This window comes from Fulmarus glacialis, unplaced genomic scaffold (assembly GCF_000690835.1).
Source record: "Fulmarus glacialis isolate BGI_N327 unplaced genomic scaffold, ASM69083v1 scaffold44203, whole genome shotgun sequence".
NCBI classification, from domain to species: domain Eukaryota; kingdom Metazoa; phylum Chordata; class Aves; order Procellariiformes; family Procellariidae; genus Fulmarus; species Fulmarus glacialis.
The window spans coordinates 1-51,359 of NW_009204458.1; the positions used below are offsets into that span (position 1 = coordinate 1).

General features: G+C 38.2%; 1 protein-coding gene across 1 annotated transcript; it reads left to right on the forward strand.

Moving 5' to 3' along the window:
- The first annotated feature begins 3,602 nt into the window (after window positions 1-3,602).
- Window positions 3,603-47,907, forward strand: PLCH2 (phospholipase C, eta 2). The gene is given in 22 exon segments (XM_009574997.1): window positions 3,603-3,744; window positions 4,113-4,356; window positions 4,905-5,034; window positions 10,569-10,739; window positions 13,805-13,898; window positions 17,597-17,800; window positions 18,899-19,019; window positions 20,989-21,160; window positions 21,419-21,526; window positions 23,945-24,103; window positions 26,067-26,159; window positions 26,626-26,726; window positions 27,678-27,775; window positions 28,599-28,781; window positions 29,237-29,344; window positions 29,530-29,654; window positions 32,622-32,706; window positions 33,218-33,364; window positions 34,277-34,356; window positions 41,367-42,426; window positions 46,010-47,437; window positions 47,440-47,907. Coding segments are annotated over 22 exon segments (5,343 nt in total). The 5' UTR covers window positions 3,603-3,608; the 3' UTR covers window positions 47,736-47,907.
- Window positions 47,908-51,359: the final 3,452 nt, after the last annotated feature.

Below are 51,359 nucleotides of genomic sequence, written 5' to 3' on the forward strand. Positions count from 1 at the left end.
GTATTATATTTATATATTGATTTTTTAAAAGATTTGATGCCTCCTGTCTAAACTGAAACTGATATTCCTGGCAGGAACAGTTGGAGCCAGGCAATTCTTTGGTTTACCTATTGATGAACCATTTATAGCTGCAAAACCATTTCCAGTGAGACTTCTAAAAAATGTAGCAATTATTATCTCTTCAATGGATTTGCAGTACTAAATGTATGACAAGTGTGGGAGTCCTCTGTTTGCATGTGGGAAAGCTGTTTTGGTTTGGTAATATTTTAAGGGAACAGCTTGCCCTTAAAGTGCACATGTACTGGAGGGGTTTTTCTAGGCTCACAAATATGTTGCATCTTCTGGAGGCCCTGAAGAGAAATAAGCCTCTGAAATCTATTTTCCTCTTCTTATAGTATTAGAAAAGTGGTTGTTTTAAGCATACAATCGGGATGCATCTTGCCAGAATCTGTTAACGGGGCAGAACTCAGCAGAGTTGTGTGATGCTGGCCTTCTGACAGAAGAGACTGGCTAGGGCCAAAGCTGTATGACATATCCTGGAGCCGTATTGAACTTTGGACATGAATCTTTTGACAAAGCTGGTCCATGTATAAAAATACTCAATGACTCAATCCTTCTAACGTCTTTTCATCCCCACATGCTAAAATACTCCCACTCCTTCACACATTTACATCAAACCCAGAAACTCCTAAAAGACAATAATGCTGCTGAAAATAATTGATTAACAGATGTTAGAACATATTTCTAACAATAAGCATGAAATTGGGCTCTTTTTTTTCTTATATCAGGACAAATTGTAGCAATTTATGATTTTTGTAGTTTTTTTATTTATTGTTACTTTAAAACTTTTTGTAGTAACTATAAATGTTACTATGAACGATGAAAAATTCCTCTGAGTTTTTTTGCTGCATCACTCTAGTGTCACTTTGTAAGAACACAAGAATGGAACCAAGTGTTCTACATTTCTGTTTCTCGCTCTGCTATGACTTTGCTTTTTGCCGCAGTACAGACCAGGCAGAAAAGCCACAGGAAAATTAAGTCACAGGCTATGCTCTGTCATTATGGGAAATAAATGGGAGACCTGGCAGAAAACACGAGAGTCTGCATTCATTGCTGGGACATAGCCAGTCGCTAACAGTTTGCATTAATGTTGTCAAGCTCAGTTCCTTGCAACAGCTGCATTTCAAAAGAACGTCTCCTATTTGGGCAGGCGTAGGCATGGCCCCAACCCTGCTCCCAGGGGCTTCAGATGCAAGAGCCTCAGTTACCAGCAGTTCCCAAGGAAAGGGGAGGATCCCTGCTGCGACAGAGCAGAGCTCTTTGAGGGAGCTTCTTCCAAGATTTGTTTCTTTGAAGGCCACTGGCTGCACTGTCTGTAATGCTGCCAAATCCCCAGGAGGGGAACATGTTTTAAGGGCCCAGAGACAAAGTACAATATAGGTGAAAGGCCTCCTCCTATGGTTTTAAGTGATTTGGAAAAAGAAGAATCTGTTAGATTCTTGCTTACAACATCTAGAAGCAAATTTGTAGGTTCAGTGACTTAATCCACAGAAGCAATGGGAGGAAAACAGTAATTTCTCAATTACTTTTTCCAGAATTTACTATTTTCTTTGGCCTGGGTGGCAAGTAAAAGTGTGATGTAAACAGCAGACATGCAATGCCTTTGTGATGGCTCTATATGTAAAGAAAATGGGCATTCTTGCTTCTGGAGGGAAGTAAATGTTTGCGCTATAAAGCTTTTTCATGGTTTGCAGAAATCCCAATGTTGTTCTGTCACTCTGAAAATGTTGTATTTTTACTAAAGTAGCTTCAAAATAATGTTGCTGATAAATTCAGCTTAGCTTTGCCTCGGACTCTTTCTTTTGTGAAAGATCAAAAATTTTCTTTACAAGTCCGGTTTCCTTTTTGCAAACACCTTGGTGTTAACAGGCAAGTTAGGAATATTGTCTGAATTTCCTTGTGTTCTAGAAATTGACACTTGATAGTAGTTTGATTTAGATTGTGATCAGAAGGTGAATATTATTAGTTCAGCTAAATCCCCCAAAATAAGTGTGCTGCTAGTAGTTCTACTATACTCTGCTTATTAGTATGTTTTTAATGTGCTTTGTTGTTTCATCAGTCATGGGTATTGGCAAACAGTGGCTATATGTTTATGAATTAGGACTCAATGCTAAAATATAATTATATAGATCCACTAGGCATTTTAGGTCCTAATCTTGTAACTGCTTTAATAGGGAGAGGTGTTTTTCTGAGTTTGCTTGTTAGGATTGCTCGCATGCTGGGAACAGCTTATCTGGGTAAGTGTTTGTAGAATTCAGCTTCTGAACTTAAGATGCTTATGAGAAAATTACAGGTCTTCCATAGCACCAGGTTATGGGCTACAAATCCAACTTTGTTAGCATTCAATGTTATTTCTAACTCAGTCACAAAGAACTGTATTTAACTGATATTTCGGAACCACTTTAATGCAAATGTGGGGATTTACTCATAGTATATGTTATAGGACAGGAAAAAAAGTACTGATAGTTTTTTATTCATACTTATCCTTGTAGTATCTGAGTGCCTTACACAAAACATTGATCAGTGCAAGTAATATCTGCTCAGTATTGTTCTTTCAGCTTCTTCCCAAGAAGAAAACTTTGGAATCTTTTTAAGCACAGCAAAATACTGTTTATATTAGAGAAGGCAAATCAAAACAATGCCCCCCTCTACTTGTTAGGTTTTTGTTCAGCTATACATTTCCCTGACTGGTGTAGGATAAAATTACTCTGGTTTTGACCCTAACTGTAGACCTCTTTATAAGAATGTAGCCTTTGAAGCTGGCTTCATCTTTGCAGTCACACACTGGATTCTAATCACCTTCTTGCTGTTAATTTTTAAGGCAATGAAAATGGTTTAACTCTTAAGTCCTTTGTACATAAAAGCCTTTGAATTATTTTTAGGGTTCCTAGAATACTTTTGATGACCGAGTTGCGTAATTAATTTTTTTTTTTCAATTGGATTCTGGGTAGACAGAATGTGAACTAAACTGCTTCATAAGAAGCCATGGTACTTCTAAATGGTGATCCTGCTGACAGGAACTCCAGAATTTACAAAGAGGAATACGAAAAAAACTTGCTGAAATTATGCCACAGAGTTACTGGATGTTTAAGAGGCAAAAATGTGAGGCGTAATGAAAATAACTCTTCTGACATGGATGGAACAGTGCTAATTTTTGCTGGCCAAGGATCCGAGCTTTCAGGTGAAATTTCATACTGTGTCCAGCCCAAGTTTTACATATTATAGGAGCTCAAATTAAGCATTTGGGATGGTCTTAAGAAGGGTATGTACCTTACACCAATTCCAGTATATGTATGTTTCATACCTATTAATACCGGAATGAAAAGTTTCACGTTTACAGATAAGTCCACAGTTGCCAGGAGTCTTTCTGACTTTTTGATCTTATAGCCTGACCTCTTATATTAGACAGTACAGGAGATCTTACCCTGTGACCTGAACTGGTAATTGGGCAGCTGCTTGATACGTTTTCTTCCTGTGAAGGTGATCTTAAAGGGAGCAAAGTCTGACTTACTGATATCACTTTATTTCTCTCTTCAGTGGAAAGATGTATGAGTTCCATGCAAGCTGGTACCCAAATGATCAAACTCCGTGGCAGTTCCAAAGGGTTGATCCGCTTCTATTACTTGGATGAGCATAAGTCATGTATTCGCTGGAGACCCTCTCGAAAGAATGAGAAAGCCAAAAGTGAGTATCAACCACAGAACCTTTCATCTGATTCCTCCTAGGGTCTTGCCTTCTTACAAATAAACGAGCGTGAAGGATTTGTTTAATTCACAGGTGATCAAGAAGAATGTTGTAGTTGAATTTAAAGGGCAGTAAATGATTTTATGATTAGTAGTTTATGAAGATTAAGTTGCTGTTGTTAGCTATGCAGGTTGCAGTAGTGTAGTATGTTGTAAATGAGTTGCAGACGAAACCTGTGTGAATTGGGGACCTTGCAGTGTGAGGTTTGGGCCCCTTCTCTACAGGATTTCTCTACAGGATAAGTGCATCCTGCCTGGCCTAGGGCATGCACATGGTCATTAATGAACTACATGCTTTTGTCATTCTAGTTTCTATCGACTCTATTCAGGAGGTTTGTGAGGGGAAGCAATCAGAGATCTTTCAGCGCTATGCCGATGGCAGTTTTGATCCCAACTGCTGCTTCAGCATCTACTATGGTGACCATATGGAATCTCTTGACCTGGTATCTTCCAGTGGAGAGGAAGCACGCACCTGGATCACAGGGCTAAAATATCTTATGGCAGGAATCAGTGATGAAGACAGCCTCTCAAAACGCCAAAGGACCAGAGACCAATATCCTTCTTGTACTATCTGAGAGTATTTCCCAGTGGTGGAGAGCTATCAATAGCATAGGGATTCCTTTAAATATTTGTTTTGCTAAAAGTAAGCACTAGGCTCAAAGCTTCAAAGTGGTTCCCATTGCATTCCCTGTTTCCAGAGACAAAGAGGAGTCCTTGAAGAGGATTGTTCTGGGCAAGATTTGGAGGTGAATGACTGGAGTGGACTGAAAAACATACAGGTATATTCTTTCATCTGTTACTCCTTGTGTAAAGCTGTCCATTTAATTTATCTGGACAAAGTGTGATGCAACACTGCAATTCACTCAGAAGTTAGTTCTTCTGCGCTGTAGTATGGGTAAATAGTATGTGTTACATATTGAGCATAGTAAGTCTAGAAACTGTTACTGAAATAACATGAGTAGAGTTATATTATATATTACCTTGAACTTTCTTTCATCCTCAGCTCATATACAGTCTTTCCTGACATGAAAAAAATCATATATATATAATGTTCAGTAATATCCCTTGATATTCCATGCTGTTCCTTAACTCCTGTTCAATGTGGTTGAAGCAGACATTTGATGAGGCAGATAAAAATGGTGATGGCAGTCTGAGTATTAGTGAAGTGCTCCAGCTAATGCACAAACTGAATGTGAATCTACCCCGACAAAAAGTCAAGCAAATGTTTAAGGTAAGAAATGAAAATGTATTTTTTTCTAAAAGAACAAGGATTGAGCTGCTGGGGAATTAATATGAAACCTAATAGGAGAGATTGTAAACACTTTGGCAGCTGGTTTGTTTCCACTCTGCGGAGACATACTATACAGTCCATTTGGTAAATTGGAGAGAGCTCCAGAAACACATCATAGATAAATTGTTATTCATAGAAAAAGGCATTACACCAAGTACCTTCTGGTGTCAGATAACATAAAGACACAATACAAAGATCGCTTTTTTGCTGTACTTGTTGATCTGAAACTCAGTCACATTTCCTCCTCTGATTACGTTCTCTCTAATAAATATTACCTAGTAAAGTATCCAATATCCTCCAATAACTGGTAGTAATAAAATATCCAGTATGCAGACTTCCTGTCTGTCACGTTTTTTGCACTGCTAAGAGCTATTTGTTTGACATTGTGTTCTACTGACCTTGACCCAATTTATTGGGCAACTGAACTATGGAGGTGTGTATGCTTTCATAATCAAAAAGTCTGTTGTGTGAAGAACCTAAGCAGAAGTTGAACCAATAGTTTCCAGCATAGTGAACTACCGTGACTTCTGCACTACACTGAGTCAGGGATATCTCAGCATAATTTTCCAGCAGCTCTGGTATTTTAAAGAATGTTCTCTTGGAGAGGCTATGAGAGATTGTTTTAGCGAAAACTAAATACTGGAATTTCAGTAGCACTGAAAGGGATCAAATACCTATCTACCAATGGCTTTCTAGACAGTCTAAATCTGTCCAAGGCATTGTGTGTAGCTGAATACGTAAGTTTTGCCTAATTTAAGGTAGAGAAATGTTATAAGCCCAATTTCACAAAACTGAAGCGGGAATAAGGTCACAGAAAGGTCTGTGGCAAGGCAAAGGTAATTCTGTTCTCTGTTGGTGCTTGAAGACTGAGCCATCTTTTATTCTAAGTATTTACTGAGCTTGTACAACTCCTGGGCAGTTTGCAATCAATTTAAGACTGATTAAAGATTTCTTAAAGTTCATGTCTTCATTTTACAAAGCTTTTCTTCTTGTTTTGAGCGATTTTTCCTGGTTTGATAAAGTACTTATGGAATGAAACTGCCTGGACACATATTTTTTCCTGTTGCTGTGTGGCTAGAAGGCTACTTTGAAACAACTAGTCCTTTTGGTATGGCCGAAGTGTAAAAATTCCTTTTTTATTTTTAATCTTACTTTTAATGCACTAGGACAAGAACATTAGAAACCTTCAGTCCTATGAAATAGAAACCTGAAATCATATCAGTCTCTCTGGAATCATTTTACTGATTCATGCTAGTGAACGATTGCTCTTATTTTGACATGATCTCTGCTAAGATGTAAAAATTAGACTCCGTTTATCATTTAGGATGGCTCTGTGCCGTTCTTCTAAATTTAGTGTTCCCTAGAGAATTACATACCTGTACGTGAAATTAATCCATATAGAGAAGGATGGTAAGAAGTGTAAACCCTAAGCTTCAAGGTTTAGATGGTGTTAAGAACCTTGAATAAAAAGCACTTTCGCTGGCAGCAGGCACTAATTATAAAATTGTTCCATTGGTAACGAATAGTAAAAAATAAAAAGAAACAGTCAACTGAGGCTTTATGATACAGTTTATAAATCTTATCCAAATAAATTTTAGTATGTCGGCTCTTGTTCCTTGATAAACTGCCATAATGTTGCATAGCTCGGTGAGTCCTATGTGCAGACCTCATGGAAACGTGGTTTTCTGCACAGTCTGAGTTGCTTTGTGTGGGATCAAGGAGAAGTTAAGAATAGTGCCAGTCAGCATGACTTTTGATAAGTCAAGTATTTTAACATGAAACTGAACAACACTTGGATGTGTACAATTGGATGGGTGATTTTGCATTCAGTTTGGACTTGAAGCTGTTATTCTTGTATTGTAACTTACTCCTGAGAAAAGAAAGGGAGGCAAAATTATCTCTTTCCTTGGTTAGAAACCAATGTGGCCACTGCATTTTGCCATGGACAGTCCTTACAGACCCACTTTATGACCTATGATTATGGCCTCTTAACTATAGCAGAAAAGAAGAGTATTAGAGAATAATTTCGGGAAGGAGTGTAAATAACTTGGAAATCTTCTGACTAGTCTGACTGGTGAAAAAATGGACCTTCCCTCTTCCATGGCTGTATGTATTTATTCTAATGCCTCTGGGTTGAAAATATTTTTAACTTACATCTCTTTCTGCTCTTTCTTTCATCCTGCTGACAGCTGATGCTGAAGCCTGCCTGGTTGCATCTTATGTGCAATGTAAATTCCTTTGTGGGCCTGCAATGGTAAAATATGCTCAAATGGAGCACAGAAAATGGGATAATTCTGCAAACCACAGCAACTCAAGGTTATAGGAAGGGAAGGAAAGGCTGTGGGAAAGTTTCCAGTAATCAGCTCATACAGGTTATCCTAGTGTATGCTAATATTTTACCCATCATTTGGGTGGGTTGTTCTTTAGGAGCAGAATATCCTACAAAAAAAAAGTTTGCAGCTAGGGAGGAAATTTAAACAGACATTTAGAAGTAGAGTTGAGCATTTTTTCTGCATGTTACTGAATAAAAGAGAAATAAAAGGTTTATAGCACACAGATGCCCCAGGCAGCTGGGTGCTCATTTCTCTTAGGCTGCTCTTACTATGCCAGCCCTCATTTTGATTACCATTTTCTGTTTCTGTTGCATAAAATTTATGTGGACCAGAATGAATTTTCCAAGTAGATTTGTCCATGCTGTTGCACACTATTGCATTATAACACCACAGACATTTCCAAACGGAAAAAGAAATTTTTAAATGGAATGAAATGCAAGTCATCAGGAACTTGCAAATACCCTCTTCTTTCCCTTTGCTTTTGTTTGGGGAAGAAAAAAAAATCAGTTTCTGTCTTTCACTCCTGCAGATGATAAATTATCCAATTGATGGATTAGACCTGTATGATTATGACCCTAAACAATTTTAGGTGAGGCTATTGCATTAAACAGCAGTTTGTGCAAAACCGATGTCTTCTGCCAACTGAAAGTTCTTTAAATTCCAAAAGTACTGGCTATTGGGATGAATGGTTGTAATCCTGTCTCTACGAGAGTATGTGCTACTGTGTTAGGTCTTGGTTGTTTCCATACACAAAATTGGTACCTCTAGGGTGCAGGCTGTACCTTATGAGAGTATTGGAGGAGAGGACTTTTCAGCTATTTTAATTTTTCTGATGCAATGTCTGGACAGAGTATGTATGTACCTTAAGAAACATAATGTACATTTAGGTGCCTGAAAATCTCACAGTTGGAATGGCAGCTGTTTGAGCACTGCTTCATGTTTACTACAAAGTCATGCTAGCCTAGTGATTGCTGGATTTTCAATAATTCAGTTCTGGGACACATTCCAGGCTCAGAAGCCTTTGAGAATCATGCATGTACAGCCAGAGAAAACCAAGGGGTTTTACCCATTACTTTTTTTTTCCATTAGTGTTTTTCTTTCGTACCAGCAAATACTAGGCTTATGGATGTAGCTCAGTGAAGAACTGAATTTAAAAACTCATTAAAATTAGTTAGGTTTCATGCCAGCCAAATAGAAAACACTGGGTAAAACTTCCCTGGGAAGAAATTTGCACTTATTGTATGCTGTGTTCTGGTTTTACTGTTTGTAATCAATAACAATTACTACACATATCACTTGCTTTAGAAATGCTATTAACAAAGAAGAGTAGGTTTGCTTTTTCCTCATGCAATGCATAATTGAAACTGAGCTGGTCTCAACTTGAAAAATATAATTGCTATTTGATAGGTTAGAATCAGAATATTAAGAAGCCTAGAAATTAAAAATCAAATCTCTCTGTTAATGAAATAGCTACACCAAGTATTTTAAGATATAATTGGGTAGATTATATGTAGGTCTTGAAGCAAGTTACCTTGAATATTAATTTTTCTAGTTAAAAAAGTAGTGAGTTGTTTAAAAAAATCTTGCCATAGTTACAATGGGAAAAGACATTTTTATTAGCTACTTCTTGCTCACAAATGCATTCATATTTTCACCTGGGGCTCATTTCTAAAGGAGCTTCATCTATGACTTCATGACTCCTCATTCTTCCAGTCACTTCCTCCATAGTACTGTCAGCTTCAGTGTTGTAGCTGATACGGGCTCTGAAACTGCTGAAGTGTGAGACTAGAAAAGAGACAAAATGGTGAGGCCTATCAAGATTAAAGAGTGAACAAGGAAAGAGGAGGCTGTTTGTGTAAGTTTTTAAAGATCTCTGTGGGTGCATTAGAATAATTTGTAGGGTTATGGCAGTACTTCATTTTTGGGCAAATAACTGTGAATTGATGTCAACTTGCCAGAACAGAAGTGCTTTGTGAAGGCTGCTCAGTGCTGCTGTCCATGGTTGTGAGAGCTTATTATCAGCATTTTCCTTAACTGATACAAGTGCACATGTATGGCAGTACATGAAGGAGATTCAGTGAAAAATATGAAGATTTGTTAAAAACTTGCCTGATTTATTTATTTTTTAATTTTGTGGCCTGAAGTGTGCTTAAACATGTCTAAAGTGAAGGTGGGCAAATATGCTGACAACTTCTTTATTGAGAACAAAGTAGGGAGTGCTGGAGAAGCTTTTTTCATAAATATGCAAGTGTTGTCTATCCTGTTTGGGAAACATTGCAGCTTTCCTTTTTCATACTTTACCCTGGCAGAATTTCTCATTCATTTTTTCATGCGTCTAGGAACAGGCTTTTAGGAAACACAGTAATTCCATAATCTCTCCTCCAAATAGTTCTATCATTGGGTGGATCCCATTGTGATCAGACTCTCACAAGATTTTTTTGAAGAAATTCTATTTCCACTGTGTGCAAACAGTAAGTAGTATTGCTGATACAACCATGGGTGGTTTGGATCACAGGCTGGGGCACCTGACCCCAAAAAGTAAAGAACCAAGAAACATACACATTGTGGGGATGGATGTACCAGAGAATATAGTGTCATTTACTGATGATTTTTTCTTTACTTGCAAAATTAGTATTCTTGCAGATCTTATTAGTTTATGGACATGGATTTAACAGATATCCTCCCAAATCCTGAATATAAAATTAATTTCAAGATGACTTGGATTCTCATGATCTTCTCAAGAAAATATGAATGGGTAATTCTGCCAGACATACGCATGTTCTGTTCTATGTTGCAGGGTATGCTGTCTTACTTCATTGCCATAGATAGAAGAAATCCTTCAAGCATGGTTCCCTGCGGAACAATAAAGACCTTAAAAGTTGTTTCTTGGCTCATGCACTAGTGCATACATTTAAGAGGTTCAAAGGGGAAAGCTATGCAAAGCATTCATATGACAAGCATCAGCCTGATAAATCAATCTGTTCTAGCAGGCCATACAGTGAGTAGCTATGTCAGGCAGTATCAACTTGCATTTAATTTCAGTGTTGCTTTTTTCTCATGCAGGAGTATGTTTATTTAAAGTTTGTTCAGGCTATTGCTGGGCAATTGGGTATCTCATTGCCTTATTGCTGTGTAATGCAGGAGGCTGATACGGACGATAACCAGGGCACGCTGGGCTTTGATGAGTTCTGTGCCTTCTATAAGATGATGTCAACACGACGTGACTTGTACCTGCTAATGCTCAGCTACAGCAACCACAAGGACTACCTAGATACAGATGACCTGAGACGCTTTCTGGAGATTGAACAGAAGGTAGGCCCAAGCCAGGAAAAGACTTCCCGTCTGCATGCCTTTCTGTTTGCCATTGGGGATGCATTGCCTTTTAAAAGGGGTGGGAACTTTGTTGTCGTGCATGTGAAAAAATCAGATGCCTCCTGATTTTCATCTTGTAGGCTGGCATGACTATTTCTTGAATCTTCTTGCTCTCACTACCTCTTTTGTCTGTAGGCTCTTTTGTTGTGCCCCTAAATATAGTCTCTACAATTTCTTTCTTTTTCATGTGTTCTCTTAGGACAATTCCATCAATATCTGTCTTTTCCCAGTATTCAGTACCCTGGTGCAAAGATGCTGTTTCTGGCTCTGCTTTTGGCTTGGTGCATAGTCCATGATGAGACACTGAATTGCTTTGTCACACTATCTCGGTTTGTAAAGTGGAAGATTATGTTTTTGAAGAACTGTTGAGAGGATTATTCATGTCTGGGAAAGTTTTTTGAGGGTTTATAGTAGTACATATTAAGTTGTCTCTTAGTGCTTTAACTCCATTGCTGGAGTGGATCTTAAAGACTATTTTCCCATTTCGCTGATCTGAAACAGGCAAGGTATTTTTGTCTAATAAACCAGGTAATGTGTATATGCCCTGTACAATAATATGGGGCAGGGGTGATGGTGGCAGCAGCCAGTAGATAATACTAAGCATGATATTTAATGTTGCTCATGAATCTGAGACATTTTACAGCTCTTCAGAGATGTTAATTTATAGCTTTATAAGCTTTGCTATTCAGGTATTGAAGTGCACCTATACATTATGCTTATAGTTTATGCACATTCAGCAAAATACCAGCAAACTATGTGCTCTACTGCAGTAAATGCTATCCACTTGTGTAACTGTATTTAACAAGAGGGCCAGCCTACCTCAGTCACATTAGAAAATTTGTCCATCGGTCACTTGTGTGCATTGAAGTTACAGAAGTCCATTTTCTCACAGTTCATATATGTTTTCATGAAAAAAGGAAACTAGTGTTGATATATTCTTATTTTCTAATGGTAAAAGATAAAAGTTTCTTATCTCTGTGTGTATGGTGCACCACTTACATGCCCACTGATCTGCTTCCTCTGTCATTGACTTGAACCTTTATGGCGTTAGGAACCTTTGTAACCAAGCTACCTGGAAGCCTAACACTTCTACTCCTATCCCAAATACCCCTTGGTCAGAACAAGTTTGGGTCTTTCTGGTACACGGTAATTTGGCAGACCCGAATACGGCAAAGCATCTAATGTCTGTACCATGAGGACATTCATCCAGGTTGCCTGGAGAGGTTGTGCAGCCTCCATCCTTGGAGGTTTTGAGGACCAGACTAGGTAATGCCCTAAGCTAATTGATGTGACCTTGTAGTTGACCCTGCTTTGAGCAGGATTTTGGACTGGATGACTTCCTGTGGTCCCTGAATGATCCTATGATCTTTCATCTAGAGACTTGCGGAAGATTCTGAAGTGAGGAAAAATAATTGGACAGCAAGATGCAGTCAATGCAGGAACAAATGCATTGACTCGTCTTTGCCTTTTTCCTCTCATGATCTCTTTTGAAGCTGCATGCCTGTAAGTCATAAACCTCCATCAGTTTCAAAAGTTGTCTAAGAAATGAATGAATAAAAAAGCCACCTCTCTGGCAGTTCTCTTTTTAGATAAGTGGGGTATGTTTCCATTTCATTGGTCAATTGATCCTCCAGATGGTGAGAGGAAGATGAACACTAGCCACAGGACATAAATCAGCTCAGCTAATCACTGATGTGGACAACTCATGCCTGTGGGGCTTCTCTCCCTTGCCTAGTGCTACCCTTTCTCATGCGATATGTACAGGGAAAACAAGTGTTCATTCTGTGCATTTGAAGCTGTACCAGAAAAATCTTCTGTTGTTTCAGAGCTTTTACTTTTGAACCCAGCAAACCTATAATGTATGGGCAAATAAAGGGTTAGGTTTTTTTTCCTTCCTCTTCTTTTACATTTATTTATTAGGTTTAAATTACCCTCAGAAAAGGCATTGATCTGGTAGCAGATATGCTGGTGGTTTCATTTCCCCTAAGCAAAGATTCCATGTTGCCAAAACAGTCATCAACTTGGTCACTTTATTGGCAGTCCCTCTGGTGACAAGGGCTGTATTTTCATGTGTCAGGTACAGCATCTGATGGAAAGGATTTGCTGGACCACTGAGGACAGGAATATTAAATAATAGCAGGGATAATAATTAGAGGATAAATCAACAGTAAATAGCAGGAATATTAAATAACAGTGTTAAAATTGAATTATGAAAACATTGCAAGGTAAAAAACCCTAGAGCTTATCATAAATGGCCCTTTTTTATAAATGCTAACATTTACAAACATACATTTCCCTTTGTACTCTTTTCTTTTTCAGTTGAGAATGCAAAGCAACCTTGAAGTTAGCAGATTTCCTCAAGGAGCTTTCTGAAAGCATTAAGTCCTGATTCTTTGTTACCCTGCTAGTAACTGATTTTTCTGTCTGCTGCATAAAGATGAGCCATTTTCTTGTTTTATTTTAAAGTAAAAGCCCTTTGATGATGCAAACTAATCCTTTAATCCTACAAGAGAAGAAATCCCATTGGTTTGTGACAAAGCTTGTTCTGTTTGCCTAATAACACTCTAACCAGATTTGACCTACAAAGCAGAACTCTGTCTTTATTGGCTGTGATCAGGCAGCTGCCAATAGGACAGAAACTTTTCACAAAGCAGTCTAGTTCTTATCTGACCTGACACTAATTGGCAGGAGTGAGAATCTCGCTGGGTAACTGGAAATCCTTAGAACCACTATGGATGACTGGGTGGTGAGGCACTGGAACAGGTTGCCCAGAGAAGCTGTGGATGCCCCATCCGTGGAAGTGTTCAAGGCCAGGTGGGGTGGGGCTTTGAGCAGCCTGGTCCTGACCACAGCAGGGGATTCGAACTAGATGATCTTTAAGGTCCCTTCTAACCCAAACAGTTCTATGATTCTATGATCTGGACAGTTGTTAAACAGTGCACAGAGAAAAGAGCTAGGAGAAGCTGTGATTAGTAGTTAACACTTCATTTTTGGTACTTCTACAGATGACGAATGTGACTAAAGAACACTGCCTGGAAATCATCAGCAAGTTTGAACCATGCCTGGAGAACAAGAAGGAGGGAGCTCTGGGGATTGATGGTAAGCTGGCTGGTGTAGCTTTTGTAGGAAAGAGGCAACTGTTTAAATGCTTATGAGAATATTGCATTTGTTTGAATAATATATAGTCATAGAATTTTGTCATGTTGTATAGAGTATGCTTTTCAGTAGGTTGTTTTTTTTAAATAATCTATTATTTGCTGAGGAACCTAAAGGGAAATTGGTAGTCTTTGGAAGATTTTTAAAGGTACATATCATGATGAAGCAGCAGTCATTGAAGGTCAGCTGGAGCTGCATGTGTCTTTATTTGTGCTTTTGGAAAATACAGTAGAATTTAGTTGCATCATTCCTGCAGGTATTTTTGGAAATCCTTTAAGTTTTAATAAGAGGAGTGATGTGATCCAGAGTAAACATGTGAAGTGGGATGATAAATGAAATTTGTCTAGAAGCATGCTTTCATGGCCTCTGGTGCTAAAGCCTTCACTCTGAATATAATGATGCTGTACCATCATGACGGTAGCTGTTATTTTGAGGACTGATTCTAATTCCTTTCCCCTAAATAGTAAATCTTCTGCCAGATCTTATTGAATCCAAGAACAGAATATATTCCTCAGGAATTAGATTCTGTGCAAAAGTTCTAGGACCTTTTGAAAATCAGTCTTGTCCATTTCTGTGGGTGTGTTGTCCTAGTGAAAAGTGGCAAAATATAAGCTCAGTTTTGTTTACTGCATGAAGAAGTGGGTATTTTCTGGTATATTGTGTAAGGTGTTATTTTTTTTCAAGAAATGATGGCTGCTTAGGATAGATTCAGGTCTCTTCTACTTTCAGACTAAATTTTCAATTTATTTTAAACTGTTTATGCTAATGCCAGGTGAGTGTAGCAGTTGACATATTTATGTTTTTATTTTCTGGTGCTTTACAATCAGTGGCAGTCACATAAATAATGAATAATCAGGTTCATTATCTTGACTTCCTCATAGCTAGAAAAGTCAGGCTAGGCTTTTCAAACAATTGTAGTTTTTCATACCAGAAAGAAAAACTTCTAAAAAACTAGCCTGATCTATAAAATTGCTTTGCCTAAGAATGGATGATAAAACAATTGATAGTTTATGGGTTAGGATTAGAGAGCAGTCCAACATGGGTGACGTTCCCCTGGGTGTCTACTAGAGATCTCCTGATCAGGAGGAAGTAGAAGATGAGGTCATTTTGAGACAGCTGGGAAAAGCTTCATGTTAGCAGCTCTGCTTCTTATGGGAGACTTTAACCACTCCAGTATCTCGGTGGAAGCGCAACAGAACGGAACAGATCTAATCTAGAGCTTAACTAATGCAGGAGATTTCTGGAGCGCATTGATGATAACATCTGAACAGAGGTGACTGAGGAGCTGACAAGGGGCACACTGCTGGATTGGGTACTGACAAAGAAGAAAGAACTGCTTAAAAAACATAGGTATATATCTGCATGCATATACATGCACATGCGTGCCTGTGCGCACACGCACACACAGAGAAGTTATTCTTTTCTTGTCTTTGTGTGTAGTTGAAACTTTAGATCCTTCTTGTCTTCCAGAAAACAAATCGGGTGTTGCCTAGGGAGACTGAAATAAAACAGCTATGGAGATTGGAACTCTATGTTTATTCCTCAAATTGGTACAGCCCAGACAAGAGCATCCTGCCCACACTTGGAGGCACTTCAGTAGTAGTAGTAAAATAATAGTACAGTGTTCTTTGCCCATTCATGTTGTTTCATGTGTCTGTATTGCCTTGCGTCCTCAGCTGTGATGGCTTGTATCATGAAGCAGCTTGGACTGGCCTATGACAATTAGCTCATTCAACATCATCTTGCAAAAAACCTCTTGCCTTCCTCTGTTGATGAAAATAAAAGACTCTGTCAGTACGCTTTTCCTGAGTGTGTAAATACTGGAGATCTGTGGTACAGAGGTACCACAGGTACAGAGGTACTGTCTGCCGACAGTATCTTGATTCATTCATATTTCTTCATCCTAGGCTGATAGATCCAGTTAGTGTGAACTCATTATAACAATTTTGATATTGTATTTTAACAAGTGCTTAAAGCAAACAATAGTGTTGTTTCAGAGGCTGCCCTAACAGTGATGTGTGGAATTAATCTTGTAGCAGCTGACTGGTTTGTAGTAAGAAGAAATGATTAATTTGCCAAGAGTCATTAGCTGTATGTTTGCTGACATACGCTGTGCCCTATCAATTTTTCACGCTATCTGCTCTGACTTGGTTAGTCTTTTGTTTTTACTCTAGCTGTATTACTGGTTTGCTAGTTGATCATGATATGTGCCTCAAAAGACTCAAATATTAAGCTAGACTGAGGTTCCCTAGCACTGTTTCGTAGTCTATTCTTCAAAAGGTTTTGGCTGCTATTTGTATTTATCAGCTCTTTTCCTTTAATAAAACTTTCATCAATACAAAATGTAAAGCCTATAAGAACCATATAAAGGTGACATTTTATCTTAAATTCTATTCAAGCTGAATTTCTCTGTGTTCTGTAGACAGGTATTCTGAGACTGATTTTGAGGACTGGAGTTATTTTGCCTTGTGTAGCTTTAGTGAAACAAAGCACCAGTCTGTGAAGTCAGAGAAAGTGCATTATGACCTTTAGAAGTTTGGCAGGATTTTTGTATGGGCACTGTTTTATTTATGGAATAATGAATGCAATGTCAGGAGAATTAGAAGTCTTGAAGCAGAGACCTTTTGAATAAAGGCATCATCACTGTCAGCAGCTGTTAAGCCAGGATGTGAATGGAAATCTTAGTCTTCCATTGGTGGTGAATGAAAAGAATTCTGGGGAGACTTGAAATGGAAGTTACAGGTTTTAATGTTGGTCTGTCTTGTGAAAGTGTCTGTGTATATGTGCACAAAAGTATACTGGTGATCTGAGAGCAGCAATTTCATACAAAGATAAAAAACATAACTTGCTAAAACTTTGCTTCTAAACATGAGTGATGATTGCAATACAGAAATTGTCCAGGTGATGTAGTCTGCATGATTTGCAAGCATCCCACTACTTTGGAAAATAAATTCTTCTGGTAGCATCACTGAAAATGCTACAGATAATCGATGTTTTGGTGTCAAGTCTGGGATACTACAGTGAACTTCAGTTTCATAAAGTGACAGTAATGCAATACTACAGATCTCTCCCGTCCACATGCATGTTTGTGCATGCAGTGTCATATCAAATTTAGAGACTGTTGCTCGTGCAAGCCAATGTGTGTTGACATTCTTCTGGTATTTTCAGGAGAAATAGAGGAGGGGAGAGTATCTCCCTTGCTTCAAACTGTGTTGGGCCACAGGAAACTATCTCTAGGCAGTACAATACCATATACCTTTCAACTCATTTCACTAAGTAGCAATGCCAGGATATGACTGCAGATCTCTGGAGGCTTTTATATGCTATGCGACTTAATGTCCCAGCAGAGTCTTTTGACAAAAATTATAAGCCTAAAATGTCAGGTTGGGTTAAATAGCCATATTTTTTCAGGAAAGGCAGAGCAGGGAAATGTATAAAGTAACTAGAAGTTTCTTGAAAGCAATAATTGCAATTGATCATTGTGACAATTGGGATGTAGTGGTGTTATTTATTTGTTTATCTTTCTTACATGTTCATGAATGTGTTGGTGAATGTAGGGATGAATTTTTAGGCTGGGTTTAGGAAGGCTACAACAACAAAAACGACAAAACTGTATTATTTATAGTATTGTTTGTTTGCAGGTTTCACCAATTACATGCGGAGTCCATCAGGGGACATATTCAACCCAGAACACTACCAAGTGAATCAGGACATGAGTTATCCTTTGAGTCACTATTTCATTACCTCTTCACATAATACCTACCTCATGGGAGATCAACTGATGTCCCAATCTAGGGTGGACATGTATGCATGGGTGCTACAATCTGGCTGTCGTTGCGTAGAAGGTAAAGATCAAAAAGGAATCATCAGCAGGCTCCGTAGTTTTGTTTCTCCTCTGTAAAGGAAGACTCATGACTTCTGCAGAAGACGTGGTAATTGGGTAGAGGAAAAAGCCTAGTAAAATGGTGTCTTCCCTTCATAAAGAACAACAAATAGTGTTGCCATACAATGGATAAATTTCTTGAGCATGGAAATAAGGCAGACATTTGAAGAGTAGTGTCATTGGTACTGTGGAAAAAAAATTTTAAAAGTATTTTTGTAGAGAGAATACTAACATTCAGTAGAATGTATTGGTGTATATACTTTCTAGCCAAGTGTATGGCAACCAAACTGGCAAATATGGCAGAGTTCCTGCTACATGTAAGAGGAAAGCTGATATTTCTGATAAGGGAAGTAGGGTTCTATTACATGAAATGTTGAGACAGTCTCTGCAGTGACCAGGAAGCCTTTATGTGAAATCCCTTCTGATATTTGTAGTGCCTTTCTGAGGCAGTACCTGTTTTGTAATAATCTTTAATATCCTGACCATGAAAGTGTTTTCACAATTTTTCGGAAGGCCAATATTATGGTTTGCTCAGGTCAGGTTGTGGACATGCCAGTGGGTGCTTCAGAGGAGTAAAGCATTTCATGGAAATATGATTGTAAACAAGTATAAGGTTAGACAAAATCCAAGGAGGGCTAGAGATGCCTAAGCCTTGGTTTTGCTTGTGGTGTGAGAAGCTTGGCTAAGGTTCTCTGCTTTCCTTTTCAGGTTTAGCAGTAGTATAATGAAAGTAATGCTATGCTACATCATCTCTCTTCCTGTCATAATACTCCTCAGTACTTGCTAAAGGAGATCTTTTTTGCTTGGGGCTTTCTCAAACAATGGGAACAGTCATCTGTACACAGTAGAATGTCAAGGCCAGGAAGCTTCTTCAGAGGAAAAACATTCAGCACAGTGAGGAGGGAGATACAGATGAAGGCGGGGAATGAACCTATGCTCTGCTTTGTTGGGTACATGACTGGCTGGGTTTCTGAAGGGAATTGCAGGGTCTCATAGTCTTCCACGGATGGTGGCCCCAGATGTTACTTGTCTGATGGGTGTCATTGTTTCTATTCTACAGTTGACTGCTGGGATGGCCCGGACGGTGAACCAATTGTCCACCATGGATACACTTTGACTTCCAAAATTCTCTTCAAAGATGTGATTGAAACTATCAACAAATATGCCTTTATCAAGAATGAGTATGTATACAGTCTGCCAACTTTTGAGTCTCAAGGCTATAAACTGGAGCATTCCCAAACATCCTCGTAAAGGCAGTCAGTGAAAATCTAACCTGTTCCTGCATATGCCAGACAGAATTCTGAGTTGTTTTCTGTCGGGAGAAAGCCTTCAGAAAGAAATAACAAGGCAAAACTGACTGAGTGGGCGTATTCTGTACATAGTTATGGGGCTGTCTTTATCCCATTCATAGAAGACATGAGGATCAACATGTTTTGACAGTGAATGTTTTTAGTGAATAGCTGACAGTTTAACCGCATATCTTGGTTGTGTATTCCAGTGATGCCAAGGTTACACTTGGTTGCTCCGGGGATAGGAAGCAAGTCAGGCAGCAAAGGAATACAAAGAGACAGTAGCCCAATTGTGGGGAAAGCAGACTGTTCAAAAGAAATAGGTTGTTTTTCCTACCTGTACATTGCTCAGGAAATCAGAGAATTATATAATGGGAAGTTTCATATACCTTGGTAGTACTGTCCTTCTCCTGAGCGTCAAAATGTGTGTGTCAACCTATCTTTTTTTTTAAGATAAATTCATTTATCTCTGTAAAATTTTTCCAGTAGCTTCTCCAAAGCAGTCCATCTGCCTTCATTAATAGAGCTAAACTTGCACTGAAATTTCAGCCCAGGTAAACTTATTGTGAGCCTGAAATTTTTTGAATTTGCCTGAAGACATGGTAAATAAATCAAAGGAAAGCTGGCCAGCAGGATATATGGCAATGCTTCTGAAATTGTTGCAGTTCTTAACAGCTTTACAGAAATGTTGACTGGGACCGTGTTACAATTTATTTGTGGTGGTTTTTTTTTCTTGGTAGGTATTGATGCTCAGTCAGAGTTTGGTACTGAATGAAACATATCTTAGACTTGCAGGTGTTTTCTTTCCCAGGATAGGCTGGAGGCATAGCTGTTGGCAGGCTGCAAATTCAGCTAAGGAACTAGCTTCAGGCAAAGCTGGGAATTTAACTATAGTCGTCTATTGGGAAAGTTTTGTCCTGCAGGCATTGACTGGCTGAAAGCCTCATTTTTCCTGATGAGGAGCTAATGAGGGCTGGATGTCAGGATGGAAATCTTTTTATTCATAATTAGTTTTTAATTAATGAATCCCTCATAATTCAGCCCTACAAAACTGCACTGTATACTGGCTTTTGTGCTTATCCTAAACATGTATCATCTCTAAACAGAAATCCATCTTCAGTGTGCTTTTATATGGCGCCAACCACACTGGAATCAATGTTTCACAAATCTTATCCAGATGCCTTTTAAACAACAAGGCATTGTTATTTCTTGGCCTCAGCCTGGAGAACCAACAATAAATGACAACAATAAAACTAAATCTAGAAATAATACTTACTGTCTTTGTAGAAGAGGCCTTATCTGTAGGCTTGTTTGTATGACACTGCTCTGTTGCTAGCTAGAAAAGATTTCATGGAAGAACTAACACAACAGGTTTATCACTTGGTTGTTGGAAGTGGGAAGATAAAGACAAAGCCCCTTTGGGGATCTTTTCAGTTCTTGGAACTTTTAGTTACTTTTAGCTGTAAGAATATAACAGGGCTGAAGCACCGATCGGAGAGGACAGTTGAAGGCACTGGCTATTTAGGTTTTCCTTATGAATGGCTTGCTAGAATCTCTTTGATAGGAAGTGAAGGTCAGGACTGGGTAGTATAGGAAGGTGAAAAGTGTGCTCTGGAGAAAAAAATGCATCAAATCAGATTGCAGAAGTTTAATTATCCTGTGGCTGTCAAAAATGGACCATTCAGTTTGGAGTGAGTAGCGGGGTATCAGTCCTATGCCCACACTGATTTATCTAACCCCTGTGGATTTCATTGGTGGTGATGCCTGTTAAAGGAATGGCTCAGACAGTAATAACCCTTATCCTCGTAATGCTATAAAAGCTAAATTTACAGTTAATGGTACTTGCTTATGTCTCTGCCAGGTACCCTGTTATCTTGTCAATTGAGAACCATTGCAGTGTCATTCAGCAGAAGAAGATGGCTCAGTATCTTACAGAAATTCTGGGAGACAAACTGGATCTGTCTTCTGTGCACAATGGTGATTCGACCAAGCTCCCTTCACCAGCAAGTCTTAAAGGAAAGATACTGGTTAAGGTAAAAACCTGCTTCATTTGTTCCATCCCTCTTTTTGTTTGTGATGATTATGATTTCTGCCTGGTTATCACTTATACCCTAACTTAAATCATTTTACAAAAAGCAGTCTTTAAGAACCCAGTACTTAAGGTTCTGAATAAATGTCTTCTCAATCAAAAAGAACCTGGTTGCATGCTTTGAATAATTTTTCCTTTTTTTTAAATGTGTGATAGCAAGAGCTGCATGCTAACCTGCCTGTGTAATCATTTTATCTTCTAGGGGAAGAAACTTCCAGCCAACATCAGTGATGATGCAGAGGAAGGTGAAGTTTCTGATGAGGACAGTGCTGATGAGATTGATGATGACTGTAAACTAATGAATGGAGATGTAAGTTAAGTGACCATTTGAACGTAAACGTATACTAGGTTTTCGCATCCCAGTGAGAAGAAACCTTGTATGAGTTCTCTGGAATGTGCATATGGTCTCATCTTTGGGATTCATCACAAGTCCTTTTTGTTCTAAACCTTCATGGGGACAGATTTGACAAAAGTGCATACTAGGCAGCACCAGTTCTGGTGGTTATGTTTCAAGTTTGGATTTTTTTTTCTTTTAATATTTTAAATAGTAACATCTCATGATTCTTCAGTGCATCATGGTGTTCTTCCCCTCAAATGCAAAAAAGAAAACAAAAAAATTCTACTTATGTCAAATTGTGGTCATTCTAACAGAGCATCCCTTTGGTTTGCTGAATGCTGGGTTTAGTTGATTTTTACTGCAAGGAGGTGTTAAAAGGGGAGAATATTTTAAACTCCGCTTGCTTCAATCTGAAAATCCCTTATTTCTTCATCCTTTTTAAAAGTTAATTTTTTTTGTCACTTTAATCTTCTGGCAAGTGACATTGCATCTTACAGAAACAATATAAAATACACAGCAAAACCATTTAATAGGATAAACTAGATTGCCCTGGAGAGAGATTGCATTTTCAGTCCTCTCTCCCTCAGGCTATTTCCTCATTTTGTATTACGGATTTGACCCTTTTCATCTAAACCTAAAAGAGAAACTTCTTTATCGATAAGTCTACCAAAGGGGAAGAATAATTTGTTTGTTTTTTTAAATTATTATGTTTTAGCATATCACTTTTCAATATTTGAAAGCTGAGATCTGTGATGTTTTATTGCTTCAGGTTTTTTGACTCTTTATTGTTACCTGATGCATCTTTTCAAAGTGGAAGGTATTGTACAGCCAGTGGGGCTACAGTTTAGTCCAGCAGGCTTTCACCTGTATAAGATCAGGCCTGGTACCAAGGCATGACCATTTTGAACAGGGAGAAAATGAGTTGAAAGCCAAACCAAAATCTTTTACAACCCACTTAGGGGCTACCTATGTAGTTAACTATACAGAGAAACTAGAACTACGCAAAATTAACAAAATGAGAATTGGACATTTCTTGACTTTGAAACTTCACTGTGATCAACAAAGTTCGCTCAGCTTGTTTTCCTACGTTTTCTAGTTCTTTTGTCTGTATCCCAGGCATGGCAGACTGTTTCCAGTATCCAAAGGAAACACGGCAGATGATTTGACAACCCTGCTGAAATCAGGGGCACTGTGGTACTTCAGATCCTGATTTTGCAAGTTTTCCAGATAATTTTTAGACTTAAAGATGGTTTGTTTCAAAAGGATCCTAATCCAGATACTTGAACAAGCAGAAATGTTAGCAGATCTCTCATTGCTAGAAATTACTTTTGCCATGATTCTTTTCAACTTAGCCCACACATATGCTATTTATAAAGAGATGTCAAATATTGTCTATTTTTCTTCCATTAAATGGATGGAGAAATGAATGCTAGTAAGAAAAGTGTCATCCTTCATAATAAAATTAGGTAGTAACATGTTATGGCTGCATGTATTATTCTCACTAAAGGCTCATTAGGCATTGCTTTGCTGACCTCATTGTCTTTGTTACTAACAGTTCACTTTGCTGTGAGGTTTACTGATGCTTTAAATCTGAGATTTGCTACATCTGGTTTGCTTTCCAAGCCAAATTTTGAAGAGCTCAGAAAATCATAGCTTGTTTCATGACAAATTTAACTAGGAATTCTTAAGGCCTACTGAGAAAACACAATCTGTCACCTCGTAAAAGACCTGAGATTGTGAGTTTACGCCTCATGGATGAAAAAGAAAACTCTGGATTTCTATTTTTGTTTCCGCCACTTCATCACATGGACTATGATGTACACAGGAGGGAACAGGAGTTCTCTTACATTTTGCCCTTGAACTGCTGAAATCAAGATTCTAAAGCTTCTCCCATTCCATCCAGTAGAATCTTGCATCTATTATAGCTGCAGAGTCAACCTTGACATAGCATATGAATGCTGTCCATCAATCCCAATGTGTGGGAGAAATACCATATACTCAGAGTTTCCACATGTATCTGTTAAATTTCCGTGAAGAATGGCTTATTGGACAGCACAATGGAATAGATCAGATTTTTTACTAAATACATACTGCAAAACATAGCATATGTTAATCCAGTTCAGTATGGGGAGTCATCTTAGTAACAACTATTTCTATGTTAACACATCCTTGGCTTCTAACATATGCTTCCACACCTTCCGTACCTTACATTAAGTTTGATACAGAGCTGCAGGTAACTGCTTCACATTATGCAAATGAAGAACCTCTTTTTTTTTTTCCCCTTTCTCTTTTTTTTCTTGCACATAACATTTTAGTTTGCATTAATCCTGGCTGGAATTACTAAGACTTTTTTCGTCACTACCTAGTTTAATGATTCTGTTCTGTTTGTAGGCATCTACTAATAGGAGAAGAGTGGAGCATATAGCAAAGAAAAAACTTGACTCACTGATAAAAGAATCCAAAATACGTGACTGTGAAGATCCAAACAATTTTACAGTTACCACTCTACCATCATCAGGAAAGGTTGGTCTAAAATCAGATAGTAAGAAGGTGAACATGTTTTATTGTACTTCACTTACCCCTAGACCTAATTGTTGTTTTGTTTGTCTCAGTAGCTATATAGTACTATTATTTCATAACAATAATGCTTATTCTTTCAAAGGTGGATGTCTAATGTTGGGCTTTTAAATCTGTTTTGAGACTCCCCAATAAAGATAGTTCAGTTTACCTGAGGTGTCTGCAGCTATCATAGTACTAATGAAACTAAAGAATGCTCAGCACTTCCCTTAAAACAAGATAGTGAGAGTCACATGATGAATTTTGTGGAGTCTATTTGCCATTAGGTCCCTGTCTCCTGTCTAGGTTAACTAGGATAATACAACTCAAGAATAACCAGATTGCCACAATGTTCACCTGGGATGTGGGAGAGCCAGGTTCGTGTCCCCATTCAGACTTAGGTGGAACTGGGATTTTGAAGCTATGTTTTCCATTCTTGGATGACTGCCCTGACCACCACATATTTGTCTATTTCAATATATAAAAAACCACGTTCCCTTCTGTAATATTTTCTGTAATATTTTGTCATGACATCTTATTAATACCTCACGTTGCTTATATAAAAGCTATATTATAAGGAAGAATACTTTTCACATTTATGTCCATTTAGTAAAAGCTTCTTTTTAATTTTTTGCTGATAATGAGATTTTAATTTTAGCTGGTTTTACGGTTCACACTTGATGCAGAGGGATAGTCTGTTATTGCAGATGAATAATGAAATATGGCAGTCCTTCAAAATATAAACTGAAATGCTAACCACCTCTTTCTCCAAAGTCCAATGACTTTCTCCAGTGACTTCAGAGAAAGAGACGTTTAGCATTTCCATTTGTTGTGTTTTATTAGCTTACTGAATAAATCATGTATTATTGACTTCAGATTCATAGATGAATTCATTCATTTAATGATGATGCCAGGTGAACATCACTGTCAGATACACAAAGCTTTTTTTCTTGCGCACACAGCAATTGGAGCATGAAATGTACACGTCAAATGACTTTTCAACAGAAAGGATTTTATTTTCCATTATAAAAAGTGCATATGAAAGTTGGGCTTTTTTTCCTTGGGTTCTCTATGTTCAATGCATTTACATTTGTATTTTAATTTTATAGTAATGCTTATTTATAAAAATGTACTCAGCCCACAGACTACACTTCATGAACTTGAGGCATTGTCATTTTAGAATTTGTAATAAACCACAAAAAGCTTAGGAAGATTGTTGCATGCAAATGAAAAACATTGGACATCTGCCAATAATAAGCAGGTGTACTAACTGGGAATTAAAACTAGATGAGAACTAAAAATCAGCTTCCCAAAACTTTCTTTGGCCTGAGTTTTGTATGTATTTTTAAGCCTAATGATTTATATAATGTATCAGACAGTTATTCTTTAAGATGCACTACAAGGCCAAGACTTCAAGAATCCTTTTGCAAAGGTGTTAACCAGAATAGTCTGTGTTTTATTAGTTTAGGAAACAATGAAACTGTAAGGTCATCTTAAAAACCAGTGACATCAATGAAGTATATACATTTTTAGGGATTATGAGAATTTTGTTTCTTTCTTACCATGGATTATCCTTGTAAAACTGTGTAATTTGCAGAGGTAAGTCCTGTTAAACTATGCTTTTCAAATATTAAGCTAAAAACCAGTCTGGTGTCAATGAATGTATATGGTATGGGAGCATTCAAACTTTGCTTGGATGAAAATAAAATCGGGGTTAGGTATTTGTGTGATTTCTCTCTGCTCTGAAAGTTACCATGGACAAAAATGATGGCAATTATTGCTGGGATACAAGGTCTTGTACTCAGCTTTGAAAAAAAAAGTCTGCATGGGTCTGGTCCAGTTCTGTTGACACTTTAGGGAGGATTGCTTCCCAAACTATTTCTAATGATGTTCAAATATGCTGCCTGTAGCATTCTGTTTGGTCTGCTACATTATTCTTTCTGTTTGGTTGCTTTAGAATAAACTTGAGGATGATGGGGAATCTGGGGAAGACTTCAGTACCAATAAAAGGCACAGCCGGTCATTGATGGGCAGTTTTTCTAAACGCAAGGTGAGCCACCCGATAGATTAAGTCTACACTAAATATTGTATTCTTGCACAGGTTTTTTCTTTGCACACAGTGATAGAGAGGCATATCATAATTGTATTGTCTGGCAGAGGCTTGCTATCAGACTGTTCACTGAATAAATAGGCTGGAAAACTGGTTATTATTGTGCATAACGGTTTTAATTTACATCAAAGTAAAAGCATCCAAGATCTAATCTGAAAAACGTAAAAATTCATTTGCACCTTTTATCTGAGGATTTGTGATTCCTTTATAAAAAGGCTTTGACCTTGGGCTGAGTGTTCCCCATGTGCATGCGTATCGTTCTGCAATACTGAGTATTACAAAAGCTGTCATTTCCCATTTTCTGTAAGTAACATACTCATTGGCGTAACAAAGCAGAATTGTATCCAGCTGCTCAAATGTTGATCAGATGGTTACGGTATTATGGTTTTATTTCCTTGTGGCACAGAAAAAAGGAAGCAAATTGAAAAAGGCAACAAGTCTGGAAGAGGGTGAAGATGATTCGGATTCTCAAGGAAATTTAGCCAGGAGCTCTGTACATTACAGCAGGTTTGTTAACAAGTGATTTGGCAATTTTGTTTCTAAAAAAGATACCTACATAAATGTACCCACTAAATACATATGCTTCAGATCTAGAAGCCAATTTGTTGAAGGTTGCAGGCGCGTGACAGGAATCTGGTATAAGGGTAGATCCGATGTCTGCCACAAGGTCATCAGAATGATCTCTTGGTGACATTCAGACTAATTAGCAAAGTACAGTGGACTTTGAGCTTTGAGCTCTTACCATCTCATCTGTCTGACCTATAGGCCATTTGACTGGTGGCCCAGTGAATCCATTAAGGTGGATTTGCATGTATCATGTCCCCAGCTGATTTTTGTTTATTGTTTTATAATTTGCTGAATGAAGTTGCATCAACATTCAGGTGATGATTTTGATTTTTCTTTTGAAATTGCCTTTTCAAAAATCCTGACATCAAAGATCCTTTGCAGAATGGTTGCTTAAGCTTCAGGCTTCAAAAGTAAGAAATCAGATTAAGCAGTTCTCTAGGATACTTTGGAGCTTTCTTTGGTAGTAGATATGCTGTTAGTAATAACCTGAAGCAAATGAGGAGGATCAGAGCATTACTTTCTTACTATTTCTTTGGGATTTAAAAAGTTTTTTGGTTAGCACTTGACTTGAGAAGTAAATACATATGTGCATAGATATTCCACCCTTTGGTCAAAGCAATTTAGAGTCCTCCCCACCAGATCTTAATAGGTGAATACTTATGTCTGCCTTTAACACGTAAGAACAGGACTTACTTGTTCTGTATACTTTCATGCCGTTGGTTCCACAACTTCTATGCTTTGACAGTGAAGCTCTGTGTGGTATAAAACTATTAAGTACCTCCTTGGTGGAAGAAAACCTTCTTGTATTTCTTTACCCTGATTTATTTTTAAATATGAAAGATAAAATTTGCCCCTTAATTAATGGGAAATTAATTTGGTTTATCTTTCTAGGATAAACCGACAGAAGAAAACAATGAAGCTGTCCAGGGCACTCTCTGACCTGGTGAAATACACCAAGTCTGTTGGCATCCATGATGTTGAAACTGAAAGTAGGTTGAACTAAAAGTCTGCTGAAAATAGTTGCTATAAAAAGAAACGGAAAGGTTTATGTTCTTACATATCTTCTTATTAAAAACTGTTTTTCTCTTTGTTTTTCCCCCACCCTGAAAAGATTTTAACAGAAGAGCTGCACACAATAAAGCTATACTATTTTGAAATAGCTGACCACTTGCCATTCAGAATCCACAAAGTGAGTCTAGAGTTGTGTGACAGCTTCCATAAAGGAGAAAAAGTTACTACAAGTAGTAAATAGTACATATGTAGTCTTTGCTAGCTTGTATAAAAGCTGCTACACAACACTTTTATCTTGGGAAATAACAGAGGACTTAGTTATGCTCTTGGGCAGAAGGTCTGAAGAGCATTTCAAGCTTAAAGTTTAGATTTTTAAGTCAAATCTGATGAAATACCAGCATTAAATTTCTAGACTATTCAGTCCTCTTTCTAAGTTTTCTGCATCTTATTCTGACAGGAATAAAGTTTTAGTTAAAAGTGTCAGAAAGAGAGAATTGCTTACCAGAAAACACACTTTCCTTGAGCAAATTAAAAAAATCTTAGGGAATTTTTTTTAAACTTCTTAATGAAGATTCAGGTAATTCATTATATTCAGCTTGATCTTCCCAACCATAACTCCTCCAATAAGCACAGTGATTTTGCTGTAATACAAGAAAAGCATAGTTCCCTCTGAGTGGGATGTATTCAAATGATGCTTGATAGTTATAAGGAACTAGTGCTATGTAGTTTTGAATGCTTTATCTAGATAATAAATAAATAAATAAGGAGATTACCTCTAATCTTCTCCTCTCTTCTTTGTAGTTTCCTCCAGCTGGCAGGTTTCATCTTTCAGTGAAACAAAAGCCCACCAGATACTGCAGCAAAAGCCAGCACAGTATCTACTTTTCAACCAGCATCAGTTGTCCCGCATCTACCCATCTTCTTATCGTGTGGACTCTAGCAACTACAATCCCCAGCCATTCTGGAATGCTGGCTGCCAACTTGGTGAGCAGAAAGAAAACTTGTTTATTTTTGTTTTATTTTGGGAGGGATGTTTTAATAGGAGTTCCGGAATCACCCCTTAAAATACTCTGAGTTCTCTGCTCATCCAACTTTACTGACAATTGAGTCATCCTTGTTACTGTCTATGTTGTTACCTAGATGGATTACCTCAAACATGTGTCTTACGTGCGAGTAGTTGTCTGATAAATGGAAATAAATTAACTTCTCAAATGCAAGAGGACTTCAGAGTTCAGACTCTTTTGGAGAGCTTCTCTCCCTGAAGCTGTGATATATGTTATATAAAAGAATTCTTTTTCATAAAACATTTGAGGTTTTGCATCCAAGAAGTCAAATGTGAAAATGTATTTAGGTGTCCTTCCTTTACCTTGGTTCTACAAACAAGAATGTTGTTAATATACTCTGTAAGTAATATCACCTTTGTTTTTTTTTTAAAATAGTTGCACTAAACTACCAGTCAGAGGGGAGAATGCTGCAACTGAACCGGGCCAAATTTAGTGCCAATGGGAACTGTGGCTATGTCCTCAAACCGAACTGCATGTGTCAAGGTAACAAAAACGAGCAAAATAAGTGGATCACTTATTGCATGAGAAGAGTGGGTGTGGATCTTTATTACAGTTTGTTTAAAAATGCATTTCTGGTGCTAGAAGCAAATAAGCCAGAAGGTATCTGTAACTAAAGTTATCCCCAAAATTGCACTTCTTTCACATTATATGACTTCTCTTTCTTACAGGTGTCTTTAATCCAAATTCTGAAGACCCATTGCCTGGTCAATTGAAGAAACAGCTGGTTCTAAGAATTATCAGTGGTCAACAACTCCCAAAACCACGTGATTCCATGTTGGGAGACAGAGGAGAGGTATGGGACAGTCGGTGATTGTTCTTGTGTGTTGGAGAAGGTTTATTTTCATATTGGCTGGGCTAAGCATGAGGATTTAACTTCCTGCAGTTATCTGTCAGGAGACATAGAATATGAATAAATTAGGTCTTTAGCATCCTAGATCTTTAGGTGGTTTTCTTCACTTCTAAGCATCACAGCAATGGTTTGATGTTTTTCCTCCAATTGTCAATACAGTGCCTGCAGGAGAAGCAAAAAAGGGCCAATAAGCTCATCGTGATGAGTTTCTACTCACCATAGTACTCTAAATGTCCTCCTTCCTCCAAAACACCCTCGCAAATAGAGCCAAGTCAGTCTGTCTCTTAAAAATAAATGTAGAAAACTGCTAAGCTTGTCAGGCAAGGCAAGCAGAGTTACTTGGGAGTCCTTCCCTCTGCTTGCATGAATCTGCTCCCGGTCCTCCATTTAGCACAGTATTATTACATGCTTTCTTTCTGTCCTTCATTTTGGTTTCTGTTGTGTGATTTTTTTTTCTTTCTTTTTTTTTTTTTTTTTTTTTTGTGCTCCCTTATTTGTTTTATAAAAGCCCTGGCAACTTCACTTAATGAAATATCAGACTTAAAGGAGCCAGATTTGCAACCTTTTGGCAACTTTTTAAAGAGGCTTTCTTCTTCATTTCTTGTGCTGTTTGTTGGTGTTGCAATGTCATCCACATGACTTTATTAAATGTTAGTCTTTAATGAATGCTAGGATGAAGTTTTGTCAGAATTAAAATTTCCTTTTACCCTTTTGCAATTAGAATCAAACCTCTCAAATGAGTTCTTGCATGCTTGAATTTTATATGAGTGTTGCAATCAGCTTCTAAATACTCTTTCTCCACAGAACTCCTTAGGTGAATACATCAAACCAGGTAAACTTCCCTAAAAAACAAACACAGTAGAGGCATACTGAGGGTTTAGTGAACTTATCTGTGTTTTAATTAATTTGTTTCCATTTCTATTTCTTTCTTTATTTCTATTTTTAATATATCACATATGCAACAGCATGGAATTTGTCCTAATTCAGATTGCACTCATATTTCAGAATATGAAGAATAATCTGTTGGAATTCTTTTTTATCCTGAACAGTAGGGGAATTAGCTCATGCAGAACATAACCTTAGAAGAAAGCTACCTGAGCCCTTGAATCCAGTTCCCTACAACTGCAAACAGTCATGTTTTAAGTCATTACTCTAGAAGTGCCTGCAAAACACACAAACTTACTCCCTGTGTCAGGAGCCAACAATATATAGGAAAATCAACACTGCTAAGATAAAATGCCTAAATAATCTTAAGAAACACTCTGCACCCCGTCTGTCCAGATACCAAACTTGTAGTTAGTTTAACCCTGAGGAAGGGTTAGTTTAACCTCCAGCCAAGCAGTTGTAGGCTGGCTCATCCTACCCAATTTCCTGTGCTCCCTGATTTGACTGCTGTCAGTGTCTGAGCTAAGTCAGGTAGCTACACTACATAAGCCTACCCTCAGAAATAAAAGCCCTGTTGAAAGCTACAGTAAGTTAGGTGGTGTTTAAAATTCCATGTTTCATTTTATATGTTTCCTTTGCATATAATTATACCGGAGAAAAATCAGACCTTTATTGTGCTGACCACTCTATGTTATGAAAAAGATTTTGTAGAACAGAGCTAGGCAAACAAGATAAGATGTTTGACAAATACACTGTGTAGTCTTTCCTACTGAGAATGAGGTGTCTTTCAAAGAGTAACAAAAAGTAGATATAACACACCTGATTTTTCTTTAGTGGTAAAGTATTCTATAGGGATATGGGCACAAGGAACGTTTGTGTTCTCCTAAGCATCAAAAAGATTCTTCATTCTTGCTGAGATCACATTGGCTGTTTACATTCTTGGTATCTGAAAGCAACAACAAGCTTTCAAAAAATCTAATAGTTGATTAGAGGTACTCTTGTCTTCAGTGTTACTTACTTACTGGGAGATGGATGGTGGATTTGAGTATCAGGTTGCTGTTTCAAATGACATATAATTGAATGGGTCCAGCATAGGTTTTTATATGAGCCACATCACAGGCTGGAACACAGATTAATCTTTTAAAGCTACCTGCCTTTTCCCACTCCTTGTGAATAGGGATAGAGGTGTCACCCTGAGACTCAACTCTGTCAAAACTTGTCATCCTTTCAGAGAACACAGGAGATACTTATACACTAATTAAAAACTTAGAGGTTGAGGCCGATTACAGGGATATCTCTGTGGCTACCTAGTAGAATGTAAAAACTCTGTGCCAGGATGGTCCTCCTCTATGATCCCCAGAATGTTCTTCCCACTGTTGCCTTCAGGGAACTTGTAATTCAATTGAGGTTCACATTTAATTAAAAGAGGTCTCAACAGAGTCAAAGGCCTCCTAGTCTTAGGTAATCACAGCAACCTTCTACAAGGCATGCTGTAGTTTTTCAAGCTTACATTCTAAGCAGACTTTCTTCCAGAAATGGAAGGTAGTAATAGGAAATGTTTGCCAATCGGTCAGAGATAGAACTCATACCTCCCATTTGTTTTGACCATTGCCTTGTCCATTGTGCCATGATGACACTGAGACTTTAAACAGATGATTCTTGTTGGGATTTTTTAATGTTGCTGCTTTAGAACATATTTATCATCATGTCTGTTTTGAATAAATTTTAAAGATTTTACTCAAATATCCACTAAATTAGAAAATGTTCATATGCAGACCAGTGTTCAAAGTTCATTTTAGAACACAGAAATAGAATAGAACAGATCATAATGGTCACAAATGCATACAACATGATCATTCTAAACTATGTTTTTAGATGATTTAGCCAGAGATCTCTCATCAGCATAATAATCCATTACAGAAAGTTAATACAATAACGTACAATGCCCACATTGTAAAAGCCATGTGCTTGAATTTCATCTTTGTCACTCTTTCTTTTCAATATTTGTTACTTTCTGTTTTCCAGATCATAGATCCATTTGTTGAAGTAGAAGTTATAGGCTTACCTGTTGATTGCTTCAAAGAACAAACTAGAGTAGTTGATGATAACGGTAAGATTATGTGGGGTTTAGGTTTTTTATGGCTGAAACATCCTCTTTCAGGCAAGTTTTGTTCATGAAGATACAAGTAGATGAAATTTTGTGCCTATTATGGCAAAGCACTGAAAAATTTATTTAAGCATTCTTGATGTTAATCAGACTTGGGTCCTGAATTGTTCGACTGAGTTGGTATAACGTTGTGAAGGTCTTCGTGTAAAACACGTCATTTGTCTGACTTCTCATTGTGTATGAAAGAATGGTATTTTGAGCTTGCTGTAATCAAAAGAAAGTCAGGTTGTCCAAACACCTGCTGAAAGCAGGGCCAAATTTAAGTAAGATCCAACTCTGTTTCTTGCAAATTCTTGTGCTGTTGTGTCTCCTGCTGAGATTTTCCAAGAACAATCATCAAACTATTAGGAAAACTAGAATGACATTGCAGTTTAGGCATTCCTTCTGTAGGCAGTCTTCTTTCTTCTTGCATCTTGTGAACGAAATATCTAAAAGCTGATTCCTTCATTCCGAGGTTTTAACCCAATGTGGGAGGAAACGTTGGTGTTCACAGTACACATGCCAGAGATTGCACTGATTCGGTTCCTTGTGTGGGATCATGATCCAATTGGGCGTGATTTTATTGGACAGAGAACAATAGCTTTCAGCAGTATGATGCCAGGTAAGATAGAAATGGTGAAATCCCAAATCAGTTGGCTAGGACTTTTTTTCTGTGATAACTGAAGCTGCAAATGCTGGATTAATGTGTATGCATGTGTCTGCTGCAGAAATTTCTAGTTAGAACAAGAGACTGGGAGTTTGGACCCTGAGTTCTCTACCTTGGTCCACTACTGACTTATATGATGATGAAGACTAAATCAATTAACTCTATGGGACTAGATTTTCAAAAAATGGGTAAGATTTCTAAGCAGGATGGCAAAATATTGTGGGCTTGGAAGACTACCATATAGAATCTTTACTCCTATTATTTCATACTGCTTTTTCCTCCATTTTCTTCACATCAGTTTTTCAAAGACACTAGAGTTTTGATTGTTCTTATTACTATCAGTAATAGTTTAATATAGAACAGGTAGTTACCTATTCTAATGATGGGATTCAGGTCATTAAATGCCATTTTCTGTCAGTTTCCTATTTCTGTTTTCAATTCAGTCTTCTTTCACATTAAAGCTTCTTCTGTGTATATTTTTCTTTTCTTTCAAAGTAAAGAAAAAAGTTTCTCTTTAAGATTGAAAACAAACATCCAGTCTCAATAAAATGAACTTGGTTGACATGTTTACAGTATTAATAATGGACTGTAAGTACCCAAGAAAGAATGTAGTCAAGTTTAAATCACAGATTGACAGCAGCAATAATGGGCACTAGAAAAAACATGACACGGCTTTTTTGTAAAATAAAAGGGAGAAGAAGAAACGGCAGCATGTGTGGCTAGGTGATGCACAAGCCTGGATGCTTATTGTGGGGAGGAGCTGGGAAAAAAATGGTTAATTTCTTTGGCTGTTTACAGAAGGACAGTCTCTAGATGCTCTTGCTAGCATGTTTCAGCTCCTTGTCAGCTTTGTTCACTCTGTTTCAGGTTACCGACACGTGTACCTGGAAGGTATAGAAGAGGCATCCATCTTTGTTCATGTGGCTATTAATGACATCTGTGGTAAGGTGAGTGCCTTCAGTGTAATATAACACAGCTTGCATACGTAAATGAACTCACGGGATTTTGTATCACACTAGGGAAGGCCAGTGGGTGAAGGTCCAAGTATTTGTTCCACTAGAGTAAACTTCATCTCTGTGGTTGTCATGGTAGCCTGAGATCTTTCTGAATATACATGGAGATAAAGGAAAATCATAGGGAAAGTTATAAAAAGAGATTTCTTGCAGTGCCTTTTTGAGGGAGCCATAGCGGAAGGTTATTTCATTGCAGCATGCACGCATTCATATAAGTAAGTATGGTTGTGTCCAATACACTAAGTGCACCTTGCTGAACAAAAGGTTATATACCTGAACCGTGACTGCTTGTTGCCTGCAAAGCTTATTCTATAAAGGCGCTCTCTGCCTGATGCTTTCACATTTTAAATTTAATTAAATTCTTCAGGGTTTTTTGCTTTGGGGTTTTTCCAAAATAACACTTAAAATGCAGAGAAAGGATAATCTTTGTAATAGTTGCTGGACTTATTTTCACTGCTTATCTGTTATTAAGAATGCGTTTGCTTCACATGCGGGAAAAATACAACTATCTGGGTGCTATATCTAAATTCACATGAATAATTCCAAGCTGAAAGTAAAGCCCTAACTTCAAACTTTTCCTAGGCCAGCTGCAAATGAGATAGCTTTATTCCTCGCAGTGCACTGGATTTAGTTACTTCTATGGTATTGATTTCAATGGAATTCAGGTAGCTAAGTATCTTACAGTGCCTTGAGAATCTCAAAACAAGTTTATATCCACTTGCAATGACAGGCTGAGCTTTCTGTAATATCAGCAAGCTGTAATATCAGCATCGTGACAGCAGGAGGCGGCATTGAATAGGCTGGGAATTCTAAGTTCCTTTTCTTGTGGTGCTCTTCATGTAAGAGGAATTAAAACAATTCTTAGAAAGGAAAACAGCTTTCTAAACTGCTAGATTTTAATCCAAACTTTTGTGGGATGAAACAGAGGTAAATCACAGGAGAGCTTTGTTTTGTATTTATAGGAAGAAGGGCTGTTTCTGGAAAGAATGTCACTTCAGACATTTTATCTCAGTTCCTACTTTTTTAATTTGATGTCTAATGCAAAACCTTTAGGCAGGTATAGCTTCATCCTGACAGGACTAGGAGTTTTGCCTGAAACTCTCTGTGATGGCATTATGAATCTGTTTGAATTTAGCTCTATCGAGCAAGACACTTTAGAAGATTTAGGTGAAAGAGAGGTGGTTGGTGTTGGTCTGAGCAGGACAGAGCAGATGAGCAGTGTTTAATTTCGGACTGTAGGGCCTGTCACAGATAAAAAGCTAGCACCCAGGACACGGTAAAAAGTTCATTTAGTCCCAGGCTTCAGAGAAAAGTGATGGCAGGCTGAACATTTCGATGCTAGGACCTTTCCTGACTATATTTTTGGGTTCAAGGAAACTGTATAGGACGTTAAGTCATGCCTGTTTTGTCTGTGAGTAGGGATGCAATTGTCTCAGTGACCTTACAGACACTTGCTGGATGCATGCATTGGCACTGATTCAAACAGCTTTAAATTTTGTCATGAACTTCTTTGGAGTTCCTGTGTTCAGATCTTGAATAGTTCTATCAAACTCTCCATGATTGTAACAAGAAAGTCAGATAGCTCAGCCTTGAGCATGAGGCCAGTGGGAATTGAATTGATCTGATTAGTGACTGTCTCCCTCATCTATGTCCTGTAATGAAAGCAGGCATCTATTTGCATCCAGCAGAGAAGATGACTGCCCTGGCCAGTCCTACTCATCCTTTTTGTAAATTCTTCTTTTTCTGTTCTGTTCTTAGTCAAAATGATGGGGAATAGGCAGATTCTCCTCTTCTTCCCAGTGTTGTGTGCATTCATCATGCTCCAGTTGTTTGCTATTTTCAGGTGATATCCTCTGCATTGCTCTCTCAGTATTATTGTAAGGATAGCAAATATTTCAGTATCCTGCATTGGAAATTAAAGTCTGTAGCTTAGTATCCACTGGCAAATGAGATTTTTAAATAAAAGACAAACTGGGTCTGCCTGCCTTAATCACTGATTACTTAACTTCATCAGCTTCCAAGACACTGCTCTTGATAGCAGTGTTTCATGAAAGAGACAATGTTCATAGTTTTTGTGAATGTTTTAAGAGTTTTCACCTCAAATCTTCTTTGGCAATATTGCAAGGCGTTATCTCTCTTTTAATCCTTACTTTACCTAGCCTTTCATAATTATTTGCTTTTATTGGCTTCTTCATGAGTAACTGGCTGGTGATAATTATAATTTACAGTAGGGCAACATGCCCATTTAAACTTTGGCAGCTATTTTGAGGACATTAGATTTTTTTGGTAAGTGTTTTAAACAACTGAAAGGCCCTTGTGTATCATGGTGTCTCCTCCCTGTCCTTATCCACTAGCTTCCAGTCTACTGCACTGATTTGTTTTTTTGATTGCTTTATTCCCTTTTCATGTTCTAAGTCTATTAGACATCCCTTGTTGCTTCTCATTGTCATTGCAGTCTCTTTGGGTTTGCTGGTGTTAAGATGCTGGTGCCGTGCACTGATGTAATTAAAATACAAGGATTTGGAAGGAAAGTTTGTATGTGGGGTTTTTAAAAAATTTATAAATGTTTAAATTTACATTTTTTAATAAAAACTACTGAAAATATGGAACAAATATTACACAGTCCTTTCTGTTTTGGTCTCTCTGAATCATGTTCTGCTTTGATTTGTCAGTTAACAGAGTTCTATTAAAACTAGAATTATTTCTCTGTTTCCCTCTCTTAATTATGGGCAGGAAAATCACCACAGTTATCAGCCTGGTTTTACCCATCCTTTATTAATCCAGATATTCTAATGCAAGCATTAACCTTTTGGGGCTTTTTTCTAAATGTAGATATTCCACCCGCTCAGTAGCTTGGTATTACTAAAGCAGCGTCTTAGATTTTTTTTTTTCACCTTAACTTGTGTTTAACTGAAATCTATTAGATTGCACTATTTCCTGGAGATGCTTTTCTTTGTCTCTGTCTCTTCTGTAGTCTATTCATGTCTTGCAGAATTTCTTGAGGTGTTCTAGATGTGCATATCTCTGAGATCCTCCCTCACTGTTATTTTGCCTTTACTCTGTCTGTTTGTGATTTCAGTGGGCTTCTCTATGTCAAAAAAAGTCTACTTTTAGAAGCAGAGCATTTTTAGACGCCTTGAAGGTACCCCCTCCTGTCTCAGGGAGGTGTAGTGACCGCCACCACATACCTGCATGCCTCTGACTAGTAGCTTCATTAGCATCAATGTTGCCTTATTAGCATTTTGAAGCTCTTCAACTCATGTAACATGAATTGTGACATTTGACTTAGTCAGTTCTGTTGGGTCATTGATGAGCCAGAGAGCCCTCCATGTATGAAGCAGATCCAGGATAAAAGTCCTTCTATACCCTCCCTTTCTCTCTTCTTTGAGTCTCTACTTCTACTGTCTTTCCTCTGGTGTACTATAATTCAAACCACTTCCCTCACATGGAAAAGAACATTAACAGTGAATTGTTTGCTAAATTATGGGAAAGCCTCTTGTGCTGTTTTCAAGTCTGCTTTAAAGACTGAAATAGCCCTGTAAATCTGGTCTAGAAGCTGAAAGCATATGTTCTGGATCTCCGTCAAAACGGCTCTCTTTTTTTTTCCTTTTTTTTTTAAAACTTTTTTTTTCCTAAGTTAACCAAATTTGTCTTTGGGTTCTTGAATCACTCCATTGATTCAAGCAATAGTGCCTAGCTTAACAAAGATGCACTAAATAAGCTAGAATGATACCTGGGGCCCTGCACTGCGTGTCACCCATTCCATCAGTGCTTTTATTTTTGTTGGATATTATTTTTGTGTGTGTATGTATGACAATTTTTTTCTGGGTTTTGCAAATATTTATATTGTCTGATTTTTATAGCAATAAATTCATGTACTTGCCAACTTGTCTCCATTGGAGCAGAATGCTTTTTTTCCTTCACTCCTTAACAAATGCGTAATCTCATTTTGAAGCTTTCTAGTAAAAGTGGATCGACAATGATTCAGGCAGACTGTTCAATAGTCTGGCTCTCACAGAAGGTTTATTAATATTTAAATTACTTTTTTTTTGCCTTGTATGGGAAAAATCAATCCCTACCTTCTTTATCTTATCCTGTATATACCTTTAAAGGCCATTTTAGGTCTCTTTTTAATCATCTCCTCCTCACACTGGATCTTGGCATGTGGTAACTAAACTTCAGTCAGTTATATAAATAATATTCTGAATGCTTTCACTGGGATTTGTGTCAGACAAATAAACCTTGATCCCATATGCCAGATTGCACAGGACACTTATGAATAAAAGCAGCTTTTAACCCAGGCTTACTGTACAGTGCAGTTAATATCTATCCATTAAGTCCTACAAAGCAAACTTCAAAATGCGTGAGCATGCACTGGAATGTTTTGGGGTGAAAGATAGACCATTGTAATTTAAATGAGACATTTCTGTGCCATTGTTTGGCACTGCAGAAATGTGACCTCACATGACATCACAGGTAAAAATTGAACTGACAGCAAGTAGCAACAAGCATGGATGCTGATCAAATTTTATCGTGGGTTTCTTACAATGCATTTCAATTATAGGCTTATATACTCTATTTTTATTCATTCTTTATGTTACAGCTACTAAAGAGAATCTGATCTAACTGGGAAATAAAGGGAACAAAGGAGGAGTACCACCTCTTTCTCTGCTTTAAGTGATTTATGTGTAGGAGGCTCTATGTAGAGAGCAAAACCAACATACTGTTTACCAGGCATCAGCCTATTGCTTTAAAAGTTGGCAAGTACACCTGCAATGTTTACAGGAATGCTGAAACTCTCTGTTTCACTGAAATGTAAATCAATTGTATGATGGTGGGAGATTTATGATGGTGAATATGTATGTTCAATGCTTAAATAAGTACTGAAGTATATGAAGTACTGTATTATCACCCTGACTAACTTCACTTGTTTATAGTGTGTTTTTTCAGTGATGAAAACATACATGAGTGTCTTTGAATAAGTGTCGTATGGTAGGAAATTATCAAAATGTAATCACACAGGTAGAAAGTGAAATATTTGATGATCATTCGTCATGCATATAGTTAAACTGCTATTCATGACGGTGCTCAATTCAGTTGAAGTAAGATCTCCTTTATACTGAAAAATATGATATTCATAAGTCCACTGTTTATTTCCCAACAGTTCCTAAAGAATGTAAATCTCCATTTGAACATCCAATTTATTATTATCTATTTTAAGTCAAGAATATTCTTTAGCTTAAGAGGTCACTATCAGCTATATTCTGTAACCACCTCATGTTGCATGACAAGTAAAGTTAAAATGATTTTAAAGTAACTTTTTAAAATTACCACCACCTATAGCTTGTTTTTTGGGGTTTTGGGTTTTTTTTTCCCCCTAGTTTCTTCTTCTCATTTACTCAGAGCATTCAGTTTTGTTCCAGAGCTGGGACCTCTGTTCATGCCACAAATTTCTTGTCTAAAGAATGAGTGCTAGTCACTATCTCCAGTTTAAGAGACAGGAAAAATTAGTTTTGACAGCATCTGATGTCCAGTTCTGCCCAAGTATAATGTTCTGCACAAGGCAGATAATTCAGCTCTATGTTTCCAATTTAATTGAAATCACCAGCAATTCAAATCGGCCCAGTCCTAATGCGTTTAAGTCTACAAAATTGCAGGTGATTTATTTTATTGAAAACATGCTTAAATTTTTTAACTACTGCATTTTCCAGCTGGACTTAACTTGGGCAAGGCCCCAAAGCTAGTAATGACACTTTAAGATAACATAGGCTTGCAGCATTTGTTGCTTTATTTTTATTATGGTGTGATGCAGAAGCCTTGTTCAGGATTTCCTAGTAGAGCACGGTTTGCTAGAATGTGAATTCACAGTGCAGAAGCTAGGTTGTACTAACTCCTCTGTGGCCATTCAGAGGAAGCATTTACACCACATACTTTAAATACGTGTGCTTTGGGTGCGCAGGTTATAAAGCTGGTCTCTGTACTCTCCCTCTGTAATCAGTGGTGGTCCTTTCAGAGGTGGTTCAGAGCCAGAGCCTATTTTAACTGTTCCATGTTGCCCTTGGAAAAGTACTGCTATTCTAGTCGATGACTTTGGGAATCTAGGAGACTTGCATCTTAACTTAAGGGGGATCTGGGGGTTGATTTACATTTCGTATAATTATCACATAAATTCTCAGAAGTAGATTTATGTTCATTTCCAAGCAGCATACATTCTTTAAAGAAAAGACTTAAGCTTGCAACAAATCTGCAAGTCTCCGCTTATCCTTGGATTCCTGTAGTGAATTGATTTCCTATGCCTCCTCCAGGTTCTGCAGTATATCCATGTCATTAAACTGTTGGGACAGAATTGTTTTAAATGTGCACATTGTGTTGGAAAACTGACCCATACCTCACAGAGCTTTGTATTTAAAAAAAAACCCAAACCCAAACAACAAAACCCCGGAAAGCTGTATTGCTAAAAAGGAAGCACTCTGACTTTAGTCTTAAAGAGTCTGAAATGTGTGGCATTATGAATGCCTCAAGCTTTGTGGCTTTTAACATACACGGAGAAACTCTTCAGCTTTCAGAACTAGATCCTTGTAGACTGAAGTATTTCCTTTTTTTACTTTTTGTTTTCAATATCTAATGTTTATGTTTATGTTGTAAGTAGCTGTATGCTAGTAAGAAAATTATGACAAATAGAGAGATAAGCCTGGTTGGAAAATTTTATCTAAAAACATAGTTGAGCAAAAAAGACATGAAATTTTGCAAAGCTGCTGTTACTGATTTTTTTCATTTTTAATCTCTGTCCTATTTCTGGTTTAGTTCTCATGCTGATATAGGAATATGGCAGGAGACTCTGTATGTGCGTGCATATGTGAACTGATCATTTGTACATGAGTTCCTGTGCCCAAAGGAAGAGACTTGCATTTTCTACTAAGGACTTTTTTCTTTTAATTTTCCAGGCCAAACAAGCTCTAGGTCTAAAAGGCCTGTTTCTCAGAAATCCAAAGCAGGCCTCTCTGGACAGTCATGCTGCTGGTCAGCTCCATCGCAAACATTCCTTTAGCAGCCACATCTTGAGACGGACAGCCAGTGCACCCACCAAAAGCCATAAGAAGAACAAGAAGGGCTTTCCTGAAATTGCTTTTGACACAAAAGACAACAGCTCTGAAGGGGCCGGTGAAGACCGTGAAGTGGAAGCTGCCTCACAGCCTCGCTTTGAGCAAGAGCCAGAAAGTGCTTCTCTGTCACCAGCTCCCAGAGATGGTGCCAGTGGGGAGGTACATGGCAAGGGGTTGAAAGGTAAGGCCCATAGTTCTCGTAAAGCCAAAAGCCCAAGTTGTGCTCAAGGGGGTGCTGCTTTCAGTGAACCCATACAGAGGTCTAACAGGGTCCGGCTTCAGGAGCACCAGAGCGAGAAGCAAAGCGTCTTTGCACGCTGTGCCATCAACAGCTCTGGTAGGATTGGAGTGGCCACCAATTGCATGAAATGCATGATTGGTTCCAAAGAAAGCCCAGATCTAGAATGCAAGTGGAGTGACCATCCTACCAGGCCTATTGCTAAAGATATACTTCACCATGATCAGTATAGCAGTATAACTGGAGAAGAGAGGTTAGAGCTAAAAAACTGGGGTGTTAAAGGTCAGCCCAGGCGGCAATCAGATTTGCAGTCTTGCAGCAGCCCTGGAACTGCCGATGATCCAACAAGGAGCACCCAGTCTTTTGTGACCCCAGGGAAGAAAAATGTTGAATCTAAATGTCACGGAATAAAGGCTCATTCCCGGCAGCGGTGGCAGTGCCAATCAGGTGGCAAGTATGGAAGCAGTGTCAACTTGGTTGCAGCCAGCAATGGCTCTATATCCTCCAACTCCAGCAGTCTAGAAAGCCTTGGAAGCCCAGAATTCCCCAAGCGCTGGTCTGAAACTTCTCGAAGGCAAGTGGGCACCCTACAGAGGGAAATGAATGCCTTGTTCGTTCAAAAATTGGAGGAAATTCGAAGTAAATCCCCTATATTCTTTACTGGTAAGACCAGATTTTCTTCACCCTTCTCCACCCTAGATCACATCATTGTCTCAGCTTCTGCATAGCATCTTTACTTAGAAGCTCCTGTATGTTGTTTCGCTATCAAGAGCTCTTTTTCTTTATTTTTGGCAATGACAGAAAAAAGTTTGCATAAATATTTTTATTTTATTTTTTTCCTAGATGTGTCTGGTTTAGATTAGTCCTTTCCATGCCTAGCTAACCATCTGCAGTAGTAAAACTGTCAATAGTCCATGAATGTTTGAATTGTTTGTTCAGGGTTTTTTGTTTCCTTGGTTTTTTTTAGTGAATGTGGTATGATACTAAGCAAATTTTAAGATCCAAACCAGAGCATTAAGTAGAGATTGAATATGGGAAACCCATATTAACAAAGAATATTTCCATTATCAGTATTTGTGTTTCACTGAGGGATAACCACATCAGAAATTATATCTAATGTGTACTCTGCTAACAATAAAACCAGTTCCTTCCTCAGAGAACTTGCAAAATTGCTGCTATCAGTTCAGGGATTACTGGATGGAATTCTCTGGTCTGCGTTATTCAGGAGATCACGCTTTATGAACATAGCAGACCATTCTGGTCCTAAATGTATAAATCCCCAGTATGCAAACATTTATAGATGTGCTTAATCTTATGTATATATATGATTTGACTGTGACCTGAGGGCACAGTTGCATAATATAAAGAAGCAGGGTATGTGATCTGATGTTACTTGACATCAGCCAAGCTAGGTGGACTGTTAGCATTTCCCAATTACAAAGTAAAATGTGTCCATTTAAAGGAAGGCTGCTTAAGCTACAGCATTTTATAGTTGTTTCAAGCCAGGAATATGCATGTGGTCACTGGGATCACGTGACTGTATCTTTACTCATGAACTGTATGTTTGTAAAGATGGAATAGGAACAGAGGCAATCAAGGTATATATTTTGGTAAGAAAACTGGCTTTTTTCTTCCTCCTGATTTGACAGGGAGGCGAGGGAAGGAAAGAGATTTTGAGATTTTCTCTGTTTCATAGAATTGTGAAGAGGAAGTAAAGAAATACAGCTTTTGTCTATGATACAAGAGCTTCTTTTCAAATCCCTCCCCCTCCCCCTTAATTGTCCAAGGAATTTGGACATTGATGGTTACATTTTCAGGAACACTTAAGTAATTTTGGTGCTTCCTAAGATGTAATCCCTTTTTTAGTAATAGATTCTGACTGCCCACCTACAGTGGGCTTCTTTGAAAGCCTCATACAGAAATTTAAAATATTCTATTTGTTTGAACAATTTAATCTGGTTAGGTGTCTACAATTTTTCTTTATTTCTCTTTTTTAATTCTTTTTTTACATATTTTTTCCAACACCTGCTTTGAGCTTTTAGGAAAATACCAGGACAATGGAAGGGGGAGGGGAGAAGTTTGCTGGTTCCTGTGACTTGAAATTAATCCAAAGCAGCAGAAATCTTTCTATGCCTAAATTATTGGTATTAGGCTTTTCATAAGCTCTGAGTAGTGTGACATATGAAACCATTTCCCATTATCAGTGCCAGCTCCCCCACCAGCCCCCCAAGTCACTAAATAAATATTTTGATATGCTTGAAATTTGATTAAATCCATCTGACTTCTCAAGCATGGAATCAGCAAACCTTTAAAATGGTGAAATAGTCACTTGGACTGGATGCTGATGATCCAGTGACAAACACTATGTTTGCACAAACAGCATGCTTTCCCCATCCGCCTGCTATTTTAGTGCTTTGGGCCAAGAAACCAAGGAAACCACTAACGTTAGCCTAATATGGCTGCATTTCATAATTAACATTCTGTTGATGGGAAGTGCCACAAGGATGAGACAGGAAACTATAGTGTCTAGTTGTCCCCTTTATGGCAACAGCATTACAGTTTCCAGTATTTTGCCTTCATCTATGCTGATGGCCTAGCCTGGACGGGGCGAAGGAGAGCTCGTTACTCTGATCAGCTCTGGACTCCTCCTGATACACCTCCAGATCCTGAAAAGTCTGCTGTGCTGTGAATGGTGGATTTTGCTTATGGGCACATGTGCCTTCTTCCCTTTTAACACTCCTGACTAATGTAATATAGGCCATTGAACAGCTGTCTCCATTGTTAAGCTTCTCGTCACTACACTGGATTGGAAATACTGGTGCTGAAAGGAAGGGCCCAGTATTGCCTTGGCATTTTTCAGTAATGAAAATGAAAAATGAAAATGAAAAAGATGATTTTTTTCCATAGCATTAGGAGAGGGCTTTGGAGGAGGCTAGCTTCCATTCCCCAGTCCAGTGGTGTGCGTTTCTTGAACAATAGCAAAAATTGCTTTTTGTTCTTCTATGACAAAATAATGGACTTAATATCCGTCCATTTACGGATTCCACTGAGTGCTCTGGTTGGTCGGAAATTCTTAGGATCCTACAAAAATGTGTGAATATTTCTGTCTGTTTCCCTTCCCTCCCTCAGCACTAATTTATCCTGTTATCTGCACCTGCCTTCCCTACATTAACTGGATTTTTCCTCTGTTCTGTCCTATTACTCTACATGCACACTCTCTCTCTCTAGTTAAGAACTGAAAGGACAAGCAAGTCAAAGGTAACTGTCTACTGAGTGTCACTGATTCAAACACCTTGTTGCCTGTAGTCCTGGTTTTTGTTTGTTTCCTGCCTTATAATTATCGGCTCCTATATTCTTAAGGTTGTTGTCTGGCTCAGTGGTGCTTTGCTAGTTCTCAAATGCATGTTTGCATTGTGGTTTGGAGATGTGGGAAATAGTGGTTTTGGCATGGTTGCTTTGGCTCTTAGGGTACAGGTTATAAACATTGCAGATGGACGGAGCATTTTCTTCAGGTAATTGGTGGCTGTAGTGATTCTTCAGGATTGTACTGTCAGCCTGGTGTTCATGAACCATGCGTCTGTGTAGTTTTTTGAAAAAGAAATTACAAACTTTTTTAGGAAAACAAAGTTGGTCTGTTTAAAGTTTTTGTTTTGTTTTTAAAAGGCACATTGACTACATTCCATTGTATGCATACAGATAATTTTATTTGTAGTCTGCTCCAGAAGTCCTATGCTGCTTCTCTTCTGAGGAATTGATCATTGGATCATATCTGTTGGTTGGGCAGTCGTTCTGATTATTATATGTGGTCTGATTACAATATACTGACATGTTTGAGTGCTGGAAGGAAGGAAAAGAGCAATTCAAGTGGTGCTGGATGGTGGAGGAGAAAAGTTAGTTTGTGAGAGGGGACACAAAGGACATTGATGGGTACAGTTGTTTGAATAAGATAATCAGAAAAGTAATATGGTGCTACTATGCATGGACTGAGATTTTTTTGAAGCAACAGGGCTTTTGAGCAGCTAAAACTGAATGAGCAGAAATTTTTGCTGCCTTTAGCCAGGCATTTGAAATCATAAGTTATTTTTTAAATCATGATTAATATATGCAACTACTACCTTAAAAACAAAATGATAACACATAGAGAATAAATCTTCAGCTAAACTGCAATTTGTAATAGCTAATTAACCCTGTATCTCTGTTTTTCTTGTTTCTTTCTTTTTCCTGTCTTTTCATGTCTCCCAAGTAGATGTCTGCCATTTCTCAATGCAGAGGTCAGTCACTTCTTTATGCAGCCTAGAAACTATCACCGAAGAGCCTGTTATTGCCAATGAAAACCATCATGCCAGCCTTTTCTTCCCTCTACCCATTACTCCTTACAGTGATTCTGAAGAAGGGTCTGTGTCTGATCATTCTGCCGAATCTCGATCAGAAGCAAGCAGCACATCCAACCAGCTTCAAGAATCTCTACTCACGAGAGAACAAAGAACAAACCTGGCTGCAGAAGACCAAGTGCAGGTAGTCACAGGAGCAGCTGACACAAGTTTAGTAGTCCAAGAAGATGAGAGGACAAGCACGGCAGGGTGTCTCAAAGAAGAAAATGGTTGGACACAGGCATGCAGTAAAGCTGAAGATCAGTATGGATTGGCAGTGCATCCTCAAAAAGCCTGGCTGGTAGTGGCAGCAGGTAAGACTGCTGGCCAACCTGTTGAAAACTGCCAGAAGCAAAATGACCAGCCAGGACAGGTATTAACAGACATGAAAAGCACCATTGAATCCAAAGGGCAGAAACTTGGTGCAGCAGCTGTTCTACTGCAGCAAAACAATGTGATCAACAGCACACAGACAACTTTGCCTCCAGATACTTTCCAGAAAGCCCAGGCTGCACAGGCTCTACCTGTTTCTGTTTCTCAGACGAGCTCTTACATGTTAGTAAGAAGGTCAAAGAGTGAAGGACTGAAGATGTCAGACTCCTCAGCCTTAATAAAAATTCCAAGTAGCCTGTCTCCAGCAGCAGAAGTATACTTTGATGCCACTATTAATGACCGGATCTGGAGCAAGCTAGATTGCAGCAATCATCGTGACAGCATGTCTTCCTCTTCCAGCATGTCCTCCAATGACACTGTGATAGATCTCTCTTTACCCAATCTATCTCGCAAAAGCCTCCCAGATCTTGGCATCCGTCATGAAAATTTTGAGCCCCTTGCCATAAGAAAGGGTATGCGCCCACGATCTGCTACAACATCTGGTAATGAGATGCCAATGGTGAGCAAGAGCAAATCTAATCCTAACCTGAGGTCTGGCCAGCTCCCAGCAGATGAATTGTGCCCCCGTCCTCTTGCCAGGAGCCCTCAAGATGCGTTCTCATCCATTCCTAGAAGGCATACCTGGAGCAGGCTGTACATAGAAAGTCTCAGACAGTCTTCTAACAAATCCAAAGCACACGATACGGTTGGGAATAACCAGGCAAAATCCAAGAGTCTTGGAGACCTTACCTCTGATGATATTGTGTGCACTTTTGAAAGCAAATACCGTAGCATCAGCAGGAGTTTTGTCACTCGATCGATGCGGGAACAGCGCCGCTCTTCAGGCCTGAGATCCTCAGTCAAATCCCAGGATGAACTGACTGAGCAGCTAAAGAAGCTGACAGCCTTTCAGCAGGAAGTCTTGACCCAACTGAATCTGAAGAGGAAGGGGAGAGCTTGGGACTCCTTCGCAGGTCTTCATCGCGCAGTCAGAGTAGGGTGCGGTACATTGCCAACAGGGCTAAGCAAGCTCAGGAGAGACAGCGGCTGCAAAGCCTCGGCCAGCTCAGCGGGAGTCCCATTGAGGAGAGGGGAAATCCAGAGGGAGCCTGCAGCGTTGCAAAAGCAGTTTGTATGGATATAGCTTCTCCTGCCGTGTTTACATCCCAGCCTAAGAACCAAACTGATTATAACGCTGACACAGAAGTCTTCTTTATGCTGAAACTGTAATTCTGGGGAGCACTGAATAAGGCAATGTTTACATTCCTATCAAAACAAAACATAGTGACCTGAGAGGCACAAAATATCCTCAAACGGCTTAGTGCTTCCTGGCCTTCCCTTGATTGTAAGGGTACTAAATATCATGACTCCAAAAGAATAGATGAGTGTTAAATTTATCAGCAGTTTGTGGAAATAGAACAATCAAGTGAAATCGGAGACTTATACTTTTACAGTCCTAATGATCTGACCTCCTCTTTTTTTTAATTACACTCTTCGCAGCCTCAAATTTGGCTTCCTTTGTGTGTGACCACTTCTTTGCATTTGCAGTTTGTTCTGTGCAAATCTCATGTTCTTTACTAATTTCAGTAATTGCTTCTTATAAGAGGTAAACATCTATGTGATGTTAACGACAGCTAAGGTAAATTTTGTTTTTACAAATTGTGGATCCATGAAAAGAGGCTGGATTTAAAATCATGCCCCTGTTCTGTTTTATTTTTTGGAAGAATTTGAGGCCTCTGAGGGTGTCTTCTCTGGGAAATACTCAAAATTGCAGTGTAATTGTTTCATGAATTAATAATGTAGTAGAAGTAGTCCATCTTCCATCATGGACCTGCTTATTTCAGTGAAAATCCATGTTGTCTCACTCTTTGAAGAAGAGCTCTCACTATGTTCCAAAGCAATGCTTTTTTAAACCAAGCTTGTTTATATATATAAAAAAATATATATGTATCTGTGTGTATGCAAATATATGTCTGCACATATACGTACACATGCACACACTTAAACTGAACTGTGACTGTTCCTTGTCTCAAAACATAATCTGTGGGAATGAGACAGGAGAGAGAAGGGAATTACTAAAAATAGACAGGAAATATCTTCTGACTTTACTTCAGAAATGGCTAAAAAGCATGCTAGTCTTTTCTTGAAAACAGCACCATCCCTTCTTTATGGTATTTTAACAATGCTGCTGTACATAGCACTTTTTGGATGAATTTTACTATTTCTGTATTGCACTGCCATGCAAAATTTTCAATTATATGTTTTAAAAAAAGAGATATTTAATTTTTTTAGATGGACATATTTAGAATTAAATACCAACCTAAACAGAATAATAATTTTTCCTCCCCGTTTTTTTTACATTTTATTTTTAGGGATGTCATGTCCCCCCCCAATTATTATGTCATTTATTATAGATGTACATTTTATCAGTGATGGAGAAGAATGTTTACTAAGATGCATTTTAAAGAGAAACAGAGGTTTAATTTTATTTCAGGCTGCATAGAGTCCCTATTATTGAGAGGATATTTTGCTTTTGTTTGTAATGATTCTTTTGTGTACATTGCAAAATCTAAAAATTCGTTTGTAAAATCACCTTACAGTACTAAAATAAACATATTTAACCTTCCAGCTGTTGACTCTTTAGCTGTAACATAACGCTTTTCCTATGCTGTCTAGAAGTTTGTGGTATACAAACATGGTTAATTCTATTTGCCTTGTTTTAAAAATTCCTTAGTGAATAACATTTAATTTTACTCTTTTTCAGAGTGGTAGCCATTTCAGATCCAGCTCAATTTTTCTCAGGTCCACCAAAACACATGCAAGTATTGGTAGAGACTGGCATTCTGTTGTTGTGTGGTACACAGCATATGGATTGTTTCGAAGCAATGTCTGTCTTTGGCAGCCAGTGATGGCTGTGTAGATGAAAATTCTAGGGGAACTCATGTAATTAGCAGCCAAACAGACATTATCCAAGGACCTAATCTGTTGTTTTACAGCTCTCCAAGTAAGATAGATAGCCCTGTTTCATTACTGAGGTTGTTTAAACTCTGGCTGAAAATACTGCAGCAAAAATTTGCTCTTCACCCGTCTCATTCAAAAATCTCTTCTCTTCTCTTCCCGTCCCAGCAAAGTGCACAGTGAAAGTGCCTGTTACTTAGTTCATACTCTATCCTGGAAGGGTTGTCAGCTTGCTTGTGGATTGCGAGGCTAGAAAGGAGTTGTTGGTTTCTAATTTTAGTATCATTTTGCCGCAAGCATTTAAACTCCGAGATATTAAGATGTAAGGCTAACTGTAGCTAATGATATCATGGCACGGAAATAGGGGCTGGGAGGTGTTAAATTCTCTGATTAAATCTTTTCAAATGGTCTTCAGTATGTTTTGTCTAAAAATATTCTCTCAGTTTTCCATCCTGGCTCAGATCTTCATTGCTTGTCTTCATGATTTGGATGAGAGGCCCTTGAGGTTTGTGCAGCAGAGGTTTGGAACATGCACTGAAGTAACCCTACAATATCTTTGCAGTCTCTGAAGGACAAAAAGGTAAATCAGCAGCAGAATGTGTGATCTGCCAAGATTAGTCTCACATTGTGTCTTAACACAAAGCAAATTTCATTAACATTCTCTAGACGAAAAGTCACTCTGTAATACTTTAGTTTTGGGCTGAAAAGCTGCAGGGAGTTGCTGCTTTTCTATCTTTAAAGCAAGAAAGTACATGCAACTTGACAGCTTTAGAAAGTTAATGTTTAAAAGGCCTATTTGTGTCTTTTCAAAGGCCAAGTTTCACAATCAGATTATTTTTATCTTTAATTGATTAAGCAACACTTGTTAAATTAATGCACCTCACAGAAGTATCATGTAGCACTTCAAAACATTTATCTTTGTTCAAATTTTTAAAAAACTGTCTGGATTTAACTTACTAGGGTATATGTGAATTTTGCCCTCCTGTTCCAAATTAATAGTAACTACCTTTACAGCTTGTTTTCTTACACTACATAAGACCATTAATGATGTGTCCATTTATTCCTATGAATGGCATTTATTTCGTGGTACCTACACTGTTGAGTAGCAGAAGCTTACTAAAGAGTTTTGCTCTTCATTCATTCGGTCTTCATCTGGGAAGAGGAAGATTGCTTATTCAGATCTCAGCAGGCAGATGCTATCTAAAACGCTACAGAAAGCAATAAAGATTCGGTAACAGTGGAGGGAATCAGGAGCTGAGGTTCCAAGCAGCACTGATTTTCATTTTATGAATGCCTCACTGCTCTTATTCTCTTGATGATCTTCTCTACCATTCATATGATAATCAAGATGAAAAAGCAGATTCTCCTTTCTCCATGTGAAATTGCAGGCAGATACACAGGTTGAGCATGAAACCAGAGTGGTCAGTGCATGCCATCTGCTAAGGTAGTAACATTCACTTTGTGGTTATCACTGCTTGCCATATAGTAGCTGCAGGTTTTTAACAGAATTGCACACCTGCAGTACAACAGACTTAGGAATCCATAGGAGGCATCCGAATCCAGGCCAGAGGCACTTGCTGGTATGGCACAATGATTGCTTGTGTGCTCCATTCAGGATGTCGTGCAATGGAACAAAAGCCTGGCTGCAGGTGTGAAGGAATTCAGAAAGGCAGTTGAAATCATTATTCTTCAAGAAGGTCAGTGACTGACTGAAAAGCTACTGAAAGAGGTCTGATAGTCTGACAATTAAACTGCTGAATGAGGATAGAGAGAGAAAGGCACTTGTGGGCAGGGGGGTTCTACTAATGTGTGAGAACACTTCCTTGGCTATACCTCATCCATCAATCAAATCGATAATGCTGCCTAGAGAAAGCCCATTTTGTATCTATTCCTGCT